At 47.7% G+C, this 70,541-nt stretch overlaps 2 protein-coding genes across 9 annotated transcripts; one reads left to right on the forward strand and one right to left on the reverse strand.

Moving 5' to 3' along the window:
• The first annotated feature begins 10,761 nt into the window (after positions 1–10,761).
• On the forward strand, positions 10,762–27,102 carry DNAJA4 (DnaJ heat shock protein family (Hsp40) member A4). Of its 6 annotated transcripts, none has more exons than XM_060096937.1 (8): positions 10,863–11,031; positions 11,417–11,555; positions 16,610–16,790; positions 18,716–18,820; positions 19,724–19,951; positions 20,960–21,190; positions 24,936–25,036; positions 25,132–27,102. In XM_060096937.1, exons 1-8 carry the CDS (start codon positions 10,961–10,963, stop codon positions 25,345–25,347), a joined length of 1,272 nt encoding a protein of 423 aa, XP_059952920.1. In that variant the 5' UTR covers positions 10,863–10,960; the 3' UTR covers positions 25,348–27,102. The 6 variants fall into 6 exon arrangements, with proteins under 6 accessions (XP_059952924.1, XP_059952920.1, XP_059952922.1 ...); XM_060096939.1 differs by lacking the exon at positions 10,863–11,031 and adding an exon at positions 11,195–11,233; XM_060096938.1 differs by lacking the exon at positions 10,863–11,031 and adding an exon at positions 11,215–11,249.
• Positions 27,103–28,075: 973 nt separating this feature from the next.
• On the reverse strand, positions 28,076–44,876 carry SKIC8 (SKI8 subunit of superkiller complex). 3 transcript variants are annotated; one of them, XM_060095118.1, is made up of 11 exons: positions 44,817–44,876; positions 41,073–41,123; positions 40,122–40,149; positions 38,232–38,337; positions 37,684–37,856; positions 34,082–34,230; positions 33,767–33,860; positions 32,826–32,919; positions 30,914–31,006; positions 30,112–30,190; positions 28,076–28,376 (listed from the first exon to the last, which is right to left on the reverse strand). In XM_060095118.1, the coding sequence occupies exons 2-11, from the start codon at positions 41,082–41,084 to the stop codon at positions 28,287–28,289; spliced, it is 918 nt and encodes a 305-aa protein (XP_059951101.1). In that variant the 5' UTR covers positions 41,085–41,123; positions 44,817–44,876; the 3' UTR covers positions 28,076–28,286. The 3 variants fall into 3 exon arrangements, with proteins under 3 accessions (XP_059951101.1, XP_059951102.1, XP_059951103.1); XM_060095119.1 differs by lacking the exon at positions 44,817–44,876 and adding an exon at positions 44,756–44,798; XM_060095120.1 differs by lacking the exon at positions 44,817–44,876 and adding an exon at positions 44,618–44,723.
• Between the last annotated feature and the right edge of the window lie 25,665 nt (positions 44,877–70,541).

Raw genomic sequence — 70,541 nt, forward strand, 5'->3', positions numbered from 1 at the left:
CCCCCAGTGAATGCCTGAAACCACAGATAGTAATGAGCCCTATATATACTATGTTTCTTCTTATGCATACATACCTATGATAATGTTTAATTTATAAACTAGGCACAGTAAGAGATTAATAACAATAACTAATAATAAAATAGAACAATTATACCAATATACTGTAATAAAAGTTATGTGAGTGTGGCCTCTGTCTCTCAAAATTTCTTATTGTACAAACTTCATGCCTTTTCTACCTTCACTAAGCACTTATCAGGCACTGTGGCCATAACTCTTTCAGTTTGAGGTGTGACAGCAAAACTTGCTCGAATTTCTTTTTCCTTCGTCACCATTTCACAGATAGAAGATTCGTTCTTACCAAAGATCTTAGCAACCTCAGCATACAATTTTTCTTTCCTTATTAAGTCAAGAACTTCCACCTTTTCACTTAAAGGAGGCACTTTACGGCTTCTCTTTGGCATAGCTGAATTGTCAGCATCACTACTCTTGCACTTTGGGGCCATTATCGAATAAAATAAGGGTTACCTGAACACAAGCACTGAGGTAATGTGACAGTCGGTCTGATTATGGAGATGGCCACTAAGTGACTCGCAGGTGGGATACGCAGGATGGCACGAGATTTCATAATGCTACTCAGAATGGCATGCAATTTAAAATTTATGAGTTATCTCTGGAATTTTCTATTTAATATTTTTTGACTTCGGTTGACCACAGGTAACTGAAACCGTGGAAATTGAAACCATGGATAAGGGGAACTACTGTAATGAGGAAACTTTCTGGGGTGATGGAAATACTCTCCATCTCTTGATCTGGGTGGTGGTCACATGGGTATACACATGTGTAAAGTCATTGATCGGTCCATTGGAGTTCTATGTATTTTACTATGTGTAATTTATACTTTAATAAAGTACTATGAAAACCTAAAAATGATAAAGGTTGGCCTCTTTGGGGGTTACAATGGCCCCTCTCAGGTTCACGCTGGGATTTTCTGAATTCTGCCCCCTGCCTCTGGGTGTGTAGGGGGATGTACTCTCTGTGGCTGCTGGGAGTGGGACTTGGACCCAAGTTTGGGACACTTGTCACCTGGTCTCTGGGAGGCATGAAGCAGGGGGACATGGTGCTCTCTCTCCCCACTGTACAGTGACCAGAGGTTTCTGTAGAGACCTAGACTCTCTTGGTCCTCACTGGCAAACAGTATACCTCGCTGCTGTTTTTTTTTTTTTTTTTTTTTTGCGGTATGCAGGCCTCTCACTGCTGTGGCCTCTCCCATTGCGGAGCACAGGCTCCGGACGCTCAGGCTCAGCGGCCATGGCTTACGGGCCCAGCCGCTCCGTGGCATGTGGGATCTTCCCGGACCGGGGCATGAACCCGTGTCCCCTGCATCGGCAGGCGGACTCTCAACCACTGCACCACCAGGGAAGCCCCTCGCTGCTGTTTTAATTTGCAGTCCTTTGATGAGCAGTGAGGTTGAACTTTTAAAATATGGTTACTGGCCATTTTCAGTTTTTTTGTTCAGAGCCTGATGTTTTCCAGGGCCCTCTTCCACAAACTACTCATCCACTAACCAGAAAGGAAAGATATATTTCTGACAAGCAAGCATTTCTAAAGGATCTCTTTTTTGCAGCAAAATTCTGTTCTTTCTTCTGTGTTTCTCCCAGGAGGGAGTATCTTTTTAGAGGGGTTTTTTCGGTAACGACAATAGTAATAATTATAAATGGAACCAGATGATCACTAAAGTAGGTAAAATAGGCTCAAAATCCCCAAACTCGACAGCTGGTAGCATTCCAGAGCTCTCCCCACAATTTCGATACCTTCCCAGAGGCTGAGGGTCCTGCGGCCTTCTCTGTATAATATGCTCAACCCCTCCTTCTAGATCTACTCTACCCTACAAACACTCACACACACACACCCCGTCACACACATTCACGTGTGCATGTACACTCACTCACCACCCCCCCCACCAAATGTTTGTGAGTTTAGCAGACTAAAGATGGGCTGGGATGGAGGTGAGGAGACAGAGGAGGAGCTGACAGCCCCCTTCATCCAAGATGCTCTTCCAGCTCTCCTCCCTCCTCTCTTCTCATTTGCCTCCACATTCCTTCCCCAGGACATAAATTCCTCCTCTGTGTCATGCCAGGCAATTTGCCATCATCTTTTAAGGCCCTGCCCAGAGAATCTCAAATGCCTCTCTAATGTGTTTACTAACATTGTTTCCAAAGATGGTTTCCATTCTGAGAACTCAAAGCCATCTACTTAGATGTCCGTGTTTCTTTAAATGTTACTTCCTGTCATCACAATAGAATTGCGGTGTCTCTGCTTCTGAACAGATTCCAGGCTTGTTCACCTAAGTCCTGAGCTGGTGAACAGCACTGCGCTATTCTGACAGTGCAAATAAGGGTCCTGAGTGGGACTTGGAGCCAAGAAGGGTGAGCCGGGTTCAGACCATGGAGAAACTTCAATGCCAAGGGAAAGAATCTGGATTCGATTATTCCGTTCAGGGATCCATCAAAGGCTTTAGAGCTGGATTGTGACTGGGACAGAACTGGGCTTCTGGAAATTTCACCATCTGGCTGCTGCATAAGTAGCTGGCATTGAAGGAGAGTGATTAGAGGGGGCTAGGCAAGGAGGATGAGGGCTTGTCTTAAGGCAGAGGGCAGATCTGGGAGGCTTTTCTGAGGAGTAGCCAGAGCCTCCGGTGACGGGGAAGGAGAGAGAGAAGAATTGATGACAGCCTGAGTGCCTAAGGGGGACACCAACTCCTCCCTCCTGGGCTGGGATAGTCTGTAGTTTGCTAAGAACCATCCTTAACACGAGACAGGACCAGTCAAGGACATGGACAGATCTGAAGAAACTATTAAAGAAGTATGGCGTTAACTAGACACACAGGGCGTCCTATAACAGTGGCGTCATGAAGGTGTCTCAGCTCAGTTCTCCTGGAGAAGGGAGAGAGACTTCAGCCTTCCAACCCACTGGGCTTTTTGTATTTCCCAGTGTGATACTTCTAGGCAGATGCATTTACACAGCTCTTTGCATCAAATAACAGCAGCCAACATTTATCGCATGTTGTGCCGAGTACTGTCCTAAGAGCTTTTTACTGGGTAATTTATATATACGTGTGTGTGTGTACAATCATATATATAATCTTATATATGCCCCCACAGCCCTATGAGGTAGGTACTCTTTCATAGATGACAAACTGAGGCAGCCAAGTTAAGTAACCCTTGGCCAGGGTCACACAGCTAGGGAGTGGCAGAGCCAGCATCACACCCAAGGGTGCTGATGGGTTTATTTCCTGGAAAGAACCAAATTAGGAGACAGCAGAATAGGCTTCTGGGCCCAGCTCAGCAGCTGACCAGGGCAAGGTGGGGCAGGCCATCTTTTAAATGCACACCCTCTCATGAGGGTGAGGAGTGATGGATGTTTGCGACCTTAAGGTGATAGTTTCATAGGTATATACATATATCAAACTGTATCAAATGGTATATTTCATTATGTGCAAGTCATTGTATGTCAATTATACCTCAAAAAAGCTGTTTTAAAGAACTGATAACAATTATATGATGAAATTAAACTATTTGTAATATTTCTACAGGAACTCTTATCTGATGTGACCGCCTTGCCATGTTTGAGCGTGATGCATAAAATTCATGATTCACTTCTGAATCTAAGTGTTGCTTTGAGAAGTCTGCTCTGCTTCAGAAGAGCAAAGTGTCTCCAAATAAAAACTAAGAGCCACAATAACTCAAGAAATGTTTTGTCACCTGGCATTACTGAAAACAGAACACAAAGGATGCAATGAGGCTGTTTATAACAATATAGCGATTTTGCTGAAATAAAGGAAAACAATAAATATTATTGAATAAATATACAACAGTTTCTTAAAGTGCACCACTTAAAGCCCTTTGGGGGCTTCAGCTCTTAGAATCCAACTCTGCCCAGTGGTCCACACCCCACTCCATCTCTGTTCCAGAAACACTGGTTCTTTGAAGAGGTCAAGGTCTCACACGTATCAGGGCCTTCACCTGTGCTGCTGCCCGTGCCTGGAACTCTACCGCAGGCCCTGCAGAGAAGCCTCCTTCTCAACCTCTAGGTCTCAACGTGAACATCAAAACACACACACACACACACACACACACACACACACACACACACACACACAACCTCCCTGACCACCCAGAACGCAAGAGAATGAATACTCTTCCTTCGTGGCTCTCATCAAAATGCGGAGTTAGAGGTTTATTTCCCCGCTGGCCCGTGTAGGCTCTGTCTGTTCCCAGATATGCTCCCAAGCCTCCCACAGTGCTGGGATGCAGGAGGTGCTTTCCTGATGTGCTGAAAGGACGGATCCATGTCCTGTCTCTGGACTCTGTGACCTCATGAGAGGGGTGCCCTGATGGGAACGTTGTCTGTAAAATATGCAGCAGGATGACCACTCCCTCACTTTCTTAGTTCTTTCTCCCCCAATGAGAGGCACCCCCGACCTCTGGAGGCAGTCGCTCTGGATGAAGGCTGAGCTCCAGGGGGGAAGCGGGCTCTCAGAGACCATGCCCTCACCCACAGAAACATCACAGAACCTTGGGTTTTGTCAAAGCAAGGTGGCTGTGGATAGCTATTTCAATACAAGTTCTTGGAAAAACTCCAGGGGCTGGAGTGCTGGGTGTTCCCCCGAGTGCCGAGATGCAGGTGCTCAAGCCTGGCCAGACTGTGAGCTCCTCCAGGGCAGACTTGGCCTGCATGCAGCACTGTACTGCCAGTGCCCAGCACAGAGCCAGCACACAGCACGTGCACACCGACGATCTGCAGTGGTGCAACGAAGAAATTCCATTTTGAGAGCCCTGGCTCTCTGCCAGGCACAGGTTAATACTGTCCCCATTAATCTTTCCAATAAGCCCACGAAGTCGGTGTTCTTATCTCCGTTTTACAGAGGTGGGAATTGAGGCTCAGGGAGAGGTAATTTGCCCAAAGTCGCACAGCCAGTGAGAGGCAGGGCCTCTCCAAGCAGAAGTCCTTAGGGATAGTCAAACAGTGGCCTGGAGTGACAACTGCTATCTTAGGGGCCAACAAATTAACATCCTCCCATTGGAGAAACCCTGTGACACCCCTCTGCACCCCGCAAGCACCAGCCCCACCGTTCCCGGCCTGGGTGCTGCCTGGGCACTGGCCTTCTGCTCCTTTCACCACCCTAGCCTCTCATGGTTGGGGCTCCTCTCCACATCCTGCTTCTCTTGCCTCTCTGATGGCTGTTCTTCCTCCTCCCACTTCCTAAAGGCAGGTGATCCCCATAGTTTCTCCTTGCTACCTTCTTCCTCTCTCTACACTCTCCCTCTAGGCCAGCCTGTCAACCCCTTGGCCCCTCTTTGGAGGGGGCTCTCACATCTGCACGTGCAGCTCAGACCTCTCCCAGCCCCTGGTTATTCCTCCCAGAAGGCTGCTCCTGCTCTGAGACGTTCAGTGGCTCCCAGGGGCCATCAGAGGAGGAACAAACTCCTCCTTGAGGCATTCGGGGCTCTACTGCACCTATCTCCACTTCTCTCCCAATTCAGAGCCTTCATCCATGCCAGCACTGTGCTCCCTGCCTTTATTCTGCTGTCCCTTCAAGCAGGATCCCCCTCCCTCCCACCTCTGCCCCAGGTAGCTCTCACTGCCTGGTTTATGGCACATACCCTCCCCCTGGAAGTCCTTCCAGACCCCTTCCCCAATCACAGGCAGCTCTCCCTCTTCAGTAGACTCCATGGAGAACCTGTCCCAGGCTGCCTTTGCAAGAGCTATTTCTGTGCTTGCTTTGACTCTCCTTCCACCCAGGGTCACACGGGGAGTTTGGTACTGGGAGTCAGGGAAAATGCCCAATCTATGACTTTTAGTTTTTCCTCTGTGTAGAAGTCTCCTCAGCTGTAAATTGAGGGGTGTGGAATTGGATCAGCATTTCCCTAATTCCCAAGTACCGTCATTTTTGCTTTATCCTTGTGTCACCTGTACTATCATATACTTATATTGCTTACCTTACATATTTATCTACTTATTTTAAAAATTTTATTTATTTTATTTTATTTTTGGCTGCACTGGGTCTTCGTTGCTGCGTGTGGGCTTTCTCTAGTTGCGGCGAGCGGGGGCTACTCTTCGTTGTGGTGTGTGGGCTTCTCATTGCGGTGGCTTCTCTTGTTGCAGAGCACGGGCTCTAGGAGCATGGGCTTCAGTAGTTGTGGCACGTGGGCTCAGTGGTTGTGGTTCGTGGGCTCTAGAGCTCAGGCTCAGTAGTTGCAGCACACGGGCTTAGCTGCTCCACGGCATGTGGAATCTTCCCAGACCAGGGCTCGAACCTGCGTCCCCTGCATTGGCAGGCAGATTTTTCCCCCCCATCTTTAAAATATAACATTTATTGCTTAGATGGTTTGATACAGAACAGCTTTTCTTCTCATTTTGAACTTGGAAGTACTATACTACTGAACGCAAAGCGGAACGAAAAGTACCCAAACCGAACTTGTGATTCTGTGTTCATGTGGCATAAACCAGTTTTGTATATAATGTAGCAGAAGTTTTTAAGTTCCCTTTAGAAAAATATGAATTCTACACGTTTATTATTGTTTCCTGCTTAATGCATGGGCTGAAATCACTAGGATCACCTTCCTTCTGGAGGAAAGAGAGGAGCAGAGGGTGCAAAGAATGGTGAAACTTTCTGAAACCGGCATCCGACCATCACATAGCTTCCCCAGGGCTGGTGGAAAAAACAGCCCTTTGGGTTTTTTGTTTTGTTTTCACAGCCGGGAGTTTCATGTAGTGATTGAATCTCAACCTCGTGTCCATAAATCAAAGAGAAAAACAAAAGAGGGAAATGTGCACCTCAAAAAACTTTTCAGAAGATCCATATATATATATTTGTAAAAGCCCTGAGAGAAGGAGAAAGAGAATCAAACAAACGTGTAGAAACAAATTAGCTGTACCTGCAAACTAAGCTATGATTCACCCAGAGTTTAAACAAATCACAAATTTCACAGTTTAATATGGGGGGAGGGGACAGAAAAACAAACAAATGATACATCTCTCAACCTCACTAGTAAAACGTGGTAAAACCTTATCCACTAGGAGGGTGAGATGAAGGCTAAATAAAGCTTTCAATCAACAGTGATCACTAAAAAAAAAAAAAAAAAATAGTGATTACTGCGAGCAGCAGCCCCGGCTGTGCTGCGGCCTGGTTGGCAGGAGGATTCTTAACCACTGCGCCACCAGGGAAGTGCCTATACACATACCTTTTGTTTGTTTGTTTTTATTTTTTATACAGCAGGTTCTTATTAGTTATCTATTTTATACGTATTAGTGTATATATGTCAACCCCAATCTCCCAGTTCATCCCACCCCCACCCCCCAACTTTCCCCCCTTGATGTCCATATGTTTGTTCTCTACATCTGTGTCACTACTTCTGCCTTGCAAACCGGTTCATCTGTACCATTTTTCTAGATTCCACACATATACATTAATAAACGATATTTGTTTTTCTCTGACTTACTTCACTCTGTATGACAGTCTCTAGGTCCATCCATGTCTCTACAAATGACCCAACTTTGTTCTTTTTATGGCTGAGTAATACTCCATTGTATATATGTACCACATCTTCTTTATCCATTCGTCTGTCGATGGGCATTTAGGTTGCTTCCATGACCTGGCTATTGTAAATAATGCTGCAATGAACATTGGGGTGCATGTGTTTTTTTTTTTTTTTTTTTTTTTTGGCTGCGTTGGGTCTTCGTTGCTGCACATGGGTTTTCTCTAGTTGTGGTGAGCGGGGGCTACTCTTCGTTGCGGTGCCCAGGTTTCTCATTGCTGTGGCTTGTCTTGTTGCAGAGCACGGGCTCTAGGCGCACAAGCTTCAGTAGTTGTGGCACATGGGCTCAGCAGTTGTGGCTTGCGGGCTCTAGAGCGCAGGCTCAGTAGTTGTGGTGCACAGGCTTAGTTGCTCCGTGGCATGTGGGATCTTCCCAGACCAGGGCTCAAACCCGTGTCCCCCTGCATTGGCAGGCAGATTCTTAACTAATGCACAACCAGGGAAGCCCCGCATGTGTCTTTTTGAATTATGGTTTTCTCTGGGTATATGCCCAGTAGTGGGATTGCTGGGTCATATGGTAATTCTATTTTTAGTTTTTTGCTTCTGTTTTAGTTTTGTTTTTTTGGCTGTGAGGCATGTGGATCTTAGCTCCCCGACCAGGGATCGAACCTGCACCCCCTGCCTTCCAATGAAGGTGAAGTCTTAACCACTGGATCCAGGGAAGTCTCTATCTACTTTTTTTAACCTAAATAAAAAGGAAACTTTACCTTGCCTTCTGTGACTTGAAAACCAATGTCACTTGCAATAAAGGTTGCAATACAGAAAAAGTGAACCATGAAAATAAACACATAACTGATAAAGTAAGAAATGTCTGTGCACAGCCTCAAATCTTCCCATGCATAATTCGAGGAAACAATGTCCTAGAACATCAGAGGCTTTGTCAAACGTAAACAAATCTGGATGCTGGCTGAAGTGGTAAAGAGAGATTTTAATCAGTAGCAACTATTGCAATAGGGAAAAGAGACCAGCATGAACTGAACTCAACTTTAATTTGAACAGAAATAGCTGGGTATTTTAAAGTGAAAATGAAGGGAGGGAGGCACCTGGGGGCTCAGTAGAGTCAGAGAAATGAAAACTTACCAAAGGTCAAGTGTAAATGCAACTAGGCCAGTGGTGTCTACTAGCTGGTATTATTGAAGTTAGAATTCTAATTTCTCACAGAGACTGGGAGACAGAGGCTCTGTCCTCAGGTGTCCTCAGGTGTTGGCTGGAACAAACAGTAAAAATTTTTGGCAGCCTTTTCTCAGGCAGGCACTTTAAGTGGGGTGGTGTTAGAGTCATCTTAGGGAGGCAGCCTTGAGCTATTAGAAACTATGCTAATGGTTGTTCAAGTCTTTACAGGCCAAGGCTGAGGCCTAGTTGAGAAGAGGGCTCAGAGGAGACTGGCTAGAGTTTCATAAAGGAGAGAATCTTTTTTTTTTTTTTTGCGGTACGAGGGCCTCTCACCATTGCGGCCTCTCCTATTGCGGAGCACAGGCTCCCGACCCGCAGGCCCAGCGGCCATGGCTCACAGGCCCAGCCGCTCCGCGGCATGTGGGATCCTCCCGGACCGGGGCACGAACCCGTGTCCCCTGCATCGGCAGGCGGACTCTCAACCACTGCGCCACCAGGGAAGCCCATGAGAGAATCTTTGTCAGCTTCTTCAGCTTAGATGAAAGTGAAAAGAACATAATGCATCATCGTGTGATGAGACTATGAGCCAGGTGCTTCAAGAGCTTATGAGGTAGATACTCTTAATATTATCCCCATAAAAAGGTTGAGGAATCTAAGGCTCAGAAAGGTTAAATCACCTGCCCAAGGTCAGGCAGCCAGAGGTAGCAACTGGAACCTAGGTCTCACTGGTTCCAGAGTTCATAGGCCCATTCTATGCCTATAGGCTCTGACCACCCACAAATGCCCTTCCTGCCAGTGTCACTGGTCCAGACTATTGAGTCTGGATAAATGTGTGGTGCAGGGCAGTGGTTCTCAGCTCTGGCTGCTCAGTGGAATCACCTGGGGAGCTTTAAAAGTACTGATGCTTGGGTTCCACCCCCAGAAGTTCTGGTGCAATTGGTCTGGGGTGCAGCCTGGACACTGGGATTTTTAGAAGCTCCCAGGTGATCCCTATGAACAGCCAGGTTTGAGATTTGGATGATCACTGTGTGCTAGAAGCCTTCACAGTGATCATCCCATGTGATCCTTGCAAGAGGAAGGAAGGCAGGCAGGCAGGCAGGCGGCAATGACCATGTCCTGCTGATGAGGAAACAAGCTCAGAGAGGCTAAGGCTCATATAGTTAATAACATCTGGGGATGGAATCAGGTTTGTTGACCTCCAGCTCTGAGTTCTCTGCCAAAGGTTACTGCTCTTCAGAGGTCTATTTGAGAGGGAAAAAGCAATGTCTCCAAGAACAGAAATGAGCAGCTTAATTTCTCTTGCAAGTTAAAAGTCATTTCTCACCCCCACTGAACACGTGGAGGAGGGGATAGTACTTGCCTCAGCCACAGGACCCAAAACGAGGCCAAGGGATCCCAGACAGGTGAGCAGTGGCCAACCCTTCCTGACAGTGTACCATCGGCAGAAGTCAAGGCTGGGCCGGAGCAAGGCGGCCTGCAGTTCTCTGATAGCGCTGCTTCCCACGCCCACGTTCCTGTAGTGGGTGGTGATCCTTGCTACCAGGCACCTGCTGGGAGCTGGGCACAGCCGAAGGAAGTCAGGGACCCGTTACTGTACCAGGCAGTGAGGGTCCTGCTGCAGTCTCCAGAACCGCTCTCCCACCCCACCCCCATGCCCACTGCGCCCACGAGGCTGGTCCAACCTTAGTGGTTCGGAGGGGGCACTGCCCACCTTTGGGAGACCTGGTGGACGTCGCTGCTCACATCTAATGGGCGTCACTCCCCACATCTGGGGGACGTCAAGTGTTCCCAGTTGTGGGCAGTTGAGAGAGCACCGTCCACAGCTGGGGCCAGCAAAGCACCACTGTAAGTATCTGCAAGGGCTTAGGCTCACCTCAGCCTTGAAGATGCCCCGGGGGGCGCCAGCAGCTTCAGGAAATGGCCTCGGGAAATGCGACCCCAGCACGGTAGAGGGCCCCTACCCACTCCAAAACCCTCAAAAACGCAACAATCCGAGGCATGCCTCAGGGCGCATCCTGGACAGGACCAGAGGGCGGCCACACCCCCAGGGAGAGGCCGGGTGGGGACAGCGGGGCGCAGCCCTCCCAGTCCAACCCCCTCGGGGCAGGGTTCCCGCCGACGCTGCCCTTCAGGCCACCTGATCTTCGAGCCAGCCGGACCCACGGACCCACGCAAGGGAAAAGGGACGGCCCCGGGGAGGCCGTCGGAAGGCGCCCTCCACTCCAAAGCCGTCTTCCAAGCCCCCCAACATGGCCCGGGGCGGCAGTCAGAACTGGAGTTCCGGATACTCAGACTTCAGGCCGGAGGAACAGGCGACCGGGTGAGCCGGGGGGTCGCGCCGGGCCGGGGCGTCGGGGGTCCGGGCCGCTAACCCGCCACAGCGCCCCAGCTAGTCAGCTCCAGGCGCCGCCGGAACCTCCGCGAAGGTTCTGGGCCTTTGTGGCGTCACTGTCTCCTTGCGGAACCTTCCGCCGGCGCCGAATAAAACCCGCCGCGGAGGAGCCGGCGGCTCGAGTGCGGCGGTACTGGGAGAGGAGGGTATCCCGGCGCAGGCGGGAGGGAGCCCCGGGCGGCGGCGGCGGCGGCGGCGGCGGCGGCAGCCGTGACCGTGACCCGCGGGCGGGCGGCGGGGGTGGGGGCGCGGGCCAGGGGCCCAGTTGGGGCGTCCGGGGCGCGCTGACCGTCCTGCCCGCCCCGCCCCGCAGAGGAAAGATGGTGAAGGAGACCCAGTACTATGACATCCTGGGGGTGAAGCCCAGCGCCTCCCCGGAGGAGATCAAGAAGGCCTATCGGAAGCTGGCGCTCAAGTACCACCCGGACAAGAACCCGGATGAGGGCGAGAAGGTGCGGGCCGGGCTCGCGCGGGGCCCGCCGTCAATTATTTAGCCCGGAGCTCGGGGGCTGTGAATTATTGAAGGCGGCGGGGAACCCGAGCCGCGTTTGTTGGAGAGGCGGTCGCCAGGTGCCGCGCACCACGCCGCGGGGCCGGGCCGGGCCGGGCCGGGGCCGGGGGTGGTCCGAGGCGGAGCGGGCGCGGCGCGGTCAATTGGAGGGCGCTTCGCCGAGCCCCAGCCTCGCCGGGCTGGGCATCGGGGCTGGTGCCGGGGCCCGAGGCGCCGGGACCCCTCGTGAGCCCCCGCGCAGCCCATTCATTCCTCCCTTCGCTCCACAAGGGCTCCTCCGAACGCCGGGGAGGGCCGGGACTGAAACGTGGGGGCCCAGTTCTCCTAGGGTTTGCGGGCATTCCTGTCGGAAAGGCAGCCAGCAAGCCGGGAAACTGAGGCACACGCGACCAGAAGAAGTTGTGTACTTGCTGGGGACGACCGGGGTTGAATTATTTTTGTGCTCATATTCCCTGTTGATGCATAAGCCCTAGAGGTGAGTTTCTTTAATCTGAGTTAGTACCTTGGACAAACTCGGTGTCCTTCTTGAGAATGGCCGACTGGATTTGTTCTGTGTGCCTGTCTCCTGCCTGATCAAGGTTGTCAGACATTGAATAATCACCTTTTCTTTATTAAACAGGGACATGGAGATCTTTAACCTGACACATCATTTTATATGAACATTACAGGTTTCCTGTGACAAATGACCTGCAGTGGATCCTAAGTACCAATAATAATAGGCTGAAAAATGCTCTGCATCATAGTGGCCTAAATTAAACTTTTTCATCCAGCTCACAGGAAAAGAGTCAACCTGCTTGTTATGCCCAAGGAAGCTCATTACCCACCAGAATAGGTGATAAGAAAGATCAGGCATTGATCCTTGGGAAAGCTTATTGGCCTTCCCACTCCTCCTTTGACTTCTTGCCATTTTCTTTTAAAACTTGGGATATCCTAGATGGCTTTTGGGAGGTGGGGCTTTTGTGGTAACTGATAGCAATGACACCTGGGCCACTTTTGAAGCCATAGATTACCTGTCTAGCATTTAGATTCATGGAAACGACTGTAGTATCAAAATACCTGTCTGTGTTAGCTTTTCCAAGCTGGAGAAACCTGCCTAAAGAAGGTTGGCTGGGTGGCAACAGTGATAGGATATTTATATTTAGCCACAGGTGCCGAGTGTCGCTGTCACAAGTTTAAAATGCTTTCCTGGAAGACCATTTGTCTGTTACTCGTGTTCATTCTCATCTATATTTAGGTGGCTTACTGTAGCTTTTAAAGTCACTGGCTTTCTACGTGGTGTTGGTGATTCATAGATGTGCTCCCTAAATTCACTGTAGGCTGTTGCTGAGAGTAGCCTTTAAGGAGAGCGCACCCAGGCTTCTAATTTCACGTTTCAGAGGCGGCACGTGGGAAAGCCTTCTGACCCTGGTTCAGGTCAGATCTCATGGCACTCTCCAAGAGTAAGTCATGGCTGTGTGCCATTGGAGTGAGTCTGCTCTTGGTGTTCTGAAGCTTTCTTAAAATTGGACTTAACCTGTACTACATTTCTGTAGGTGTTGCCCTGCGTATACCTGCCTGAGCAGAGGTGGTTGATTTGTTTTAAACTAATATTTATTTATAGCCAGATACTGAATTAGTGTCACTTAAGTGAGGCTCTTGAAGTGTCTGGCGGGTCCCTTTCAGCTTAGAGGTGGGGGATTCTGTGATGTTCCAAGAATACTTTTCCCTTCCCACCTTCCATGAAGGGGATAAAACCCTTTAATTTAGTTCTCAGCTAAAACTTCTTCCGGCCTCTGACCATAGGCTGAACCACTGGCCTAGTCCTCATCCTAATTTAATTATGATTCCTTGTTTGCTACCTGTATTCCCTAGAAACGAAAGGGGTTGAGGAGACTGGGGACACAACTTATAGAAACTGCTGTAAAGTTCCCTAGAGAGGACTCATTCATTCATTCACTCACCAGATACCTCCTTTTTGGTCCTGCTGTGTGCTGGGCACACTGTGTAGGCCTTTTCTTTTTTGTGCAAGTTTGTGTGTAGTTCTTGTCCACTTTATCTGTTCATAGGTGGAACCTTTTTATTTTTTCCCCCCAAGTTTGTCACTGTATTAATGTCTCTTCAAAAACAGACTGAGCCAGTCCGTTCCCCCTTGCTCCAGGGCAACTGAGAAGGCTATTAGGGTGTTGGTCTTTGTTTTGTGGCCTGTTGTCCTGTGTTGCTAAGCATTGGGCGGCCGGTGTTTGTTGTCAGGTGTTCTGTATGGAGTCTCTACTTTTCTGAAAGACACACGGGCAGCGGGTCAGTAAGCGAGTCCCTTTCAGGGGCCGTGATAAGGGGTATGTTCTTGGCTATTAACTCCAGCCAGCTTTTGAGATGAGTTTGGTCTTTTGGCCAATTTTACTGTAACTTTTAGTTTGAATAATAGATTTTTAAGTTAAAAAATCATAAAAGAGAGCATAACAGTGCAGAAAATTTCAGAATATTGAGGAAAACCCACCAAGTACACATCACTCTAACTGCTGTCCCTGTGTTTATTTCCAGGCTTTCTCCAGGGTGACTGTACATGGTCATCCTGGCACATAGGGTTTTTTTTTCCTCACCACTGAATATTTTATAGTAATACTTTTCCCAGTTGCTACATAGTCTCCAAAGCCATTTTTCCAGCTGCGTAATAATCTTATTAAAGGAACTGTGGCAAATTATTACAGTCTGAAAGGTGAGTTGGTCAGAGTACTAGTCTCCAACTGTGAGATGGGTGGGGGTCAGGCAGGGACTGAATTAGACTCTGGAGTGCTGAGATCCCACCCCCACCCCCAGGGTAGTGGGAGCCCCGCCCCTTTGTGAGGTCTGGCCTCTGGTTGAATGCCCCAAGTGACAGGGCATTCCTTTTCCTTTTTAGATTAATCATCCATTCTGTTAAGTGCAAAAGTCTTTCAATTATCCAGAGTGTTTCTAATGGACATTTTCTTGAAGCATGTTTACCTAGTACAGACGGGCCCAGAGACACCCTGGGGGCAGCCTGGCCTGGTTGCTTTCTGATCTTCCTTACCGGGCACCTAATCCCTACACCTTATTTTCCTTCTGTGGAAAGGAGCAGTGGTGAACGATACCTACTTCTTTACAGAAATGGTGGGAGAATCAACGTACCAAAAGACCTAACTACCTTGAGTATGATTCTGATGTCTCTAAGACAGTTTTTTGAATTACCCAGTTGTTAGCTATTATTTATTAGCTATCATTTATTATTTATTAGTTACTTATTAGATCTCTATCGGGGATCTGTAGTACAAGAGAAAACCTAGTGTCTGTCAGTTTCCATATTTGTATATTCAAAGCACTTTTTTTTCCTGTATGTTCTGTATTTTTTTTTTTTCTTCCTAAACCATTCCCCTGGACGGCGAAGACCCTATCTCACTTATTCATTTCTCAATTCCCAGAATTGAGCCATTCACATAACAAGTATTTACCAGGTACCTTCTACAGGCCAGACAGTGTTCTAGGTTTGGGGATATGGCAGTGGACAAAGCTGACCTAACCACCTGTCCTCATGGAGCTGACATTGCAGTGGGGACACCATCCCAGCAGTGAGTGCTCTGGTATTGGGGAACAGCAAGGAGGCCGATGGCGCACGAGCAGAATTGCGGGGAGCTGGAGGCAAAGGTGTCAGTTTGGGCTTGTAGACCAGAACTGGCTTTTACTCCAAGTGAGTCGGGCCCCTTGGAGGGCTTGGGGCAGAGGACTGACGTGATTCGCTGGCAAGTTCTGGCTGCTGTGTGGAGAACAGACTGAAAGCTGAGGTGAAGGCGGAAGATGGGAGTCCAGTGAGGAGGTCACTGTGGCTATCCAGGCCAATGAGGGTGTCCTCCGCCAGGGCGGGCATGGTGGTGGTAGTGGTGAGAAGGGATGGATTTTGGATATTTTATATAGTGTTTTGATTTTATGTTAAAAACTTCCATATATCTGCAGAAAAGGTGAGAGTGGTACAACGAACACCTGCCTTTCTTTCACCTACCTTCACTGATTATAAATAGGTCACTACATTTGCTTTCCCTGTATTATTCTTATTTGCTAAAGCTTTTGAGGGTAAGTTGCATACATCATAACCTTTCAGCCCTAAATGTTTATCTTTGGGAAAACAACATCCTTGTACATAACCACAATACATTTATCAAATTTAAGAAGTTTAACATTGAGAAAAAAATTACCATTTTTCCCGTTGTTCCAGTGTCCTTTGTAGCAATGTTTTCCCCAGCGCAAGATCCAGTCCAGGATCCAATCCAGGGTCACACACTGCATTTAGTTTTCCTGTCTTTTAGTTCTGCAGAATATACTTCAGTTTGGGTTTTCTGATTCTTTTCTTACAGTTGGATTCCAGGATACATTTTTGGCAGGCATGTGACGCATGGGGTGTTCTGTCTTAGGGCACTGGAGATGGACATTTGAAGGTAGCACCAGAAGGATTTGTTGACAGATGAGATGTGAGCGAAAGGAAATGAGCTTTTGGAATTGCCAATAAGTGAGCTATGGGGGAGACTATGGGAGGGGCAGGACTTTGGCGGGGGGAGATCAGGACAGATTTGTGCACAGTGTCTGCAGCCTGCATGCGGATGGATGCTCACAGGATGTCTGTAGTTGGATTTTATGCTAGTAACCTAGGAAAGCAGCCCTCCTGGGCTTTATCCAGTTGTAGGTTAAGCCCTGGCCTGGTCTCACTACATCTTAGCTCCACTCTACTTCTTCCTGTCTGGTGCAGCCTGAGGAGGGAGAAACTCCTTCTTACTGCTCTGTATCCTTATTCTCTGCTGTGGCCCTGCCTCTCATCCCTTAGTAATGTTTGCCCTATGTATCCCACTCTACAAAGGGATTAAATGGAAAAGTCAGGTTTCAGATAACTTATAGACCTGCTAGTTTGGGGGGTTGGGTATAGAATCCCTCTGTCATTGCATTTATGTGGTGGGTTTGCTTCATGAACAACTCAAACCTTCTCTTTTTAATCTCTCTTTTTTTCTTTTGAAGTTTAAGCTCATATCCCAGGCATATGAAGTGCTTTCAGATCCAAAGAAAAGGGACATTTATGACCAGGGCGGCGAACAGGCAATTAAGGAAGGAGGCTCAGGCAGCCCCAGCTTCTCTTCCCCCATGGACATCTTTGACATGTTCTTTGGTGGCGGAGGACGGATGGCTAGAGAGAGAAGAGGTAACTGCTTTGAAAGACATTAAGCAAGTTTTATAGTTTCCAAATTGTACGTGTTGCTGGAATCAGGACGGATCATGCCTTAAAAGGGTGCCGTTGTCATGTTTGGGGATCATTAGCTTTAGTTCATCGCTTGTTTAGTCTACCTGGAATCTCTTAGTGCATTTAGCAATTAATTGCCTGACACCTTCCCAACACCACATATAAAGGAGCAAATGGGGAATTCCCTGGTGATCCAGGGGCTAGGACTCGGTGCTTTCCCTGCTGGGGCCTGTGTTCAGTCCCCGGTCAGGGAACTAAGATCCTGCAAATGGTGTGCCCCCTCTCCCACCGCAAAAAAAGGAGCAAATGGCGGTGAGGAGAAAGGAGGAAGTTCAAGTTCATCTTGCCCTCTTTTTCTCTCTTGTTGGGGTCAGGTTCCATTTATGTTCCTCAGGGACATAAACGGCACCTCCTGTGGTTTTAGTGATGCCTCTGCCGAGCGCGCTCGCCTCCCCTCCTGCACGCTTCCTCCCGTGCCTCCTGACTTGGGCCGGGGCCCGCGGGCTCTATTTCTGGCTGGTGCTCTGCCGTGTGCAGTGTGGCCTCATTTTCTCAGCCTGCTCAGGAGATTTTCTAGGTAACAAAATTTACCCCTTGATGTTTGAACATCTTTGTAAAAGAAACTACTTTGCCCCTCTCTTCAGAATGCATTAGGTCTAGCAGCTTCATCCCCAGAGGTGAATTGAGAGACTTAGCTGTTGGTGAAATGGCCCCAGGCCCCTGTTTTTGAGTTCTGGTTTTGTTCTTCCTAATTTTTCTACCTCTTACCTCCTGCCAGGCTCTGGACTGTCACCTCTGTTACCAGTGGTCTCTAATAGCCCCCTTCCCCTGTCCTGCTTACGGCTGATACTCTGCTTTGGACCTCAAAACCAGATAGATAACCAAGCTTATTAAAATCCTGGGTGAAATCAAAATAAGCTCTGCATTGAGGTTTAAGAAGGGTGGTTTGAGGTCAACAAGAGGCCCCTGGATAAATAAGGCTGTACTTGTTCTCACATTATAATTGACTTTGAGCTTTGAAAAGCTTGGCTGTCAATTCTGTGAATACAGTGTGCTGAAAATCACGAAGTGTTTATTAGGGAAAAATCCTTACCCTGTTTTCTGGGTATGTTGCCTGCTCATATAATTGACAGTTTGGATGTGATTAAAACATTGGGTATCCTCTTGCCTAGCTCTCTCACTGTCTTGAGATGAACAACTTCACGCCCTTAATTAAGTCATCTCTCAAAGTTGACAGCCAATAAACAAGGACAGCATCTTGGTGACCGCGAGAGCCCTATGGGCAGCAGAGAGGGACCTGATGCTGTGGGTCCTGACAGGCTGGTATGGTGCCAGAGCAGACAGACTCCCACCCTGAAGATGAAAGGCCCACTGTCCTGGATGTGCGGACAAGATTTCCACAGATGAAAGAGTTCCCACTTGGCCACAAGACATAGAAGGGCTCAAAAAGTAAAGGACGTTATGTTCAATGAAGAGTTTCAGTTAAAGGTCCAGAGACTGACTTTGTGCATCATCTATAAGGAAAGGGCTCCTTTCATGGGGAGAAACTAGTTAACCAATCTCATTGGTTAACATTGCCTTGGGTTTCCTCATTGATCTCTCATTCTCAGATTTGTTTTAGAAAATAAAGATGAAAGTCTTTGACATCTATAAATGATTGAATAATTAGCTCATAGCTAGAAAGGGTATTAGTTCTCATACTGGCAAAGGGCCAGAAGGATGGGCCAGGTGTAACAGAAGCAAGCATTGCTTCCCACAGGGAAGGGAATGAATGACACAGGCACAGTTTGAGACTTCGTACCACTAAAGGTCATATGGGTAGTATTTAATACAGAGGTATATTTAATACAGTATTACTAATTGGTCTTTTTTTTTCCCTCGGTAAGGCAAGAATGTTGTACATCAGTTGTCTGTAACTCTTGAAGATTTATATAATGGAGTCACAAAGAAATTGGCTCTCCAGAAAAATGTAATTTGTGAGAAATGTGAAGGTAAGAATTAATTTCTGAATGAGTCTCATAGTTCTGGTCCCTTAGATCTGGAAACAATTCTTACTGATTTACAATTCAAAGAAAACTAATTTATCTTTTTAAATGTGAAGGTCAGAGATTGCAAACAGGTAGCCTGAGGGCCAAATCCATTTCATTTGGCCCTGTACATTTTTTATTTGTACTGCACATTTATTTAATATGTTGACAATTATTTTAAAAATATAAAAATCAAGAATGGTTGACCCAACCTAGGGGTCGGCAGACTTTTGCTGTAAAGGGCCAGATGCTAGGTATTTCTGGGCTTCGTGAGCCATGCAGTCCCTGTCGTAACTATTCAACTCTTATTGCAAAAGGAGCCATAAACCGTAAACAAGCAGATGACATACCTGTCCTTCCAATAAAGCTTTATTTACAAAACCAGGCAGCTGGCCATAGTTTGCTGTCCTTGATTTAAATGTAAATGTAATTAATGTAATTTTAAAAAATCTGATTTTTCAAGAAAAGTCAGATCTGGTGACTTGGTCACACATTGTCCCACAGAGAAGTGGCTGGGCTGGGTAGCCACCCTTGTGGACAGGGCTGTTTTCTCCAGTCTCCACTGGTCACACGTAGGCACGTGTGTTCTTCCACCCTGGGGTGGAAGAAAACACATTCTGTGAAGTTAAAGCAATGAATTTATCTTGGTATAGCCAAAACCACAAATGTTTGTGCTTACACGTTAACATCTGGATATTGTCTGCTTGGCTAGAATCATCCAGACTCTTCCACATGGCTTTTCATGATTGTAAATAGTCAGAATTCAAACCCCAGTGTCCAATTTCATGGCTCATTATCCTTCTGTGGTGGCACCCAGCAGAGACGCTTCTAAGGGAAGAGCACAGCCTTGTTCCTGTCTCCCCACAGGCGTTGGTGGGAAGAAGGGATCTGTGGAGAAGTGCCCAGTGTGCAAGGGGCGAGGGATGCAGATTCACATCCAGCAGATAGGGCCGGGCATGGTGCAGCAGATCCAGACCGTGTGCATCGAGTGCAAGGGCCAGGGCGAGCGCATCAACCCCAAGGACCGCTGTGAAAGCTGCAGTGGTGCCAAGGTCATCCGAGAGAAGAAGATGATCGAGGTGCACGTGGAGAAAGGTGAGGCTGCGCAGCACTAGCGCCCCACGCTGGTGGACATGCCTCTCAGGTGCTGATTGTGGGGCACAAGGGTTAGGTATCTGGGAAATGAGACACAGCACAACTGGTATTTAAATGCCGTTAGAGTGTGCCGTCAGTTCCTCCAATTCCCAGGGCATCTTCCATTGACCCTCCCTGGCTTTATTTCCATCTGAGTCACCTGCCAAAGTTTTCTTGCTTACAAAACCTCTTTGTAAGGTTTTCCAATGCCCTGGATTGGAAACCTTGATTTTGGTTAACTGCCCTCTCTTGCCCTTCTCAAACCATTACTTTAGAGTCACTGGGAGTGTTATTCCTAATGGCTTTTGTCGCTCACTGGCCGTAAAAGCTTATCTAAGTCTTCGTAGCTGTATGTCCCTTTTCTCCACACATTTCCCCTCTGTTGCAGCAGATTCTCCCAAATCCAGCACCTTCCTCCTGCTGTTCATTTTGCCTGGGGCCATTATTTTAGGGTCTTTTCCCCTCTTAGTTGTTCCCCCTGATCATTCTGTGGCTTCCTAATCCAGCAAATGTATTTAGGTGAGAGACCAAAGTACACAGATCAACACCCAAACCAGCACACATATGGAGGGACTGAACACTGTGCCTGTGTGCACAGAGACTTATTAGAAGGTCCCCAGAGCCCAGTGCTGCTTGTGCGTCAAGAAGCAGGCGGTGACCTTCTGCTCACAGTGCACTGTCAGCTGTAGCATCGCATGGCCAGGAGGGCGGGGAGTGCGTGGTGAACTTGCGATATGGCGGCCTCGTTTCCCACTCTCCCTGCTGCACACTTGGCTGAGGACCCTCGTTATGCCGAGGCGGGTGAGGCCTCTCGGTCAGTGGTAATCCCAGCCCCAGGCCTGCACGAGGTTGGGAGGTTTGATGAATAAAGAACCCCCAAAGGGCTCTCTGTGAGCCTTCCTCAAAAGCTTTGTCAGAAGTATGGTTTTTAAGAGAAGTGGCTAATCAGAAGGGGATGATGTTTCATAGGTATGAAAGATGGGCAAAAGATACTGTTTCATGGAGAAGGAGATCAGGAGCCTGAGCTGGAGCCTGGTGATGTCATAATTGTGCTTGATCAGAAGGATCATAGTGTCTTTCAGAGACGAGGCCATGACTTGATCATGAAAATGAAAATTCAGCTTTCTGAAGCCCTTTGTGGCTTCAAGAAGATGATAAAAACACTGGATGATCGAGTCCTTATTATTACATCCAAATCAGGTAATGTTTCAGATGTGTTTCGCTGTAGTTCTTCTGTATGTTTGGCATAATGATGCTGGCAGCTCAGCCTGGTTTCACATTCAAGGTTGACTTCTGTTGCACAAGTTACTGTGACTTGATTTTCTCTAAATTTAAAGTGATCACTAGGGGCTTTTGAGAATTTTATGAATTTCTTTTATAATCTCCACGAAAAAAATTCAGTTTTGGGGAAAGAGCCTCAAAAAAGGAATCTTGGGGATCTAAATTTCTACCTGGAACCTGCCAATTTAACTTAAATTTTTTTTTTAATTAACTTTTTTTTTTTTTTTTTTGCGGTACACAGGCCTCTCACTGTTGTGGCCTCTCCCATTGCGGAGCACAGGCTCCAGACGCGCAGGCTTAGTGGCCATGGCTCACGGGCCCAGCCGCTCTGCGGCATGTGGGATCTTCCCAGACCGGGGCACGAACCCGTGTCCCCTGCATCGGCAGGCGGACTCTCAACCACTGCGCCACCAGGGAAGCCCTAAAAATTAACTTTTGTATAATAAAACACAGCTGATAATAGGTGGTGTTTTTCTATCAAATGGTGATCTGTGCTGATTCATTCATGTTTCTCTAGCCTCTGTGTTGTTGATTACATGTGAGAGACATTTTAAAATAGAATTTTCCTGAAAAAAAAAAAGACATCGCCTGCCAGCTTATCCTTGGCGGCTTCTAGAGAACTGCCCGTCTGCACACAGGCACAGGAGCTTGAGGGAGCTGCCTCTGGACCCAAAGGGTTCTCAAAGGCCTGAGAGCTCAGCCTGCCAGCACGTGTATAGATGCCAGGCTCCCAGCTCCCAGGAGGGCTAGTGTTCACTGCAGTTGAGTCCATGTGGGCCCCAGAGGACTTGCCTGGAAGGGGCTGTGAGGAGGCCAGGCAAATTGGAGAAGGGAGAGAGGCCAGGCTGGGGCCCTCGACTTGAAGCTGCCTCCGAATAGCACTTCAGGTCAGTTGTCCATGTCAAAGAATGTCTGGACAGGTGTGGTGGTGGCTGAGCCACCCAGACATCTGTGACCCCATCACTGGCCGTGAGCAGTGCCGCTCTGGTCCCCTCGCTGGCCACAGGGTTAGGGAGTGACTTCTGTGGGTATCTGAGGTTTAGGCTAGAGGGGTAGGCTCAGAGCTGGGGTGGGAGGTAACCAGCCAATAAGCCTGTCCGAGGGCAGTGTAATTAAGACCCTGAAGTCCAGTGGAGTGAGCCACCTTGCCTCCCTAGCCTCCATCCAGGGCTTTCCTGCCTCTGTGTCCATTTCTCTCTTCCCCTTTCTGGCCTGTTCTCTTTCTCTGCCACTTTCCTCTTTGGCTTTTTCTGTTTCCTCTTTTCTGGGTATAAGTGAAACGGAATTATATATCCAAGTCTTGATCAGAGGTTTGTTTTGGGGTTTTTTGCTTTTGTTTTTTACTTTTTATTTGGAAACAATTTCAAACTAACAAAAAGTTGTAAAAATAAAAACAGTATGAAGACCACACATATATGATTTGCCTGTTGTTAAAAATTTACCCTGATTTTTCTTTTCTGTGTTTGTCTATAGATATACTTACGGATTGGGGGAAAGCACTGCAGTATAATGAAAATATGTATGAAAATTTTAAATACAGCACCTTCCTTTAGATTCCAATCTGTAAGCCTCCCAATGTACCCAATTCCTCCCCTCACTTCTGTAGGAAAGTTTGGGGATCATAGTTCACACAAAGCCCTAGGCCACAGGCTGTGAGAGGGTGTGTGCCCAAGACCCCTGGTATCATGTCCAAGACCCCCTAACATTGTCTCAGACCTGATTCCAGCCCTTCGGGGAGCATGAGCTGGGCAGCATCTTTGGGGTGCTGTGTAACTTCTTTGCGAAAGCTCGTCCTTGGCCGAGCTCCCTGGAGCAGGGGCCCCTGCCATGGGATTGGAGCCCAGTGTTCCTTGCTGCCTCCCAGCTGATCCCAGCCACAGGGAAACTGGGAGCCAAGGACGAAAGAGAGGAAGTGAGCCCCAGAGGGAAGGAAGTCGTAAACCCTGAGAAACCTGTTTCCTTGCTTACTTATAAGGAAGGGCAGGGTGTCCAGAAAACCTTCTGCTGGAGATTTCTCCTGTGCTTTTTCTTTTTGCTCATTTATCTTTTTTGAGTCCTTTTCTTTCACCTCTTCTTTTCTTGTTTTGGCTTCTCTTTCCTTCATTTCGTCTTCTGCTACTGAAGTGCCTTCCTCGCCAGAGGCCTTTAGGCTGTCTGAGCATGGCTGAGAATCAGGAGATTAAAGAAAAAAGTGCCTTAAGAGCTTCACCAGGGTGTGATCCCCCTGACTGAAGGCAGATATGTACCTCACGGAAGGGCTGACTCATCATCTCTTTCCTTCTCTTACACGTGGTTGTCCATGCTTGGTCCCACGGTTTCCCTGCCCCCCAGTGAGTTAGAAGGAGAAGCCTGAGGAGTTGTGCTGAGAGCAACAAGAAGTGTGACACCTGACAGGAGCAAAGAGACAGAAAAGCTATTAAAAACAAAGCAAAGACCATAACAAGCCCAGCAGCCTGGGGCCGTTTAGCTAATGGGCTCCTCCTGCAGTCAGCAGCTCTGAGGGCCACATGTGAGTCACAGCCCTGCACTGAATGACCCCCAAGCAGAGAGTCCTCCACACCCTTTATTTTAAAAACCCCCATGAGATACTTTAAAAGGTTTCCTCTTGGGGCTTCCCTGGTGGTGCAGTGGTTGGGAGTCCGCCTGCTGATGCCGGGGACACGGGTTCGTGCCCCAGTCTGGGAGGATCCCACATGCCGCAGAGCGGCTGGGCCCGTGAGCCATGGCCGCTGAGCCTGCATGTCCGGAGCCTGTGCTCCGCAACGGGAGAGGCCACAACAGTGAGAGGCCTGCGTACTGCACAAAAAAAAAAAAAAAAAAGATTTCCTCTTGAGAGAGTTCATCCAGGGGAGTGGGATGCTGAATAAATGAGTGTTTGGGCTCCCCCCAACCATTTTTTCTGAACATTTCTTTCTTTGTCCATTTTCATTACTGAGCCGAAGAGCATACTTTTTTAAGAGACCCTTTTATCACTTTTCTTTTCATGTTTGGAAGGAAATGATACTTTTAGATTTGGGGGTGAACCAAGAGCTCTGGGGAGACTAAACTCCCATGATGCCTTTTGAAAAAGTGTAGAATGTAAGATCCAGCAAGTGCAAGCCAGACCAGCTCCAGCCCACCAGCTCATGGAGACTGCCTGTGGCCAGAGCCACCTACCCAGAAGGCTGGCTCTCCTGCCAGGTGGGATCTGGCTGGACTCTTTGAGGCCCATTCCTGCTCCAAGCTCTGCTTGAGTCTCTGAGGAGCAGACGCTCCTCCCACTCATGGGAAGGTTGTAGTGACAGCCTGACGCAAGAGGCAGGCTGACAGGTATCACCCCTGTTTACCCAGACTGAGTGTTGACTCCCAGTTCACTTTTTTAAACCAACCTTATGATGAAGGCTTCAGCCCGCTCCTCCTTGTATACACTGCAGGAGCCCAGTGTGTGGGTCAGAGAGGGTTCCACTCCCGCCCCCCTCCCTCTCATCCCCCTCACCCAGCCGGTTCCTCTGACAGGCATCATTCTGGTCGGGACCAGCTTTTTAGTCAGATGCCCCATGACCCCTGCCTTTGCCTGCTGCTGTGGGGGTGATGGTGTCTGCCCCAGGCTCTCCCAACACAGGGACTGACCTCTCCAGGCTGCCCTCCATCTTCCTGTTTCATAAGTAAACCTTCTCTGCGGCAGGTGAGGTGGTAAAGCACGGGGACCTGAAATGTGTGCGTAATGAAGGAATGCCAATCTACAAAGCACCCCTGGAGAAAGGGACTCTGATCATACAGTTTTTAGTAAGTGCATGTGTTTTATTCTCATGGCACATATATTAAATGCCTTAATTGGGAAGGGAAGCAACAACTGCTCTTTCCCACCTCACCCTTTACAGGTTATTTTTCCTGAAAAACACTGGCTGTCTCCAGACAACCTTCCCCAGCTGGAAGCTCTGCTCCCTCCTCGACAGAAAGTCAGGATTACAGATGACATGGATCAGGTGGAGCTGATGGAGTTTAATCCCAATGAGCAGAACTGGCGCCAGCACAGGGAGGCCTATGAGGAGGATGATGACGGGCCCCGGGCCGGAGTGCAGTGCCAGACGGCATGATGTGGCCCGGTGCAGCGTGGCCCGGCTGGACTAGCACATGATGAATGTAAAGTTGGCCCAATGAAAATGGCATCGCTTTAATGGCCTCGTGTTTGGGGTGTCCTGTGTATGTGTTCAGCATTCTCAACTGCTGAGTGTCTTTTTGGTTTTTCTTTTGTTTTTCTTTTGGTTGTAACTTAAGTTATAGCTTAATTTATATTTAAGTGTTTTAAGTGTAAATCACTCTAGTCTGCATATGGAATCTATTTACATTTTCAGGATATTTTTGAGATGCCAGTGACCGCACGGACACTTCGTACTTCTAGTGGCTTTGCCATAGTTCAGTTCCACCAATAAAGCACAGCCCAGACAACAGCACTCAGCCCCCTAGCAGACCTTCAGGCATGAAGTGGGCGACCTGACCTGGCCCACGTCTACCTCTGCGGTTTCTTTCCCTCCCCACCTCCCTCATAATGGCAAAGTTACTGAGGGCATGATCTCAGGGCTGCTCATGTGACATTTCTGAATCTAGATTCTAGATGCTTCTAAAGAATAAAAGCACATCTGTGGGTTGGGCTTGGCTGCAGTGCCTGGTTCGCGCTGAGTGGGCTGCAGGGCCAACTTGGTTCCTACTGTCCTGTGCCCTTGAATGCTTGGAATGGAGTGTGAGTGTGTCTGATCATCTCTCTTGGAAGCTTCCTGAACCTTCCAGGCCTTGCGGTGAGGACAAACCAGTGTTTTAAATGAAACGCTGATAAAACTGTCTGCCTGCTCCCCCCGCACCTTGTTTTTTTGTTGTTTTATTTTCTGTTGACAGCCTTTGCAGTGCTCTCCCACCAAAGTGCTTACTTGTGAAGATAACAAAACCATCCATGTCCGCAGCAGCCTCAGTGCAAGGGAATCCACGGGAGACGCTGGTGGTTCAGCCCCGTGGCACAGCCAGCTTCCCTGTCTGACCAGTGATCCTAGATGACTTGAGGGTCTGGAAAGGCAGAGGACATCTCAGTGTTTTCCACCTCATTCTCCCAGATTGAACTCCCTTCCAAAGGATGGTTCCTCTCCTTGCACAGCCATATCACAAAGGGCTTCCTGCTCAAGGGATAATGTTTTAGTGAGAACTGAAGTTCTCCTCTGGACTGCAGTCTGTATGGACTACCACTATAAATGATAACTTGTTGGGAGGGATATTATTTATTAACTCCTGGCAGGTAGACTACAATTTAAATTTAGGGTTACCTCAACCTTTAGCCATTACTGCTCCTTTCCTTCCCACAACAGTCGTCATGAAGGAAAACTCCTGCCTTCTAAGCTGCTGGGTTAAAGCAGAGGCCACTTTTCAGATCCACCCTTATTGGTTATACAGTATCTGAGAGTTTGACTCAGACCAGGGACCTCCCCAGGAGGGCCAAAGGGTAGATGAGACCCATGGCAGGTAGGTCCAGCGGATGGACCAGGCTCCAGCTGGCTAGTGGGTGGGCATAATTTGCTCAAAATAGGTATAGAAAGAGCCCACCTGTCCCACTTTGACCTTTAGTCAGGAAAGACATAAAACCTATTCTTCCAACTAAGCCTATATGAAAATCAGTTGACGAATGGACCACAACTCCAGGGTGTTTTGTTTCTGTGCTGTGACTGCCTAATAAATTATTGCTAGAAAACTGTCTGGTTGATGATGAGGCAAAATTACATTCAGCTCCTTGTCACAAAGCGAATTTGGAGGGTGTTGCTTAAAATTTATTCCACCTGTATATTTGTCACTTTAAAATTAAAATTGAGCTGGTATGACAGATGGTTTTGTTTGTTTGTTTTTTAATTTTCTTGAGCTCCAATGACCAGTGCTAACTGCCAGTTTGCCTCATATTGGTTGATATACGGAATGAAGTTTCCACTCTCACGGAGCTTATATTTTGGGGGTGGGGATAAATACAAACATCATGCAATGATGACTGCAGTGAAGAAAGAGTAATGGGAAAGGGACCAGGGGAAGGCCTCTACTGGGAGCTGACCCCTGAGCAGCTACCTGAAAGCAGTGAGACCTCTAAAGGTCTGAGGAAGAAACATTCTAGGCAGAGGAAATGGCCAGGGCTATGTGGTTACAGGAGGGTGAACAAGGCAAAGAGGCAGGAGAGAGAAGCGAGGGGCTACCTAAAGAGTATGGGCTTGATTCTAAGGGTTATGGGGAGTTTGGAAGAAAAGCACAGGACCTGACATGAATCATATGAAGTTATGATCAGTAAAAAGCAACAAACTTTGGAGGGTTAGCTACATACACCTTTCCCATTATACGCAGACCATGTCTCAAGCGGGCCGCTGAGGAGAAAACTGAGGTACACGTACCTCCAGGCAAGAGGTCAACCAGAGTAAGTACAGGTTTGAGCCTGTAGACGCTGTTAAGGCAGTAATACCCACCCAGCAAGTTACAGCTTCTCTAAAATTAATAGGGTGAAAAAGTGTGGCAGGGGACATTTTTTAATCTATCAAATAGAAGAATGCCCAGATAGGACTACAGAATGTTCCCACCCAGTCACATATCCTGTTTCCTTCAGGATCCCATTCTGAAATAGATTAGCTTTCCTCTTACAGCTTCTGCATGACTCATTCCTTGGGAGAGTGAGCCTGAATTTCTGTACTGGAAAGTTCAGTAAGTGCCTGGATGTATTCATTTCTGAGGCAGATACTTGTTTTCACATAATGATGCTGATTCCTCTCACTGTTCTACCAGTAACAGGGCAAATGAAAAAGAAGCATGTTCAAGAACATGGGTGTTTGCATTAAGAACACTTTATGTTACAGTATAAATGGCATTTCCAATAAAACATGAAAAGATTTATACTGTATCTACAAAATTTAAGCGTTTGCTACAATAAATGCTATATTTCTTTTAAACAAGCTAGAAAGGTAAGGAATGTCACGATCAATCTATACATTCTTTCTGCAGCATTAGCCTGGAAGACTGATGTTTAAATTGGACAATCGTAGATGTGAATTTCCTGATCATCTCCGACAGACACAATTTTTGAGCCATTTCCATTGTATTTTACTCCCCAGACCTGTAAATAAAAAGAAAAAAAATTCCACTAACACCTTTATTCTTTATGAATGAACATCCTTATTCTATTCTCATTATACTGAATCTAGAAAAACACTGAGATGAGGATGTTCTCGTGCTTTCTGCCTTTCCTCTAACTAGGGATCTTCTATTACTACTGTTTGATTATCATTCCACTCACCTCCCAACTCAAGAAAATTTCATTTCTAAACACAAATCAAGGTATCTACAAACCTTTCAAAGATTCACAATCTAGGAAGTGACTTAATGTTGTGAAGATGGAACCCACAAGGGACCAGCATGTGGTCTCATTTATGTTTCCAGGAAGGAAAAGGCACAACTACCCTGAGGTCGCTGCCTACGGGGATCATTGCAAACTGTGCTCCTCACCTACCTCCTTGGGCTCGCCCCCACCACGGTCAGTACTTCTCACTCTCTTATTAGAGCCCTGTCCTGCCTGTCCCTAGGAGCTAGACAACTTGGCGTCACACGTCATTGCTTTCATTTGCTATGTACTGAATTAACAGATTCACACCTCCTTCCCAGACAGAACTGATGTGGCAGGAGTTTTATCAGGTCAGCCTGTCACCCTACCCCTGAGTTGGGTATTCTAGCCCTGATTTCAGTGTTGCAATTGGGCCAGGTGATGGCCTCATTTCCACTCCAAACGTCTTCCTCTGACAGCACCACACACTGACCTTCACGTGCAAAGCAACACAGCCAGCCAGGACTTACTCCCTGAGTTAAATGTTTTAATCCAGTAGTGGAATGTCAAAATTAAACCCCCTCAACTTTGTGGGCAACAATTTAAGATTAAATGTAAAAAAGCATGAACAACTGTTAACTTTAAGCTGCATTCCAAAGAGATTCTATGAGATCGCCATAAGAGCATTTAAAATATCTTAAAAGACAACTTTATACTGCCATGGGTATTTTATTTTTTATACTACTTCCCCAAGACCCTTGCTATTCAAAGTGGTTGGAACCAGCAATGCTAGCCTCACCTGGAGCTTGTGACAAACACAAAAACTCAGGCCCAGGCCAGACCCACTGAATCAGCATCTGCATTGTTACCAGATCCCCAGGGGATTCCTGTGCACATTAAAGACTGAGAAGCCCTGCACTAGAATGCCTTTATCATTTCACATTCATCTTGGAAAGATAAGACTCCAGTGAAAACAAAGCCTCTTCTCCCTAATTTAAAGACTGAAACCAAAGTCAGTAATATCACTAACTTCAAACAACCTGTAAGAATTTCTGGCTTCAAGTATATTTAAAGAAAAAAAAAATCACTTCACTTCTTTGGGCCGCTCCAAAAGAGAAAAGTGATGGCTGTGGAATGGAATGGAAGCTTCTGAGTAAGCAGGTTCTTCTTGAGCCAGCCATGGCCCAGCTCTACCCAGAAAAGGGCCCAGGCACGCCCCAGGCACCAGCTGCAGCATGTTTCAAAGAAGGCATTTAAAGGCTGTGTGGCTAGTACCTGTTTTCTAGCCTACACAGGGACATATCATGCCTTGTGGGTTGCTAGGCTGACAGCACGTCCTGAGCCTCTGCACCCCCGAGTGCGCACAGGAACACAGGCTGGATGGACATCCAAGCAATCAGAGTAGCTCAGCCCCAAGGGTCGACTGGTCTTGACAACCCAAGCAGCAAGGTTAGGAAAAGGAATGAGTTTTGGCACAGTGGTCAGACAATGCTAGCAATCCAAAGGAATCTGAATGTTAATTATGCCATACCTGATCCTGGTGATCAAAGAAGGTGTGAACACAAGTCCTCGTTCCAACATCCCAAACTTTTACACTTTTGTCAGATGAGCTATTTTAAAAAAGGGAACATTAGTATGAGAAAAGTTCTCAGACTGGTTTGAAGTTGGAAAGAACCTGCTCAAAAATCCCACACTCCTTCACTCAGCCTACCTAGAGGCCCCCTTGGTGCCTGGGTACACAAGTGGCCATCCAGGGCCCCAAAAGGTGGCCAAGGATGTTGGCATCACTGGTTGGCTTTCCCCTCTCACAGAGCAGCTATTTCCCTGAACTTCTGATCTGCCTGGCCCTCATATTAAATGTTCTCATCAGGAGTCTCGGATGAGAGTCCTATATCCAGATGGGAGGGAGGCCCGTGAAAGCTTCAAAATAAAGGTTCTCAGAGGCTTCTGTAAACCTCTGTGCAATGCTATTAAGCCATCCATCCTCTGTTTTTCAACTGTCTTGGCCATCCTGGGCCTAAACAACACTGGGGTCTCAAAGCACAACATTTTACAAACAGATTTTCATATCTGAAGTTACTACTGTAACACAGGTATCCCTTAAGTAACTGTAGGTAGAAGCCTAGATTTATAAGGAAGAACTAAGAGCTGAACTGTTCAAAAGAATCCACTTTTGTTCCAGCTGAGGACAATTAACTTCACAATTTAAAAAACACTGCAGAAAACAAAGGCTATCAGAATTAAAAAAGGGTCTTCAAATTTTAAGGCAATTCATACAAGATGACCATCTTCATCTTCATAACATTTTAGAAACTGATAAGAATCATAAGTACCTGGAAACAAAGTGTGTGTCATCAGGACAAAATGCAACGTTCAGCACCCAGGATGCATGGCCACTCAATGTGCCAGCCAAGCTGGCGTGTTGTCTGAAATGGGAGTTTCAAATAAAATGGAGAGGTTAACTTTTGGAATACAATCACTGAAATGGAAGGTATACTCTTAATTGCCCGTTTAATTGGACCAAATCTGCTACCCTTATAATCACCACAGTATTAGTTTAAAAATTCCCTTTTCTATGAAGTAGCATCACACACTGCAGAAACAAAACTTTCAACAGCATTAACCCCAAATATGTCAATGCCACCAAGAGCCAAAAATAAGATCCTGAACAAGCAAAGCTTAAAAAGCTCAAAATAAAGAAGGCTCAGCAAGTCAGCTCCTAAGATGAGGAAACAGAACCAGCAGGGGCAAGCAGGCCATCTCAGGGCAGTTGCAGGTTCTGACCCCCGCCCACCTAGTACCCTTTCCATATAGGCCCAGTGCCTTGTGTCTAAGGAATGTCTAAGGATGTACTCTTTACAACAGATGTGGCTTGGATAGACCATTTTTAAGCTAACCAAGAACAAGACAGGTCTAATTACTACAGTCATTTTCACTTTTTAAAAAAGCGAAATGAAATCACTTATGGCTGGAAAACAATCCTAAGACCCGACTGAGGCCAGCAGTTTGACCTCTGAACCCAGAAGAGTAGAGCAAACCTCGGTTAGGTACAAGGAGAGGTGGCCTCAGTGGAAAGCAGTGGGATCACAAGCAGGTAAAAGTCCTAGGTGTTCATTCAGTAACAGCACCTTAGCCAAACCACCACCTCAGCTTGGGCTTCTCGCCTGCCTTATGGGGACACGAATCCGCGCTACCTCACCGGTTGTTGGGAGGATGATGAAATTGTAGCACTGAAAGCCTTATTAAAGAAAACTGGATTCTTAAGGAATTGCTACTATTTATATTGGCTCTGCTACTGACAGGCAAGCACAGTTTGAGAGAGGCATCTTCCCCCCAGACCCTAACACCCTCATTCCGCTCTAATTCCAGAAGCTGCAGTTCTAATTCCATGTCTCTTTGACAACTTTTCGTCCTCCCAAAGCCCCCAAGTTTAAACTCCCGAAAAACTCTCACAGGCCCATAAAAGGACATGCATGTGGATGATCATGGCTGTAGCACCCATCGTTGGGAAGAAGCGTAACGTATGCACCCAGTGGATTAGAATGCTACCTTTGGAAGCCAGGAACCAGAGGCACACTGATTAGCAGTACTGAGTCAAAGTATCACACACACGTCAAACACCATGTAGGGGAGACCTCAGGGGTGAAAAGGAGTGGTGACTGAGAAAGATAGGGGAAAACAACAAGAGAAAGGGCCCTTGCACAGGCTTCCAATGAAACAGAGCCATGAACTGAAGATTAACTCACTTCTATACCTGTGGTCAAAAACCAACAACAAAAAATCTCCCTCATCTAGACCTGCTGCAAACTGGCTTATGAACTGACAGCTCCCTAACTAGGGCAGAGAAGTACCTTCTAGAACACCCCTAGAAAATGGATGTTCTAATTGTTTACCATCACTCCAAGCCAGCTACAGCCCATGGCTCCATCTCCTCAACTGTACACTACTTACCTACCCAAAAGAATTTAAAATCACAACAGACAGGATGCCTGAAAAAAAGTAGCAAGTATGTGATCCTAGTAGGTAACCCATGCACGTCTTCCTCCATAACATTCTAAGCTCAAAGCAGGGACGCTGACAGGGGAGGAATAACTGGGGAGACTGAGTGTCTGACAGGACCTGAACACAAGTCTTTCCTAGACCCAGAGAGGGAGCAGCACACTTGCTAGGGCTCCTCCTAATGATAAGAGGCAAAACAGGCATTGGTATTAAGTGAGAAGCCTTGAATCTCAACAGGTAACTTACACATCATAGATCTTGATGTAGCCATCATCTGAAGCAGTGACAAGGAGCTGCGAATCCGGGGAAAAAGTCAAGGAGCGAATGGGCATAGCATGGCCTGAAATTCACAAAGACGCTTGTTAACTGATACAGTTTCCACTAACTATGTCACTTTTAATGACTGTAAGTCACTGAGTTGCACTGCCCAGGTGCTTCAGTCAGAGAGGGTACTGACTGGACCCTTCCTTCTAATGCTCTAGAAACATGCACATAACCCAGGCCCCTCCTGCTGGAGCCATTTCTCCTCAGATCCCTTCCTTGACCAACTGGACCTCAGCACACATTGCTTAGAAGAAACTCCTCTGCCACAGATATGGCCAAACATGGAAACATGCATCGTTTCTGATTTGCAAGGTTGAAGAAATAGGATGCTATTTCCCTACCAAATCCTTTGCTGTAGAGGGTAAAGGATACATTGAAGAGGTAATATATTCTCTTGGTTAGAATTCAAAATAGTACAAAAGAATACAGAGTAGAAGTCGCCCTCCAACCCTTCCCTTGTTCTAGTACCCAGTTCTCCTGCCCAGAGGTCATCATTGCAAAGGGTAGGCACAGCACTTTCATCTACCTTCAAATTACTGACAAAAAGGAGTTATTTTCTAATCACAAAGTTCTTTAGAACCAAACATGACAGAAATAAGACACTCATATAGCTAGGATATATTAACACATAAATAAAAAGGCCTGTTCACCAAAAAAAGCATTTAACACGGTACAAGAACTAATATGTCTAGGTTATAACTAGTGACAAAACTGAACCTTAGAGGCATTTGAGATCTCCAACTGAGATTGATGTTTTGCAAATCTAAAGCTCATTTGCCATTTAGCAGCATTTTAATGAAAGAATACGTCTTCCTTTGTGATCTGATAAGCCAGTTTGCACAAAATAAAACGATGAACCACACCTTCCAGCGTGTGCAGAAGTTTTCCGGTTGCAATATCAAAAATATTGATGATTCCGTCTATGGCTCCACTGGCCAGATACTTCCCATCAGGACTCTGCACAGAGAACATATGGAGATCATTTGAAACTCCATATTCTTAAGCCATCCCCACCAAACACAAGCAATCTGCTGGCTGCAGGTCTAACTGGCTGACTGGCAAACCATGCCAGTAGCTGCCTGACAAGACCAATGCAGAACGTTTACCAAGGAATACAAAAGGCTAGAAGAGTAAACTGAAAGAATCAGAGAGAGAAAAAAAGAGCAACGTTTCCTTACATATGCAATACTAAGAATGAATTTTCCTCTTGTGTCCAAAGAATATTCCTTTTTCCCACTTTCCACACCAAAAATGTTCACTTTCCCCACATGAGTTCCTGTGGCCAGATACTGGGAATCAGGAGAAAAGGCCAAAGTCCAGGCATCCACTGAACAGAAAAAAGAAGGAAAAAAACTATAGTGAGAAAAGACGCGACTTTAATTTTAAAAATGTTGTGAAGATATTAATTCTATACCAATTTAGTTTAAGGGCATCTTAAATTTTTACTAAAAATGTAGATAGACAGGACAATACCAAGTGTTAGCAAGGATGTGGAGAAACCAAAATCCTCATACACTGGTGGGAAAATAAAATGGTACAGATACTTTGAAAAACAGTTTGACAGCTTAAGTAAAAACACTTACCATAATACCCAACAGTTCCACTCAGAAATGAAAACACATGTCCACGCACAGACTTGTACCTGAATGCTCATAGCAGCATTACTCAGAATATTCAAAAACTGGAGAGAATCGAAATGTCCATCAACTGGTAAATGGATGAACAAAATGTGGAATATCCCATAATGGAATACTCACTGCTCAGCAATAAAAAGGAACAAACTACTGATACATGCTACAACACGGATGAACCTCAAAAACATCACGCTAAAGAAAGAATGAAGATGTATAAGACAATACGATTTCACTTACATGAAATTTTTCAAAAAGGCAAAACTATAGGTACAGAAAGCAGATGAGTGGTTGCCTGAGGCTGAGGGTGGGAGCACAGATTAACTATAAATGGTCATGGGGGAACTTCTGTGGGGCACGGAAGTGTTCTAAAACCGAATTGGAGTGGTGGCTGCACAACTGTGGAAATTTACTAAAACTTGTTAAACTGTATACTTACAATGGGTTAATTTCAGAGTGCAATTATAGAGGTGAAAGTCTACCTCAATAAAACTGTAATAAATGAAAAGGTACCAGAAATACTCTTATATAAAACTGTAATATGACAAAGTATTTACCACAAATTAACAGAGAATAAGGACTGGAAAGAGGCACTGTTCGTTTAAAAAAAAATCAACTAGTTTTTAAGTTATACCACACAGCCTGATTTCAAGTGTTCTATCCAAATGTTATTTGTGTATCACAGTGCTTCTGTGTAAGTCTCCAGACTCATGGGCAGCCTGGGTAAACACATGTGCTTTATATTTCCATCTGGAACACTGATAATATTTTAGTATTTCTTTTCTCAGCTACATGGGAACCTCTTCATAGGCAACCCCAAAGGGCTTTGGGAGCTTTTGGCGTCAGAGCCTAGAGGCCAAGGAATAATCTAGTTGTCCAGTGCTCGTCTAGGTCCCTTTGCCCATACCCACTCTTATATGGGAATGTACCCTAAGTCCTGCCCCTCCTGCATCTGCCCAGAAACAGAGCTTATTAGATCAATGGGAGAGGAGAGAAAGGCTCCTTCCCATGTCACTCTCCTTATTCCTGGGGCAGGGCTCAAAGAGGTCATGCCCTTCTCAGGCCAGGGGAGAGTGAAGGCCTCTCTGAGTTTAACTCATGGTAGACAGGGGCTCCTGGCACAGATGGGTCAGCACCATATTCCAGGGTGAGTTTTAAAATAAAAATCTCTCACAAATTTTAACACACATATTCAAAGTAATAATCAATAATTTAGCTCTATCACTTTTCTTATGAAATATTTGTTTTAAAAAAGGAAATTAACTTCAAAAGTGCTCAATTAACCAAGAAGATCTGAAAAAGCTTTTATAATCAATCTCTCAAATAACTGCTTTTTAATATCTATCTTTACTCCTAAATGACTAAAGCATTATTCTAACAGGATTGTTTTCTTATTCCTATTATAATTAGCTGTTTACGGGAATAATAGTTACTAAAAAATCTGATTTTTATTCCTTGAAGTTTAATAAAATCACACTTTTGAATTATTTTTACATTTGCTTATTAACTGTTCGATAACATAGAACTTTTAGTGGCAAATTTCCTTATACTTGAAATTGAAGGAATTTTTATTCCTCAATTAAAATGTTCACTCTAAAATTTATTTTAACATTTGCATAATAAATATTTATTTTAATCACTAAGTTCCACCTCATCAGCAAAAGAGTAGCTTTTCTTTACATTGGGACATCTTGAACCATCTGATGTCGAGAGGCCCCTATGCTTCCGCCTTTGTTCTTCAATGTCAGTTTGCTGGAGCTACAGGATGGGTGAGGTGCCCAATGGAGGATGTTCCCCTTCATCTTCCTTTTCTTCTACTTCCTCACTTTCTTCTTCAGGATCTGAGATTTTCTTTCTTGTCTTTTTCTCCTTCTTCTGTTCCTTCTTTCACATTCTCCAGGCATATTTTCAAGATAGGTATAATGTAAATGTCCGTTTCCCTACATTCATTAGACCTGGACTTATTAGTTTTACCTTCAGATGAATTCAATTCAGCTGCTCCTTAGTTGTCAATAGCAATGCTTGCTTTTATTACTCACCCAAATAACTACTGTTTAATGGTATGGTATAGTTTTAGGAATATTCCTATCCAAAAAGAAAATAAACCCAACCCTCTACTCGTCTCAGTATCTTTTTTCTTTCCTAACAGTAATCTTTCAATGATCATTTGCCACACATGGAACCAGTATGTAGTTTAAGGTACTATTTGTCAGGGAAGGCAAGTTGGATACAGACACCATCCTTTTCCTTGGAACAAATCCAGTAATCATTTCTTCAGCTGTGGTGTGCCCGGGGGGTCACAAAACCACGCAGTGACCTTGGCGTCATGGGAGGGCTTAGGTGTCCAAGATGAAAAGGCAGCAACAGATCTGCCTCTTCCTCCTCTCAGCTACAAAGCAGAGTCTTAACAGACTTTGTGGGCTAGTTTGTATGCAGTCATTTACAAGTAAATATAAGGCTACAAGGAATCCTGAAATGTCATGTTGCTTGTTCCACATTAATCCAACATACTGAAATCATTAACTTCCATTACCTCAGATATTTATCAAGGCTAATGGACAAGATTATGCTGTCCTATAGAACTTAAAAAAACAATGGATTTGTTTCTTTAGAAGTTTCATATATCTATCATATACTAGAAACAGGCACTTTAATCATAATTAGTAGAGATTACCATGATACAGATCTATGAGGACACAGTGCTTTATGTTCTAGACCTCTATAAGGCAGTGAATGTATCAATTCAGAATATGGCAAACAGAGGACCTCTGGACCATTCAAACACAAGTCCACAATCCCAAATCAGCAATTCTGAAACTCAAAGGCGATGAAAACTGAAAGTTTTAAAAAATAATTTTAGTACCAAAATTCATTTGGTAATAAAACCTGACCTGAACTGATGTAAGGCTATTTATAGCCTGTATATACCTCTCTTAGTGTAAATACTCATGTTTAGTCGCTGAGGTATTAGTATTTGATTAGAGTGCTGCCCCCAGCCCCACTGAAGGTATTACATGACATACAGTTCATGCACCCATATTACCAGTCTCAAATCCAAAAACTTCTGAACTGTAAAATACATCTATCCCTAAAGGTTTCAAAAAGGGATTGTAAACCTCTAGTATCTTCTCTAAGAGTAAAACTCTTACCAGGTCCTGCATCTATAGACTTTATCTGTTTGCCGTTTTCCAAGTCCCAGAGACGAATGTGAGCATCAAGAGAACTGGATGCAGCAATGGGCAGGGTGTGGCTGATGTCCACAGACACCACACCCAGCTGATGGCCCTCCAGACTCCACTGTAGGTCCAGCTTCTCATCACGCCTTCAATGGGGGACAGAGAAATGGATTTCTTCATACACAACACATTGTACCTGGCATCTGAAATTCTGGGCCCCTGAAAGTATGTATTACCAATGGTCTGTGAAAAGCAGAACCAGAGAGGAAATCAAGAGCCACAGAACACCACATGCAGCCAACTTTTAGCCATGAGACTTTTTTTTTTTTCTTAAACTATAGGGCCTGAACAGCGAATAACAGGAAAACAAATGAGAGAAAAAGAATCTGCCTTTGTATACCACCATACTACTATTGCTTTCTTGCTTAGAAAACAGTTAATACTTCTCTGATTGCAATTTGGGAGCCCAGAAGTAAAAACCCCAATTTCCAAGGCTGCATGTTAGAGGAGAGGGCACTCACCATTTCCAGACCTTCACCAGGTCATCCAGGGATCCTGTGACCACCGTCTCAGAGTTTTCTTTCTTGTTTGTCCCCCAGGCAACTGACCAAATGGCATCATCATGGGCTAGAATGGGAAGCACTTCATTTTAAAAGTCTTCATGCAACTTCTGAACTGAATGTGCTAAGATGAAGCTGAAATACTGTTACAACAATTCTGAGGTAATACCCACCTGTGCCATTTTATTGTTTTGCAAACCGCTTTCCCATACAGCTTTTATTATAACTGTGGAGGCAGATATGAAAACTGGAGGCTCTGAAGAAGCTACTTGCCCCACATCACAGGTTCCCAGGTGGGGCAGCAGTGCCAGAGTGATCCAATGTCCCTTCTACTCTCGCATGCTGCCCAACATGCATTAGTGTGGAAAGGCTCTCACTTAGCTGAAGTGAAACCCACCCCAAAAAGAGATCTAAAGCTGCTAAGAGGTATTTCTTAGAGGTCCTTGGAAACCAGTAGGCAGGTCAACTGTAAACAGTACAGTTCTGAAAACAAATAACTAAAACAGCCTCCATGCATGAGATGCCTTTTGCCACAATGTCTATTATGTTTAATGGGCCAGTTATTACTTTAATCCTTTTATAAGTATTACCTCAGCCACAACAACCCTAGGAAATAGGTACTGTGAATAGTATCTTCATTTTACAGATAAGGAATCAGAGGCTTAGAGAAGCCTAGTAGCTCACCCAAAGTCAAAAGCTAAGAAGAGGCAGAACCGGGATTCAAATCCAACCTCTCTATTAACTAACGTCTACTTTAAATTCTAAGTCTGCAAGTTGCATATTTGGCAGGCCATGCTGGTGGGTCTGCAGACCTGGTGCAGGAATATAAATGTGACAAGTGCACAAGGAGGCTTTCTTCATACCTGGCGGCATTTCTCCAGGAACACCTTTCCAAGATATGAATACAAGGGCATTCAACTTAAACAGCTGTGACTTACATACATGGCTTCCATTACAATCCCCACCCGACCCAAGCCTGCTAGCTTGCCAGCCAGATGGCATTAGCTGCATACAAGGCAGCTGACTGGCATGCCTGACTAGCTACTAGTTACCTACGCTAGCTAACCTGAAAGAATGCTTTTGGCTTAAAATTTAGACTACCTAAATGTCACCTACTTAAAGTGGAAGGGCTTTTATTAGGCATTTCACAAATTCCTCCAGGCTTTACCTAACTCATCCAGGCTGTGGTGGAGAAATGAGATACGTGTGAATAGGCCACGCACATACTCCTTTTCAGGTATGAAGTCCGGTATCACTGGCCAGTTACTTTTCCAGACTGAACTCTGACCTGCCTCCTGCTCCCATTCCCACCACTGCCTCTGCCGCACAGCCCCCAGCCCACCCCTCCCACTCAGTAGTCTTGACAGAAATTCACCTTGCTGTTACTATATCCTTCACTTTCATTGAGGGTCAAAGGTCCTCTGTGAGAGTCCCTGCACTTGTTGTAAATGAAGGAGCCCGAATAAAAACCCCTAAGAGAACATCTGAGTTCAGGGCCAGGCTCAAGTTTACCTCCCCAGATGAGCTGGCATGAACAGATTTCTGAGACTCAAAGCGTTTCCTTCTTTCACTTTGATAGCTGGGAAGCTCAGAGTTCCTCAGGTGGGAAAGGTTTCCTCAGCCTGGAGTTCTCTGGTCTGTCATTTGACTCCTGCTTTTTCTTTTAAGTTAGTGGCTTGGTTTTTGTTGTTGTTGTTGTTTGTTTTTAAATGTATTTGTTTTCAGCTGCTTCTGCCAATGTTTCTGCAGAGTACAGTTGGAAACTGCATGTCTGGTCAGCATGACAAAAATCTTAAGCCAGGGACAACAGTTTTTCATAGGTAAATTTGCTTGAACAGGCAAGCTGCTTACCTTGCTCTTGTTTGAAGAGAATACTGTACTAAAAAAGAACAGAAGACACATTAAACCAATGGTCAGATTTCAGATGTGTCCCATCCCTTCCCTAAAACACCTCCTGCCCCCCAAACTCACTGCCCTGCCCCCCAGTAGATATAGTCACCAGTCTTAGCTACTTCCCCTGCCTGACCTCTTAGGAGCTCCTTGATTCCTGCTCATGCAAGGTTTGTAGAGTCATACCAGAAAAAAATTAGTTCTTTAATTTTAGACAAACTATAGTCTCTTCTCCCTAACCACTATTACCCACCCCAAAAGGAGAGTAATAAATTACGTGTTTTTTCCTGCTCTGATCACCAGGAAGCTCAGAGTCCAGTATGCAGCTTAATTTTTGCAGCTGTATAAAACCACACAGTCTGCATAACCTGTTAACTCTGTCCCTAATTTTATTACAAAGATATGTTTCTCCTTTTCTGATCTTTGTTTCTCTCTCCTTTTTTTTTTTTGCGGTACGTGGGCCTCCCACTGTTGTGGCCTCTCCCGTTGCAGAGCACAGGCTCTGGACGCGCAGGCTCAGCGGCCATGGCTCACGGGCCCAGCCGCTCCGCGGCATGTGGGATCTTTCTGGACCGGGGCATGAACCCATGTCCCCTGCATCGGCAGGCGGACTCTCAACCACTGAGCCACCAGGGAAGCCCTCTTTCTCGTTTTGTGTACAAATTCTTTTAAGCTTCCTCAATCCCTTTGTAAACTGTGGTACAGACTTAGATAAAATAATCCTCCTCTTAGTGTTGTGCATTTTACTAGTGCCACCTACCCCCCCTGGTGACTAGGTGCCCAGGGTCACCCTACTCTTCAGGAGAAGAGCAGGAATCAGACGCTAGTTTTCTGACTACACACCCAGACAACGTACTGGGCTCGAAGCTGCCAAAGAGACCAACTGATATTCTTTCTTTCCATAGGCCTTACCTGGTTGGTCATTTCCTTAACCAAGGATGAAGGGCTAAAGGCCAGACAGCTCTGTGGAAACAATACCAGGGTTTCAGTAAGGGGGTGTCATCAGGACAGAGGGGGCTACAGAAGGTTCCCCTTGATCAAGAAAATAAGGCAACTCTTTGGCAGAGTTGCCCGGACACTTTTCTGTGGATCAGTCCCAGGGGCCCCCTTCACAAGCCCTACCAGGTGGCACGGACTTCTTTCTCAACTAATACCTATCACCTCCCATGTTTTCTTCTCCTCAAGTTGACTACAGAGAGGGACCAGTCTCCCTCCTTTGCTGCTCTTCAGAGAGATAAAACCACAGGACCTTTTAATTTAAAATATTATTTATTCAAAACTCAACAAGCAAATATGGGGGAGCAAAGTTCTTAGAGTCCATGCGGGGATCTCAGCCAAAAATGCCTGTAAGAGCCAGCAGGCATGTAAATGAGGACATGAGCTAGAGGGAGACACATGTCTCCCAAAAGGTGCTGAAGTCTTTAAGGACTTAGCTCAGCTAAACACAAACTTAACCATAGGAATAGATTTAATTTCTCAGGCTATAATAAGAGTTCTCAATCTTTTTTGTGTGTGCTGTAGACCCCTCTAGCAGCCTTGTAAACCCTATAAACCCCTTCTCAGGATGTTTTCAAATACATAAAATAAAATACATAGGATTAGAAAGGAAACCAAGTATGGTCTATTCTTGTTATTCCAGGCAGTTATGTTCTATAACATCACTGAACACCGAATTAATGAACACTGATCCATTGCTCCTAGGGGAGACACTGCATTAGGTTCCTGCAAGACCCTGGTAACATTTTTGGCAACCGAACAATACATAACTTTGTTTTATGCATGTTTCTCAAAACTACAATGAGGTATCACCTCATGCCGGTCAGAATGGCTATTAACAAAACATCTAGAAACAATAACTGCTGGAAAGGGTGTGGTGAAAAGGGAACCCTCCTGCACTGTTGGTGGGAATGTAAATTGACACCACCATTATGGAAAACAGTACGGAGGTTCCTTACAAAACTAAAAATAGAACTACCATATGACCCAGCAATCCCACTACTGGGCATATACCCTGAGAAAACCATAATTCAAAAAGAGACATGTACCAAAATGTTCACTGCAGCACTATTTACAATAGCCAGGACATGGAAGCAACCTAAGTGTCCATCGACAGATGAATGGATAAAGAAGATGTGGCACATATATACAATGGAATATTACTCAGCCATAAAAAGAAATGAAACTGAGTTATTTGTAGTGAGGTGGATGGACCTAGAGTCTGTCATACAGAATGAAGTAAGTCAGAAAGAGAAAAACAAATACCGTACTCTAACGCATATATATGGAATCTAAAAATTAAAAAAAAAAAGGTACTGATGAACCTAGTTGCAGGGCAGGAATAAAGATGTAGGTATAGAGAATGGACTTGAGGACACAGGGTGGGAGGGGGAAGCTGGGGCGAAGTGAGAGTAGCATCAACATATATACACTACTGAATGTAAAATAGCTAGTGGGAAGCAGCAGCATAGCACAGGGAGATCAGCTCAGTGCTTTGCGATGACCTAGATCGGTGGGATAGGGAGGGTGGGAGGGAGGCTCAAGAGGGAGGGGATATGGGGACACGTATGCATATGGCTGATTCACTTTGGTGTACAACTGAAACTAACACAGTACTGTGAAGCAATTATACTCCAATAAAGGTCTATTAAAAAAACAGACACCTTATTTTACGTTGGTAATTCATTAATATTGAACTTATGGCTAACAGCACCATAATGCTTGCCTATATGAAGTTTATCTACACGTGTGTTTTCTCCATAAGGCACATCACAGTCTTCCTGCACTTAGGAACACTAAGAGAGTACTTTAGCACTGTGCTTGCGGGGGGGGGGGGTATTTTAAACACTGAAATCACCAATAAAAGCACAAAAATACAAAAATCACGGCACTAAGACTGAAAACAAAGACACTTGTTTACAGCATGAGAACTGAAGCAAGAAGGCAGAATGTTTCCTTGTTCAGCTGCAGCTGAGAATGTGTGTCAGTTGACTCAAAATTTTCACCACCTCACACATGTCCAAGAAAGACCACAAAAGCACTGCAAGTACTGGTTTGGGGCCTACAAATAAATTTTAGCATGTAGATGAATTTGCAAATACAGAAGCTGAGAATAAAGATCAACTGTATACCAAAATAAAATTTTACCAAATACAAAAATTAAATTTGTGATAGCATAACATATGTGATTCTTAATTTACACATTACATATCAAGATCTAGCAGCAAGTCTAATAACTACCATAATTTCAAAGTTGTCATGAGCTTACACAGTATGCTAAGATATGAAAATATCTGTAATTTCTATTGGTGACAAAGTCAACCTGTCAATACTGTGGTTTGTTGACAACATTCATAATTGAAAGAAACACTAAATTTCAGTTAGAGGTTAGAGAACATAAGGATGCAATTTTTCTTCTCATCCAAGTTCATGGCCCCCTCAATTCTATCCATCGACAGAGGAGACCATACAGCTAAGGCATCCAGGTTCAGGTTACTTGCTTTAAATTTGTAAACCCAAAAAGGCTACCGTGAAGGTTTTCCAAGGATAACAGAAAAAACAAACAAACGATTTGTAAATAATCTTTGCCAGGGTAGGAAAGACAGGCAGGAGCTCAAGCCAGTTTTGCTGAAATGAACGGTATTACAACTCTGCTTGGGCACCAGCCCTCTGCCCAGTGAAGCAGAGGCCTGCCCTCTCCCCTTCCAAATCCTGCCTCACATCCTTGCAACAGAAACAAATCCCTGCAACAGAGAGAAACAAAAGAGTAGGAAGGTTTGCAAGAAGCCAACTCCAAGAAGCCAGCCTCCTCAAGACAGAGGTGTGCTTCTATCAATGAATGCACGTTTGAGGATGTACCATGAGTCAGGCTCTGTTTTACGTTCTACACAAAGGTTAGCTCACTGAACCCTCTCACCCCACTTAGTAGATATTCTTATTATCACCTCTACCTTCCTGATAAGGAAAGTGAGACTCAAGAGAGGTTAAGGAAGCTGCCTAAGGTTAGTCTGACAGTAGAAGGTGGATACAAGCTATAGTATAGGCCACCAAGCTACACTACCTCTTACATCAGTTTCTTATCCTCTATAATTTAAGAGCTAAGAGGACCCCAAAGCCCTCTCTTGCTACCTTCTCTCTTTAGAGAACTTTCCTCCCACTTCCTAGGCAGAATTCATTGCTCCCTCCTCAGTGTTTCTAAAGAACTTTACACATGTCCCTATTAAAGTACTCAGACAGGTCAGTAACCCATAACACTACATGGTACTTGAAGTAAAGATAACTCAGCCTGTGCTTGTACCTATCCAGCTCGCTACCTAAGAAGACAGCGTGGCCCACCACTGGAAAACTTCGGTTAAGATAGTCGTTCCTTCTATGGACAGTGACACCTTTACTGCAGAGAAACCAGCTCTAAACTCGAGCCTGCACAGAACACCCTCAGGACGCAAGATGAGGCAACCTACCCTCTCCCCTTAGGCCCCGCACGTCGAGAGGTAGCCAGGGTAAATGGAGTCACGGAAGCCACCACCCTCGGGCCCCGCAGCCTGAAGCATTCCTGAGCAAACCGTCTTAGAGGCAGCCTCGGGCCCACCCTCGCTCACCCGCCCTCCAGCCCGGGCCGTTAGCAGCTGCCTTCCCAATCGGCTGTGCGGATCAACTCACCGCCTCACTGCCCGGCTGCACTGCCCTGCGGCTCGTCTGACGCCAGTCTCCGCGCGACCGTGACGCGCGGCGATGAGCTCACGAAGGGGCGGGGCATCTCACTGGTCCCCAGGGCGCCGGCGCATGCCGCAGCGCCCCCTGCCGTCGCTACGCCGCGCACGGGGCGGACGAGGAGAAGGGGAGGAGGGGAGAGGGGGAAAGAGGCCACGCCCCGGTCACGCTGGTTTCCCCCGGGGGGCGGGGCCCCTGGGAACCTGCTTCCGGAAGCGCAGTTTTAGGTTTCAGCAGCTGAGCTCTTGGACGTTTGGGTGGCAGTCTCTTCATTTGTAGTTTGAGATTCAACTACACATGATGACTGCAAGAGTTCTGTTGCTTCAAAAAATTTTCAGTGAAATACAGCTTTGTTTTTCAAACTGCAAGTCACAACCTGTTACTGTGACGGATATCAGTTTAGTAGGTCGTAACCAGCATTTTAAAACAAGGCGATGGAAGGGTGGAGGCACACACCCCATCCTCGCAAAGCTGCCCGGCTGCTCCTGGCTGCTGGTCACTGCCCAAGGCTCTCTGGGCAGGAGGGAACAGATGTTTGGGGGAGAGGAATGTCTGGGGGCGGCCCCTGAAGGGTTAAGCCTTCTTTCAGCTAGTCGTGGGAGAGAGTACAGTCTCTCCTGATTAAAACTGGTTTAGAAGTCCAAAAAGATTCTAATAGGAGGTGATGATAGTAAAGTATAGTCACAGTGAATGCAACCCTCTGAAGTATCCACATACTCTTACCCTATCTCCACCCCCACCCCAGGTTAGAGTTTCCCAGTATCTAGTTTATTAGGACCATCTTGAGTTCTATGGTGATTTCAGGAAACTGTTAAACCGTATATCTGTTGTCCATACAACTGGATAAAGTTCATCTTTGAGGTCTTTCTGAGGAGGCTGTGTGGCCCGGAAATTTGCTGAATACACTCACGAGTCTCCCAGGGCCCATTCTCTGGTCCTCAGTCATCCCTTCAGTGACACCTCTGTCCATGGAAACTTCATCCAGCCCCAGTGGATCCCCTGCATGTCATGGGTTTAGAAAATTTGGGTCAAAGTGAGCAGACTTCAAGACTTACCTTGAATTGTCAAAAGTCTTACGTGGCATCTCGTAAAAGTCAAGTTATCCCTGCAACCGTTCTGGATCTATTTGACCACAGGGCATTTGCCTCTGAAGCTAAGGAAGAGTGTACAAATTATATCCTCAGGCCAGGAAGCTTGTCTTGAAACTGGAGGTAATTCCTATCACATTGACCTAAGTGCTGAGTGGACCCCAGTGTTCAGGCAAATTCCACAGAACCTAGTACACAGAAATCGGGCCCTGTAATGGCTGGCATCCAGGTTCCTAAAGTGTAGAAAGGACTTAACGTCGGTCCCCAGTGCAATGGCTTTTAGCAGTGAAGTGAGGAGTGATCCACTGCCTCCCTGTGCAACTGATTGCCAGTTTTGGCCAGTCTTAGTTTTTCCCCTTTATTTTTATTGGCAGAGTTTGTGGGTTTCTCTGGATTTTGAATATAGACTGATTATTATGTGATCTCTCCCTAACCAGGATAATTGGGCCATCTTTACTTACTCTTAGCTTATATAAAGAAGTATTTTTGAATACTCCTACTTTAAGAATGGTGAAATTTTGGGGCTTCCCTGGTGGCGCAGTGGTTGAGAATCCGCCTGCCGATGCAGGGGCCACGGGTTCGTGCCCCGGTCCGGGAAGATCCCACGTGCCGCGCAGCGGCTGGGCCCTTGAGCCATGGCCTCTGGGCCTGCACTTCCGGAGCCTGTGCTCCCCAACGGGAGAAGCCACAACAGTGAGAGGCCCATGTACCGCAAAAAAAAAAAAAGAATGGTGAAATTTTGTCTAAAAAAATGCTTACAACTATATAGTTAAATGAATTTTAATTTGTGTGATTTGGGCTTATGTGGGTTATTTTTTTCCCTGCACATTAACTGTAAATATTCCACCTCTAAATTATTCTGAGAGCACACTGATTACTTTTATGCCTTTTATCTGTTGTCAGAATACTAAGGCTTTCTGCCTTCTGTTTGCTTGCTTCCAAATCTGCTACTATTAATTTCCAATTGAAGCAAATTGTTTTGGGTATTAATTCAATTTTTGTCAGCCATTATAGTTGTTCTGAATGAAAATTCAATTAATCATCTCTCAAAAAAGAAATATAATAGATTAAAAAAAATAGAAGTTGTAAGAGTGTATCATGCACTTAAAGATACATCATATTTTATTTAAAAACTTGTTTCACATAGGCAGGTAATGGATCACAAAGGAAAATGTATTTCCTGCTGTGGGTTGTGACCAAGAAGTTTGAAAATCATTGCAGTAAAGGCTTTCTAAAGACTTTCCAGCTCTTTAGTTCTATAATTGTGATAGGAACTCCAAATCATTCATTCAAAAAGGATGTATTGTGCACCTGCTTTCACCTCTAGAGCACCCCTAGAGCGCCAGGCACATGAGGTCATTGGCCTTAGTATCAGGACTGTGAAGCAAGGGTAACTGGCCTTTTTTGTGGCACGCACATCTTTGGCATCTCATGAAGCCTCAGCATAATGTTTTTAAATGCATCAAAACAACACACATAGGATTTCAGAGGAAACCAATTATATCAAAAGTTATCAAAATATTTGTGAAATAGTAGTATATGTGCTTCTTTATGAATGCAGCAGGTCTAATAACTTCTGTAATTTCAAAGTGGCAATATGCATAAACAATATTTCAAATGATCTGCAACAGCTGTAATGTGATAGGAAAATATTTGTCTTGGTGACAAAGCCACTCGTACTGCTTATACTTTCAGGGTTTATTGCCTACATTCATTATTAAAGGAAATATTAAATTCTAGTTAGAGGTTAAAGAAAATAAAGATATATTTTCTACCAAAAATCACAGATCCCTCAAAGGCCTGTTGCAAAGCAAATCTAGAGAGAATTACCAATGCAACTGCATGCCATTTAAATAACTGTAAGTTGTGATCCTGCAGATCAGGAGGGATGGAAAGAATTTTAGAATAAAATCAAGTGAAAAATCCAAGCTCACTGTGAAATAACTCAGGTGTATAGCCTGCCCTGAAAAGCTCTGCAGAGCACAAGGAGGCCCACCCTGCAGGGCAGCAGCCCTGCAGGGATAGAGCTGTTCCCAGAGAGTGGCTCACTGTTTTTCCAGCCAGTCAGACCCAGAGAGAGGCTGAGATAAGTAGAGTGATACAAGGTCACAGTGTCCCAGGACTTACCCTCGACTCCTCTCCTCTCCACTCTATACCTCTTCCCTTCACTCAGAGTCACAGGTCTGAGCATTTCAGAAGGGAAGGAGCCTTTAGGGTCTACCCCACACGTATCTTCCTCTAGACAACCCATCATGGAGTCATCCGGCCTCTGGTTGCACACTTCCAAAGACAGGGAGCTCACCACCTCCTTGAGAGGAAGGGCTACTTCTGCTCCAGTTCCAGGAAGGCTTCGTTGACTTCCTAGAAAACATGAGAGTCAGTGGGTGTGGAGTGGGGCGCAGGTGTAGGTCCTGCTTTCTGCTCAGCACAGGCAGAGGGGTAGGCGTCTGCGGGCTGTGTCTGCCCTGTGTGGGGCTCTCAAGGAACTCCACATGGGCTCCCTGTGGTCCTCCTCTGAACCCTATCTGGCAAAGCCTGATGTCAGGACCCACCTTTCTGCGGTTCATCCCAGGCTCCCCACTGGCTCCCACAGCTGACCCAACTCTCCCCCTTGCTGTTCTCCCTTCTCCTGTGTGTCCTGCAGGCTGCAGCTCGTCACATGGTGCCCTTTCCTTCTATGGCCGCTCCCCTCACTCCACCCCCAAAGACTCTGCCACTCTAGGATCAACTTGCACCTCCTTCTGTCTTCCTTGCTCCCCCCAACAGTCTCCCAGGCCCTTCTTGTTTTCAGGTTGGGCACATAGGGGTTAAACAACTCGGGTTCTAGAGTCAGAATGCCTGGGTTCAATCTTGGCTGCTCCATTCTGCAGCTCTGGGTAAATTATATAACCTCACTGGGCTTCATTCCTTTATCTCTAAATTGGGGATAATCATGGTACCTTCCTTCTAGGTTGATATGATGATTAAAAGAGTTAACATATGTAGAGTGCTTAGAAGAGTGCCTGGCACATAGTAAACACTCAATAAATGTCTGCTATTATTACTCTTACAATTATTTTCTGGAAAGTCATAAACACACAGTTCACCTTTAGGAAGGCCCTGAAAGTCCCAAGGTCTCCTTCCTTCACTGGCTCCGTGGACAGCTAAGGGCATTTGCATCTCTGAAGCTAATAGCCAGGGCAACCCCTAGACATCACCCAGAAATGATCTACTCTGTGCATTTCCTCACAAGGAAACTTCTAGAAAGCTATGGGAACCTTTCCTCCTCTAAAGCAGTGCCCTCACATACCCATTTAAAAACTTTTACCATGCACCCCCCCATATGTGTATATTATTTATAAATGATGTGTATGTACTACTCTGCTAATACCTTTGCATATCTTATAGATCAAATACAAAAATAGAATTTTAAAAAGATGAAAAAATATATAGTCGGAAGGTCTAATATTTTCTTCCCATATCCCAGTGGATGGTCTTGCTCACTATCTGGGGTACACAATTCCCACTCTGGAGATCCTAACATCTCCAAATTTTTGTTTTGGTTTCAAACATTTGGAGAGCTGCACTGGTGAATGTATGGATGGAGCCACGCACTGAGAAACACAACTGCACAGAACACCTGTGATCATGCTGCATAGGGATTATACAGAGAAGGAAACTGACCCTAAGAAAGGTAAAGTGACCTCTCCAGGGTCACTCAGCCGGCAAATTGCAGAGTAAGGTTGAAACCCAGGTCGAATTGGGAGATGGTTATTTCTTTTTTTATTCCCAATTCCACAGTTTTAGGAGAGGGAAAGGTGGGGCACAGGAGGTCACAAGAAGGACAGGGGTGGCTGAGAGGGTGGGGACAGAGTTCTTATCTGGTCAGAGGCCGGAGTCTCGGTTCATATCCAAACCCATAGGGAACCCATTGCTCCTTCTCCAGGTGGTCGGGGGAGGCTGAGCCAGGGAACCTCCTGGAACTGGCTTCCTACTCTGCAACCAGGGTCCCTGGGTAGGCCCCACCCAGTCTGCTGAACACAGTCCAAAGCTGCAGGCCACCAGCTCGGGGCATTACCGATGTTGGCCACAGGGTGGCAGTCACTGCCTGCCCATGGTAACGTGACCGGTTCTGCGGACAGGGATGGAGCCGCTGATATCTGCTCTCTTGGGCTCCTCCAGACCCCAGAGGCAGAAACTGCCTACTGTTCGGTCACTATGAGACCCCAAGCAAAGGGCCTCTTAGGCCTCAAATTCCTTACCTAGATAATGGAAGTCATAATACCATGGCCTAAACTGCTAGTGGTTTTCAAAGTGTGGTTCCCAGACCAGTCGCATCAGCATCACCTGGAAACTTGTTCAAAATGCAAAATTCTCAGGCTCCAGACCAGACCTGGAGCTGGGCCTCGCAATCTGTTTAAAGAAGCCCTCCAAGGTGACTATGATGCAAGCTAACATGTGAGAACCACTGATCTCAACCAAATGAGAAGATGGAAGAGGAAGCTGGGTACCAAGGATTATTGTTAAGCTCCTTGGAATGGTGCAGTGGTTCCCACAAAACCTGGGGTGAGGAGGATGGAAACGCCATATCCTTTGGGGGCCTGGAGACCAAGCTATGGGATTCCCCTTGGTAATCCCTGCAGGTGCTGGCTAGGGAGATCCCCCAAGGGAGTGAGAGCAGATGGTAGAAGCAGGAGAGAGAGCCTGGGGAGAGGCAGTGGAGGCCCTCTCACCCTCCACACACACCTGACTTAAGGGCTGCAGCCTGCGGGCACAGCCTGGGAACTGAATGGCCTTGTGCCCAAGCACTGATCAGGGTGGTTCTGTTCTATTTGATTCACCAGCTGCTGGCCAGGGGTTGACTCTCATTTCTTGCCCAGGGCTTCTATACCAGTGTCACCATCTTGGCTTGTATGGGGTCAGGTTGGGAACATACAAAGGCATCAGATGGAGCTCCTGCTGCCAAGGAGCTCCCAGTGATTCTTTTTTTTTTTTTTTTTTTTCCCTGTATGCGGGCCTCTCACTGTTGTGGCCTCTCCCATTGCGGAGCACAGGCTCCGGACACGCAGGCTCAGCAGCCATGGCTCACGGACCCAGCCGCTCTGTGGCATGTGGGATCTTCCCGGACCAGGGCACGAACCCGTGTCCCCTGCATCGGCAGGCGGACTCTCAACCACTGCGCCACCAGGGAAGCCCTCCCAGTGATTCTTGCCAGGCCTCTAAACCATCCTCAACAGGGATCAGCCTTCGAATCAGAAAAGCCGTAGCCCATCGGCTTCTCCCTACTCCAGATGTCTAGGAATTAGATATCCCCACTTTATAGAAGAGAAAAGTTGGCACAGAGAACAAGGTTAATCCAGAGCACCTGAAAAGCCATGGCAAAATGGGAACTAGAACCCAGGCTCCTTGAGGCCCTGTGCAGGCTGCCTCTCTGACCTTGAGGGCTGGAGCCCCACCTCTAACTGCCTGCAGTGCCCACACCCCTCAAGAAGGGGCAGAAGCCAGGAGTGGACTCACCCTAGACTGGGAGACTGGGTCACACACCCAGGGGAGTGCAGCTGTGCTGGGGGAGGGGCAGGGGCTGGGCAAGCCCAGCAGGACATAGAATTCTGCCATAGCTGGGGCCCACGCGAGACTTTCTGGGCATTGTTGGCATTTACCGACTGACATAGAAAGCAGCAAAGTCAGGCTGTAAACACAGGCTGCTGAAGAAATGGAGAGTGTTGGAAAGTGAGCCAGGGAGGCCAGAGTGGTGGGCCTGCCAGGAGGAGGCTGTGTGCCCCCAAAGGGTGGTGGGAATTGGGTGAGGAAGCTGTGAGCCACAGCCTGCAGAGAATGAGATGGGACAGGTTGGTAGGTGAGGGTGAGGAGGAAGGTGGAGAGGGGGCTACCTAGATGATGAGAGCTTCAGAGCAGCAGAAGGAGGAGGACCAGCGGTGTGCTGGTCAACGTTTAATAACAGGGTCGGGCTTCCCTGGTGGTGCAGTGGTTGAGAATCTGCCTGCTAATGCAGGGGACATGGGTTCGAGCCCTGGTCTGGGAGGATCCCACATGCCGTGGAGCAACTAGGCCCGTGAGCCACAACTACTGAGCCTGCGTGTCTGGAGCCTGTGCTCCGCAACAAGAGAGGCCGTGATAGTGAAAGGGCCGTGCACCGCGATGAAGAGTGGCTCCCGCTTGCCACAACTAGAGAAAGCCCTTGCACAGAAATGAAGACCCAACACAGCAAAATAAATTAATTAATTAATAAACTCCTACCACCAACATCTTCTTAAAAAAAAAAAAAACAACAGGGTTTTCGGGGAAGGAATCTAAACCTGGTTCATAGCATGGGCCAATTGCTGTGGTGTAAATATAGCTCCTGCAGACGATTTCAAGTTACAGACCTGATGTCACTGACCAATGCACAGAATCTGCTGCAGTAAGCTGGTACACGTGGCTCCAGCACACCCCTAGCGATTCGTGACCCAGGGTGTACAAGGGGTGCGAATACCTTACGGTGTCCATTTCAGAGGCTGCTGGAAGGAGTACCCTCTGGGAAAAGCAGGGTTGGAGTAAGGGACTGTGAAAGAGTTGAAAATATGGAGACTTCTGTTTGTAAATTTAGGGGGGATAAGGATTGAGAGCAGGGTGGGAAAGGCAGGATTGCAAGGCAATGCTGAGCAGAGGGGCCTGGACTTAGGAGCCAAGGGGGCAAACCAAGCCCTGGGAAGAGAACTCACTGCCAGTAGAACTTGAGAATCCCTTCCCCTCCACAGCTTAAGCCCAAAGTCTCTTGCCAGGACAGACAGGTGCTAGCACTAAGCCGGAAAGCTTGGGAAAGCACCAGGTACCCTGTATTGAATGCACTTCTGAAGGACAAAGAGAATTGAAAAACAAAAAACAAAGGGAACTTTAGAACAGCCTCACCACAAAGCTCCTCCCTCCTAGAGCCCTAACTCAGAGAGGGAGCTAAGGTCCAAGCCGCACACCCGAGAAGAGTTTCAAGTGCGTTCCTGTGATGCTGCGTTTCCAGCTGAAAGCACCAACTTTTTTCCTTGTCTGCCACTGAACCAAAATTAAGAGCAGAAGCCTTAAAGCACGTGGAGAACTTGCTATGCGGTTATGTCAAAAGTGCCCCAAGAGGCTGTGTGGCGTGGCAGCCAGAACACGGAACCTCACATTAGGAGCTGTTATTATTATTGCCCTTGTTATTTTTATAATTCCTATTTCTGAGCACTTACTGCGTGACAGGCATGAAGCTGGCATTTCACCCAAATTGTCTCCTTTAACCACTGGAGGTTCTGGAAGGGAAAGTTTCAGGCTGGTCTCTGCCAGAGCCCTCTCTGGGCCTTAGTTTCCTCATCTGTCTGTCCAGGGAGACCATAGGCTCTGGGGCACCTTCCAGATTTAACTTTTGGTTCCACCTCAGCTGTCCTAATTGAGGAGTTCAGCCCATTGGTTTGCCATGCTGGCTGTGAGCTGCTTGTGTTGCACACAATTAAACTGTATTCTTTACTGTGCTGGATGCTTTCTGCACAGCCCCCCCCCAGGTCCTATTAACCCCAGGTTTCAACCTGCTTGGCCTCTGTGTAAGCTGATGGCACCTCCCCTCCCCCCGACTCTCCACCTCTACCCTCCTGCCTGGGGAGCTGCTCCACATTCACCAGGAAGAGTGGGGGAATTATGGTTGGTGTGGTAGCCCTGACCAATGGGGGGTGGAAGCTGAGGGGTAAATGTTCTCCCATTGTCCCCTGAGGGAAAGTTCTGAGACATCTCTTAGGTGGTTCTTCAGAAGGCCCCAGGGGTCAAACGCCAGCCTCACTGGGGGGCCAACTCAATAATGCATCCTCGATTTGGCTTTTTCTTCTTCCCCATTTCACCTGTCTCTCCCTCCTGTTCCCGGGATCACGTTCCTAAGTCAACCCCCCAGGTGGGAGTCTGCCTCAGGCTCTGCTCTGGGGGGAATCCAGGCCTAGTTTCCAAGGGCCCATGGCTGAGAATAATCTACTGTTTTGATAAAGTGGAGTAACTCCGTGTGAAGTTCTCACTCCCCTGCATTCAGAGATGTTTTCTTGAGGGGTAAGAAGGCCTGTGGAGGGACTTCCCTGATGGTGCAGTGGATAAGACTCTGCGCTCCCAATGCAGGGGCCCAGGTTCGATCCCTGATCAGGGAACTAGATCCCACATGCATGCCGCAACTAAGGAGCCCATGTGTTGTAACTAAGACCCGACACAACCAAATAAATCAAAATAAATATTTTTTTGAAAAGAAGAAGAAGGCCTGTGGAATGGGGGAAGCTCTGAGGAGGCTTGCTCGGCCCCAGGGAGGGGGTGTTAGGAGAAGATCTGTAGCCGGGGGAGATAAGTGAGGAACCCGTGCTGGTAGGTGGGAGTGTCGACCAAAACCCATCACACTGGCGCGGGGAGGGCGGGTAGTTGCTCCTGGGGGTGTCCTGTGCCTGCAGAGCTGAGTTCTTCTCTGCACAAAGGCCTAGATGGAGAGGAACTGACCCAGGTCCTCCATGGACCTCAATTCCAGAATCAGGGAGAGCAAGGCTGGGGAAGGGGCTCAGGTAAATGAGGCCCCCAGCCAGTAGATATCAGCTGTGAGGCCTCAGTCACGAGAGCGCAGGTCCTGCCCAGCTGAGGTCTGCAGGGGAGAGGCAGTGTTCAGGTGGGGTGAGGAGGCTGTATTCCCTGGAATAGCTAAAAGATAATAGCATCTTTGACCTGCGGAGACCCGGGGTGGGGGTGGCAGGGGTGGGTGCCTGAGCCTCCTCCGCAGACTTCTGCAGGGCAGTGCTGGTCAGAGGAGTGAATGCGGGCTCTGACCTTGAGGTGGGGCCCCAAAGACGTGTCTGGACCCACAGCCAGAAGGCTCTTTGTCACAAGCACAACCATCCTGCAGGACAGGTACTGCCTAGGGTGGGTGAGCCTCCTGTTCCGGGGGATGTATAAGCCGTAGTAGCGAACTGCCAAATGCAGGGCCGGCAGAGCAGGCCCCAGGATCACAGTGTAGCCTCCAGGCTCTCCCTGCTCTGTATGTACTGCCCCCTCCTCCCCGGTCACTCTGGAATTGCTCCCATTTCTGAGCTGCTGACAGCAGCGCCGCAGAAGGCTGAGAGAACATTAGAACCAGGACAGGCTCTAAGCCTGGCACCCCTCCATCCCCCGTAGATCATCAAATCCACACCAGGATCTCCCCGGGCACCCCAGCCAAGTAGGCACCCAGATCTTGGGGCCTTTTGCTGTGCAGACCTGTAAGATCCAGGCGAAGTCCCCACCCACTGCGTTTGGGGCCCTCAGTCTGGGCCGTGGCCTACCTCTCTGGCCTCAGTGCTGGCTCCCCTTACAATCAGACCCCTCTCTCTCAGCTCACTGGCTCCTGCTCTCCCAGTCTCCAAATCCAGCTGGCCATTCAATGCCCTGCCCAGCCCATGCAGGAATCCTTCTTTGAGGCCCCCTCAGGGGCTCTTTTTGTGTCTTTTCCTGCAGGCCAAGGAGTGAAGAGAGACAAAGCCACTCTGAGGGGAAGGTGGAGGGAGGGCAGTAATAGGATCAGATGTGCTCAGGTGATGGACCAGTGGGGTTTCTGGGTGCTGGGGGAGCTCGCTCCATGACCTAGCCTCAGGACAGGGAGCCAGAAAGGTAGAGTGGGGAGCAGGGCTCAGGCCTGGGGCTGTTGAAGTCTCCATGACAACCAGGCTGAGACTACCAGGGTGTGGCTAACCCTGTGGAGGGGGACGGGTAAGGGATCCCTGCGGTGGGAAAGGGGGCTGGAGGCAGAGCTTCAGCAGGGGAACGGAGGGGCTTCAGCAAGTCCTGCTGGGAGGCGGGCTGGGCAGCTCAGAACGGTGAAGCCACACTGTTCCCCTCTGCGCTGTGCCTCTCTCTGGGGCCCAGGGCCTCCCCACTCTGGAACCCAGGCTGACCTGCCCTGCTGGCTGGAGCTGGGCCTCTAGAAGTCCATCCCTACCTGTTTCCTGGCCCCTCTCTGTCCCTAAGCCAGAGGAGTGCCCCCAGGCAGCCCGATGTCATGACATGCACTTTGGTGTCAGGCTGGGTTCTAACCTGGGCTTGGCCACTACTGAGAGAAGTGCCTTCAGCTATTTACGTCTCAGTTTTCTCATCTGTAAAAGAGACGAGAACTTCTTGGGTTGTTATGAAGATTCAGTTAATGAGATAACTGTGCCACACTTAGCACAGTGCTTGGTTCACAGAAAGTGCTCCATACATAGGAGCTATTAGTGGTTGAGTCATTAGTTTTTGTTATAATCTTTCATTTTGATGAAAGGCAAACTGAGGTCTAAGAGAGAGCAGGACTGACTGAGACCCCACAGTGGGCTGGCCACAGAGCGGGATGTGAGCTGAGCCCCTGACGCCTACTCCGTCCGCAGATATCTGTCCCTCTAGGGCAGGTCCTTTGGCTTTCAGTGAGGGACCAGCTATGACTTCAAGGTTGCTGGCACTCCCTCCATCCCGTCTCCCATCCTCCCCATCTGCTCTGTATCTGCTTTTAAGAAGGACCTGGCCTTCGTGGGCTTCAGCAAGGAGGGAGGCCAGGCCCTGGGCTTTAGGGAAGGTCCAGGTCCTTTACTGGCTCGGTGGGAGGGTGATGCTGGCCCTGCCCTTCAGAGGATGGGGAAGCCCAACTGTGCCCCAGAACCCTACACAGCCTCCTCTGGGACTTGTCCAAGGAGTGAGGGGAAGGGTTTGGGAGGGTCGTCAGGAGACTTGGGTTCTGGCCTCAGCTCCGCCACCAACCTGCTCTGTGCTTGGAGCACGTCACAGCTCTCTCTGAGATCCAGTTTTCTTAGTCACACAAACACGGGCCCTCTGCAGTGGCCAAGGTCTTAGTCAGCCCAGAAGGGTACTGAGCTCTGGCCTGGCAGGGGATAATTCTGTCCTCACAGAAAGTGATGGCTCCTTGGATGCCAGGCCTTTGGGAATGGGGTTCCTGCTCTGTAGTGGCTGCCTCTGCAGACCCCTTGTCAATTAATCTGGCAGCTCACTGTCCAGGAGCAAGTGGTCTTTGAGAGGCATAATGTATCCGTGTCAAAATGAGCTATGGGATTTACCATGGGGCCACGACCACTCCTCCCCACTCCATTCCCTCCCCCGACAGCCTTGCTTTGTCATTCAGTCCCTGGATTTGCATGCATCATTGCCCAGCCACACTTTGGTCAGCTGGTGGCCACAGGGGCCTCGTTGGAGGCCCATTATCGGCAGTTGGTTGTGAGGGATGATGGAGGGCAGGCCCATCTGTACACACATTAGGCCCTTTGTCTCTGGATGTGGTGGGGAAGATGAATGAGGCCTGTCGCTAAGCCTCTGCTGCCTGGGAGACATCAGGGACCTGGGACAGACCTTGGGCTGGGTACTAAGGGGAAAGTGGCCTGTGCTCACCTCTGCGGACAGAACCAGATCAATCAGGCTTGAACAGAGACAGCTGGAAGGAGGCAATAGTGAAGAGGGGCCCCAGAAAAGCCATCCGAGTCAGGTGGGGTTTCTGCTTGACCTATGCCAGTGTTTCCTCCATTACAGCTGATGCTCGATCTGATGGAGCTGAGGTTCCATTTGCATCATGTTAAGTCCAGGCTGACAAAGTTCTCAGACCAGTTGATTCGAACTCCCCACTCTATGGTGGGGGAACTGAGGCCTGAGAAAGCCAGGGACTTGCCCAGGGTCACTTCAGGAATCAGCAGCAGGGCCAAGACAAGAACTACTGTGATGAACTTCCATAGATATCCCCACCCCATTCGGCACCGATCCAGCTCATCACACCCTTGATGACCCTGAGACAAGTTCATGTTCCCCAGGGCAACAGAGGGCAGAATGGAGCTTTTGTGCATTTTGGGGCTTTTAGGGGTTGAGCTTGAGGCTGGGCTGGCCTCTGGATGTAGGAGACTGTCTTGTTTCAGAGGTTTAGGCAGCGCCAGCAGACCAGCAGAGATGGGAATGGAGGACCTGAAGCCGGGAGAGCTGCTTCTAGGCAGCATGCTCCAACTTATCCATCTCCCATGGCTCCCCATGGACCCAGGGCACAGTCCTACCTCCTTGGCCTGGCACCGAAGGCCCTCTGTGATCTACCTCTGTCCACCTCCTGTGCCCATCTCAGGAAGGCATCCAGTCTCAATGCCACTGGCCCTGAAGAACCTTCCTCTAGACTCACAGTGCACTGCTCCAAGCACTGACATACGGCCTGGTTTTGAAGATCGTTTCCATGCCTCTCCTTCAACTGAATTATATATGTTCTGTGCCTGGCTTGGGTCCCCAGTTCCCAAAATCAGCGTAGGAGCTCAATGAATGAGGAATGAATGAAGTGACAAAAGGCCCAACCCTTCGGGAAAGCATTTCAAGGATACTTGCCAAGAGCCTTCGCGTGGCCCTACCTCTGTCTCAGCAATCCCACTCCTGGAACAGTTTTTTAAGGAAATAATCTGAAAACAGAAGGGAAAAAAACCTTCAGGGATACAGATGCTCATTGCAGTGCTCCTCATGGTGTTAAAAAATGGGCAAGTCCTAATTGTCCAATAGAAGGGGATTTGTTTGTTAAGTAAATTAGTGTAAGTCCATATGATGGAATTATCCACACTGGAGATTCTGAAGATGGGAGGAAAAGGGAGGAGGAGACAAGTATTTAATTCTGGAACGCCTGAATATTGTATAAGTGCTTTAGTTTGAAGTGCCACCTTTTAATCTACTGCTTTTCTACATATGCATGGATGATACTTTTCTGGATTATCAATTCTGTTCTACTGGTCTGTTTGTTTACTCCCATGCCAATTCCTAGGGTTTTAAAATACTAAAGCTTTAAGATAATATTTTACGTCTGGTGAGATAAGTTTCTCCTCTTTGCTCTTCCTTTTCAAAGCTGTTTTGGTGATCCTCATATATTTATTCTTTCACATAAATTTTAGAGCCAGCCTGCCAAATATAAAAAATCCTATTAGTATTTGGTTTAGACTTGAATTTATAGAATATCTTGGGATAGAAAGCTTTATAATATTGAGTCATCCCATTGTATTATTTTTGAAAATTAAAAAGAAAGTAAAGCGAACACCATCTGAAACATGGAAACTGTTTATGCTATACAAATAAGAAAACAAATATGGTTCATAATTGTATGTACTATGTGATCACACCATAACAGATGTGAGGGGGAAACTGGAAAGTAATACAAAAATGCAAACAGCAGGTTATTTTTTTCTTTTCTCCATTTTCTAATTTTTCTATAAAATATTTTAATTTTTAAAATATGTGGGGCCTCCCTGGTGGCGCAGTGGTTGAGAGTCCGCCTGCCGATGCAGGGGATACGGGTTCGTGCCCCGGTCTGGGAGGATCCCATATGCCGCGGAGCGGCTGGGCCCGTGAGCCATGGACGCTGGGCCTGCGCATCCGGAGCCTGTGCTCCGCAACGGGAGAGGCCACAACAGTGAGAGGCCCACATACCGCAAAAAGAAAAAAAAAAAAAAATAAATAAAATAAAATATGTGCACATATTTTTAAAAAGAAGGACGTTGACAAAGTAGAACATATCCCCAAAAGGAAGACCAGGATGAGGAAGGAACTCAAATGCATACCATCAGAAGATGTTGCAGGTGCTGGGGACAGAAATCTTGGGGAGGAGATGGCATGGTCCAGTCACAGCCTCTGGCTGAAATTTCTGCATTGCTGCCATGGGCTGAGGCCCAAGGCCACCAAAGGCAGAGCCAGCTGAACAGGAAAAGGTGGATGAGCAGGGGCATCTCACAGGCTGTGCCATTGACCCTCAGTGGCTTGGGCTGCCTTGCGGGGACACCCCTAGGGATGCAGGCAAAATGCACATGTAATGGAGAGGACCTGCCTTAGGTGCCTGAGGCCTAGTCCAGCCTGGGATCTGTGAGGCTCCAGACATGGAGCTGAGAAACCCCTCTGTGCCCACGTCACTTAATACCTGGGAGTGGACTTGCCCATTGGAGGGTCTCTGGTGAGCAGTGCTAAGGGCTGCTGTGGGTTGGGGAGAAGAGGTCCAGGGCAAGTAAACTCAGAAAACAGCTCGACAATCCAAAGTCACATCTACACAAGGACCAGCAGAATCCCATCCCAGTGACTGAACCACAATACAACTGGGCAACATGAAACAGCCCATCAATTACTGATCTCTTCTGTCGCCCTCCAAAAAGTTGGCAATGCCTAGACGTGGTTTCCAAAGGCTCTGCATAAGTTATGCACAAGGACTTGCTTCCCAGGATGTGAACCTGTCAGGGCAGCCTAGCCTGACCTGCTTTTCAAAGTGAGCCCAGCATGTGAACAGCAGGACGGTGTTGTCATTTTCAGGTTAACAATCCAGGTGTCTAAAAAGTGGGCAGTGCCCGTCTTCCCATCCATTGTCTTACCTAACTTTACAAACAACCCATCGAGGGAGAGGTTGGTCTCCAAATTGTATAGAGGAGGATGCTGAGGTTCCTTGAGAGGGGAAGTGACTTGCCCCAAGTCCCATGGCAGGAGAGGGATACAGCTTACATCAAACCCGAGTCTGCCGCACACAAGTCCACCCACAGACTTCCCGCTGACCCCACAGCATTCTATGGTTTTGAAGTGGTTGAAACAATAAATTTCCCAGGCAGACTTTTATTCTCCCACTCAACAACCCCGCCCCCCATCCCCACACAGAGGGTGATGCCTCCAGGACAGTCGTGTCAGCTGTCAGGGGCAATGGATGCGTCAGGGCAGAGAAAGATGTATGGGCCATTGTTAATGAGTTAGTGAGTCTGATACTCCCTTCATGGGCTGGACGGATGGCTCTAATGAGTGCTGGCCCTGGCCTCTCTGAAGACCAGTAGCCCAATCACTGCTATCCTTCATCTGTGCCCCCAAAATGCCTGTGGCAGGGAAACCCCACCTCTTGTAAGATCCATTCTCCCCATGTCTGAGGCATCCATGCCTAATAGGAACAGAGGCATCTGAGCTTTGTCAAGAACAAGCCAGAAGCAGAATCAACAATGGCAGCATTTCAAGGAGGGGGAAGGGCAGGAGGAAGGTAAAGACCTCCCCAGCCTAGGTACCAGGTGACCTGGGCCCAGAAGAACCTCCAGTTTGGGTGAAGGCAGGAGCTCCATCCCAAGGGTCTCACTCACCTCGTAAAGCCAGGTGCTGCCCTGCTTCCTGGGATTGTATCAATATTTTTGCTTCTCTCTACCATGGGGAAAGTAGGACACAGAGACTGATCAAAGGCCTCCGACAAAAGCCCCTGACCACCACTACCACCTGCCCCACCTCCCAGGGGAGGGACATAGATTAGGAGCCTGATAAGCTCTTCAGATCCCAGGGCCTCCCACCGGATGCCCGAGAAGTGGCATTGATTGGAACTTGGCCCCAGATGCATGGAGCTCCAGCCTCCCCCTCTCTCTTCTTCTCTGTCCTGTCCAATCCCTTCTCCAGGGCCTCCTGGCTCCTGGCCCTGAGGAGCAGGACAGACAAAGACCTGGGAAGGGAGGGAAGTATGCAGCCCCCAGAACAGCTGCTATATGCACATGACATGTATACTTGTGGAGTCAGCTGAGAACCAAGCTAGAAAAAATCCTCTCATTCAAACACCATCTTATCTACTCATTGGACATCACCAAAGTCCACTCTGTACCGTGTCCGGGGCTGGGCACTGGACCGGAGCTGCTCTCAGACTGTGGGGGAAGACAGGTGTCTAAATATATAGGAGAGCACTCTGAGAGTGGTATGATGGGGGCTGCCAGTTCCAGAGGCAAGGGTCTGGGAAGCTTCCAGAGCTGGGGAGATGTGAGCTGCGTTTTGAATTGTGAGAAGGGAGTCTTGCCAGGCAGAGACAAGGGAGAGCAGTGCAAAGCAAAAGAAGTGAAAAGGGGGAGGCCACGGGGGGAAATGAGGCAAAGTGGGATGGAGGGACCCAGATCACAAAGGCCATTGAGGCCAGGCTGAGGACTCGATTTGGAAGCTGGGGACTACTGCAGAAGGGTTTCAGGCAGGGGAGGCCACAGTCAAACCTGTGAGCTGCTGAGTGAAGACTGACTTGAAGACTGGGAGATGCTGGAGCCTACCCCTATAGAACGAGGACAAGGCCCGGCAGGGGCAGCGGCTGAAGGAACACAGGGAGGTGTGAGGACAGGGAAGGCCCGTGCACAGCAGGGGCATGTTCCCATGTGTTGGATGGATACCCCACAAGGTCAGCCCTGTCTGGGCTCTAAGGGAGGTGCAGGGGCAGCTTGAGACAGTCCTCCACGATAGACCCCAAAACTGAGAATGTGCCCAGACAGCCAGCTGCCTTTGGTCCCCACCATGTGACCACCAACCGCCAGGCTGCAACGCCCCACCCCCACCCCAGGCAAACCCACTGATGTTTCCTGGCCTGCACTGTGTCTTAGAGAAGTGCCCTTCTTTGGTCCCCTAGGGTGATAACTACTGAGCAAATCTGGGAACTGAGGTGAAAGAATGAAATTGTTCATTTCTAAACTTTGTTCCAAAAAAACCCTCTAGCTGAGAGTCAGCAGATTCATAGTTAGTCCCAGGTCTGACTGTGTTCTAGGCAAGTCCCTTTCCCTCTCGGGGCCTCAATTTCCTCATCTGTATGGTGAGAAAGTGAGCTCTACCAGCCCTGACTGTGTTGCATTCCTCAAATGCACATAGAACTTTATGGTTTCCCCAGCATCCCATTATCCGGTGAGTTTAATAGAATAGGTATTAATGAATGCACAATGTATATGTTAAAACTGAGGCCTGGTGACGTACCCAAAGTCAGGAAGCACGTGGTCGCAGAGCCCACAAAAGAACCCTGGTCTCCTGCTCTCCCATCTGACGCCTTCCCCTCAAAGCAATGCCATCTGCCTCGTTCACACCGGTGGGAAGATGCCTGGTAACTATCCTCCAGTTTTCTTGTGTGTGTTTGTTTCTGAGTGGGGCTGGGGAGGAGGCATGCCTTCCCTTGGGGTCATCCCCGGCTCCCTAGAATAACTGGCCTGAGTCAGGCCTCTGCTCCCGGGGGCCCTCCTCAAAAACCCATTAACTAACTGGGGTGCAAACGCAATGTGCATTGTGGCCTCTGATTTCCACCCTGGGTTCTGTGGAAGGGAAGGCCGGTTGCATTCAGCCCTGGGGCCCCCAGGTGCTGCTGAATCCTGCAGGGGCACAGGGTGTGGGCAGCCCCGGGGTGGGGTGGGGGGGACATGGGAAGAGTTAAGCTGCCAGGCGCCTGGCTTTGCCCGAGAAATGCTGCAGGCGGAGGGGGGATTCAGCTGAGGTAACAATAAGGCCATGAATCATATTTACAAATGCTCCAGTGAGCGGGGGAGGGACATTAATTAAATATTCGCATCCTGCAGGGCCTCGGGGAGCCCTGAGGATGAGGACAGGAAGTGCGGTGCTGCCGGAATGCGGGCAGCCATCAGTCTCCTTCAGCAGCCCAGCAGGTCTTATTATGATGATTAATTTTCAAGTTATCAGCAGTAATGCAATCACCCTCATACGCCAGGAAAACCCTCTTCATCACTCAAAGCCCAGGCTGGGGCAGACTCGGAAGGCAGAGCGGGGGCACTGAGCTTGTCACCCGGGTGAAGAGAGAGAAGCAAGACAGTGCCCCAGCTCTCAGGCTCGAAGGCCTTCCTGCGAGGGGCCATGTGGTCTGATCCCTCAGTCCAGTGGAGGCCTGAGGCCCAAGGCCCCTCAGGTGGGGCTCCCAGGGCTCACCCAGCTGCCTCATTGTTGGGGAGAAGAGAATGGATTCTCCTGGACATCTGGGAAGGCTGAGGCAGCTGTCCTGCCCACCCACCCCCAGGAGGAGCTGACTCAGGCTCCTGCAGGAGCCTAGGGGCTTCTATAGACCCACACACCCCACATCCGTCAATCTCAATCAAGGAGGGCCGCAGGGAGCTGGGGGCTGCTCCGGCCCCTGCAGCATTGTCCTGGAGACGCCTGGCTGGGGGATGAGGGAGAAGGAGGTGGGTGTTGCTCTCATCTGAAAAACCATTAACCCCACCATGGTGATCGAGCACCCGTGACGAGCAGGCTTTGTGTTGCGCCCGCACGTGCCGCGCAAGGGGCGGCAAGAGGTGATTGATCAGGGATGGACGGGTGTCTCTCCCTTTATGGACTTACAAAGGCACCATTTGGCATCCTGAGCAGGGGGATCGATGAGAGGCAGCTGACCCCCCTGTGGCTACCTCCAGGCAGCAGGTGGATGGGCCCACATGGGGGATGGTTGGGGACCAGCTCTATCACCTGCTGCACGCACTGTTAGCCAGGATGGGGGCCCTTCCCGGTGCAGGGCTGTTAGCCATCAATTTACCTTCTCTTTGCACTGAAAGGGAAGCTGGAACAGTTGCTGTGTTTTCTGATAAATTATAGCCAACTTTTCGCCAGCCTTGCAGCCCAGAGGATCCCAGCACTTGTATAAATCAGACTAATGAAAGCTGAGGTTGTCATCTTCGAGAGCAGGCATTCATTCAGGAAGCGTTTATGGAGTGCCCGCTGAGTGCCCGCACCTGCACTGAACACTGGGGCCATGGAGACAAATTGCACTTGGCCTCAGCCTACAAAAGGTCCACGGGCCAATGGGGCAGACAGATGTACACCTGCATTTACAAAAGTCATCAACAAGGTGGCCTGGTGGAAGGAGTCTGGACTTTGGGACCAGCTCCACCACCTCCTAGCTGTGTGGCTTTGGGCCAGTACCTCAGCCTCTCTGAGCTTTGGTTGCTTGACATGAAAAGCAGCCATGAGGACACCTACCTCACAGGGTGGTTGTAAGAATGAAATGACAATGTGGCAGGGGCCTAGCCTGCTCCCTGGCACCTGGGGCTGCTCAGTAAATGGTGAGTTGCCTTCCTTTCTCCTCTGCTCCCCCCACCTGTGGGAAACTGACCCAGCTTCCTTCCTCTGCCTGTAGGAGGGCAGAGGAAGGAATGCTTGACTCTGCCTGGTATGGACAGGGAAGTATTCACAGAGCAGGAGGACATTGAGGTAAAACTTCAAAAAGAGGGATTAGGGGAAAGTGGAGGGTGTAGGGACATGGGGTATGGAGGAGAGACAGGGATACCAGGAAAGATCTCATGCAGGATGGAGGGTGCTGGGAAGAGCTGCGAAGTAGGCAGAAGACTGAGAGGTGCCTGAGAGACTGGCAGAGTCACAGAGGAACCTCGGATTTGCACCAGCAGCATGGAGGTTGGAATGGGAGAGTGAATCATCTGTTGTGATGGTTCTGGGCTGGGCCCAGGCCTGAGGACGGAGCGGGGCTGGACTGAAAGAGAGCACCATTGGGAAGTGGGGATGAGAAGACAGGGCAGCTGAGCCACAGGAGGGACCATCTTGGCAACAATCCCACAGCAGGGACACACATGACTGGACAGGGTCCCCCAGAGAGGGCCCAGTCTCCACTCCTGAGAACACATGCCCCTCAGACACAGGCTCCCAGGCAGGGAGATCCACAGACATATACAGAGACAACCCACACAGAGAGAACCCCCCAGAGCATGCAGATACAAACTCGTAGAGACTGAGCACACAGAGATGGACACACAGAGATGTATCAGTTTGCAGACACACAGTCTGCAGACTCGCAGAGGAAGCATACACATTAGCACAATCACAGAGCATGAATATCCAGATAGAACTCCGCTGGAAATAGGGTGACAAACTCATCCCGGCTTGTGCAAGACTTTCCCATTTTACCACTCAAAGTCCTATGTCCGGGCTTCCCTGGTGGCGCTGTTGTTGAGAGTCTGCCTGCCGATGCAGGGGACACGGGTTCGTGCCCCGGTCCGGGAAGATCCCACATGCCGCAGAGCGGCTGGGCCCGTGAGCCATGGCTGCTGAGCCTGCGCACGCAACGGGAGAGGCCACAGCAGCGAGAGGCCCGCGTACCGAAAAAAAAAAAAAAAAAAAAAGGTCCTATGTCCTGGAAACCCTCTCAGTCCCAGGCAAATCGGGACAGTTTGTCACCCTAACACGGAGACACGCAAGACACACAGGTGTCTGCACACAAGGAGGCATAGACACACCTGGGCAGGCACACCAAGTCACACACAGAGCAGAGAGACACAAGGCAGGCAGACATGCCCCAGCCCACCCCAGAGACCAAGTGCACACAAACACACACCCAGATAAAAACACACAAGGGCTGGCGCATGTGTGCACGCACACACACACACACACCCCTACAGAACAAAAGAAATGCCAAAACTTAAACCACTGAAGCAAAGGCCAAGCAAATCTAAGAAAGAACAGAAGCAACCATTGAATCAGTGGGCTAATAGGACATGGGCCTTGCTTTAGTGTTAAAGATATGCTTCAGGGAACGGAGGAACAGGAGTGAGTGGACCATGGCAGGGCCCCATGCCAGGATGTCTTCATAGCAAGGGCATCTTCTCCAACCTGACTCAGCTGGCCAATGCGGCCATTCACAGCCAAGCCCATGGGGGAGTGTCCTGCACACAGCTCACCCCATGAAGCTGACAACACCTTCCATCCTCACAGGACATGGGCAGGATTAAGTGAGCAAAAGTGTGTGAAGCACAAGGCATAGTGCCAGGCACACAAGACATTATGCTCAATATATCACAGCTGTTGTGACACAGGTCTGCAATCCCTTTTTCAAAATTCTGAAACCCCAAACATTCTGAAAACAGAACATTTCTTCCTAACTTATTAGGAGGCATAGCCAGATCCAAACTGACATGAGGTCGTTTATTCTTTATCCAATTTCGTGTGACTATGCATGTTTCTCTGTGGTAATTTTAAGGTGCTTGATTATGGGGAATCATATTAATTTTGAAAATCTGCATAGTTCAGCATCTGAAACCCATCTGGTCCCAAGGGATTCAAATAAGGGCTCTTGGACCTGTGCATATATGTACACATTCGAATTCAGATAGATGGTTTGTCATTACGTGTGCATGCATGCACTGCCTAACAGTCACCACCCTTAACAGTGTACAAAGCACGGGCATCTGTCTAACAGGCATTTCCCTTAACAGTATATGTTCACATACATTATCTCATGTGATCCTCCCAGAACCAGGGGAGGTCTACATGTATCAGCATTATTATACCTCCAGTTCACAGACACAAACCAACCTCAGAGAGGTTGAGTGACTGGCCCAAGTTCACACAGCTAGTTAAAGAGTCACGGGTCTCAAACCTTGGTCCTCAGGACTCTTGAACCGATGTTCTTTCCCTTATACTCCCTTACCCCCAACTGTCTCAGCTACTTAGTGAAAAACATTGATGGGCATCAATGGAAGCAAATGAAAAGTAATTTCAACCTCAAGTCCAATATTTGCACCCTAAAAGCCCCAACTGCCTATCACATTGACTCATGTCCACAGTGCAGGGGGTGGACTGGGACCCCCTGCAAATTTGGGAGCAGGGTCCTGCCTCCACTACCTCTGCTGGTCCCCTGATGGTTTCCAAGAAGAAATGGTTTCCCTTCTACCTTCATTAGAACCATCTGGTCTTCAGAGGCAGCTGCAGCCTGTTTTCCTTTCCTGAAGTTCATTGGAGTTGGACATATCTTGGATTTCACAGCAGGGGCCCAGAGTTGACCCAGTGCTTCAGGCCATGACCCTTTTAAGACAGCACACATGACAGTGGTTTCCAGGCCCCAGGGGAGAGACTATACCACCGACTTTGAGCAACAAAGTTTTCCAGCAGGGACTCAGACACCCACCCCCAGGTCCCAGCTCTACCAGATATAGTCATGGGATCTTGGGTAAATCACTTAACATCTTTGGGCTTTAGACAATATTTCCAAGTCCTTCACAGGACTTAAATGCTACAGTCCAAGGACTAGAGCCTTCTCAACTCACCCGAACGGTGCCCTGACCAGGCATTTCACTGGTCAGGGTGCCATCTGCAGGGACCCCTCCCCAGACAGCCAGGGTCATCTTGGGGTTCTCTAGCTGGACCTCCCAGCTCTAGTTTTGTTACTTGCTATAAAAGTTTTTTGATGGGAAGGGGAGTTGGTGTAAATACCTACAATAGGGACTTCCCTGGTGGTCCAGTGGTAAAGGATCCACCATCCAATTCAGGGGACGCAGGTTCGATCCCTGGTTGGGGAACTAAGATCCCACATGCCACAGGGCAACTAAGCCTGCGCGCCACAACTACTGAGCTCGCGCGGCTCAACCAGAGCCTGCGTGCTGCAAACTGCAGAGCCCATGCACCCTGGAGCCCTCGTGCCACAACTTGAGAAAGAAAATCCGCACACCACAGTTAGAGAGAAGCCAGTGCATCACAACGAAGAGTGTATGATGCAATGAAAGAACCCAAGCATCTCAACAAAGATCCCGCATGCCGCAACTAAGATCCGACGCAGCCAAAAATATAAAGTAAATAAATAAAATAAATATTAAAAAAAATACCTACAATAGACCAGCAGTTCCCTAATTTGGCTGCACATTATAATAACCTGGGAAGCTATTAAAAATCTGATGTCAAGCCACACCCTAGAATGATTGCATCAGAGCCTCTGGGCGAGGCACTCAGGCATTTGTGGTCACTTGGAGACCCCAGTGATTGCAATGTGCAGCCAAGTTTTATTCATTCACTTAATAAATATTCATTTAATTCGTACAAACTGTATGTGGTACAACTGATTCTTTCCCCATTTCTCTTCCATTATAGGTGTAGAAATCATTCTCATATTTACAGGTCCTTTTTAATTTGTTTTGCGTGTGAGAGGCCCTCTGATCGATAGTGTTTTTCTTTTCTTTTAATTTTCTATTGTTACTTAATCGTTTTTACTCTAGCTGAGCTAGTTTATTTACTGTACTTTAAAAATGGCACTAGACAAACACATGATGAAATATCCCCAGAATGTGTCCAGGAGGGCACTAAAGTTAGCACTTAAATAGAATCCCAGGACAGCTATGACAGTGGGAGGGAAGGCATCTGTATGAGGAAGAGGATCCTCTGGATGTTGGGCAATAACGAGGATGGAAGAAGTTTATTTGTGATGCCAGTGAGTTTGGTGGATAAAGAGCCAACAGTGAGAACTCAATATTTGTCCTCAGTTCTCAGAACTTCTGTTATATGCACTAGTAATATTTGCATGCCTTTACTTGCAGGCAATAAACAAACAAGCAAACAAATAAAAATATTAAAATCTGATGCCCAAACCACATCCTAAAACAATTATATCAGCATCTCTGGTACCCAGGTATTAGCATTCACTTGGAGTCCCCAGTTTCCAATGCACAGCCAAGTTTAAGAACTAGGCCTTGTCAACTTTGAATATGATACCCGGGGATCTTGTTCAAATGCAGGATCTGATTCAGCGGGTTATGCTGGGGCCTGGAATTCCGCATTTCCCAAAAGCTCCCAGGAGACTCTGATGCTTGACCACAGAGCCCAGTCAATCAGGAAGTCCCTTCAAGCTCAGATGATCTAAAGAGATTGCTCCGGGCTTCCCTGGTGGTGCGGTGGTTGAATGTCCGCCTGCCGACGCAGGGTACACAGGTTCGTGCCACGGTCCGGGAAGATCCCACATGCCGCGGAGTGGCTGGGCCCGTGAGCCATGGCCGCTGAGCCTGTGCGTCCGGAGCCTGTGCTCCGCAACGGGAGAGGCCACAGCAGTGAGAGGCCCGCGTACCACAAAAAATAAATAAATAAATAAAGAGATTGTTCCCTCCCTTCCAAGTACTGACTGTGGTTCTCCTGAGTTCAAACCTCACAGACAAGATGGGCCGCTAGCCCGCCGACCAGGCCCACCAAGTTCTTCCATCCCTTCTGCTGCTCCTCAGTGAAGCAGGTTATGCTGTGGTGTCCTCAGAGCCCCTGCATCACAGTGGGGCAGAGACACGGAGTGAAATGGCAGTCTCCACCTCCACCACTGCAGGGACCAGGCAGGGGCAGGGAATGGGGGCAGGGCCAAGGGGAGGCTCAGCTAGCCTTCACTCTCCGGCTGCTGTAACAATGTACTACAACCAGTGGGCTTCGACAACAGGAATTTGCTGTCCACCGTCCTGCAGGAGTCCAAAATCAGGTGTTGGCAGGGCTGGTTCCTTCTGAGGGCTGTGCGGGAGAATCTGTTCCAGGCCTCTCTCCTTGGCTGGTAGATGGCCATCCTGCCCCAGTGTCTCCTCGCATCATCTTCCCTCTATGTGTGTCTCTGTCCACATTTTCCCGTTTTATAAGAACACCAGTCACATCGGATCAGGGTCCACCCTAATGACCTCATTTTGGACTTCAGCATATAATTTTGGGGGGGACACAATGTAACCCATAACAGCTTGTTATACAGGAGGTCAGCCCCAAGTTACTCAATCATTTGAGTTTTCAACAGGAGCTAGAAATCTGGATTTACATGTGAAATCTTCTGAGTTTTAATGTTGGCAATGTCTTCCATTTTAGAGTAACACCGTGGGGACCTCATGCTATACATCTGCATGCAACCTCTGTACCTGGGCTGCTCACCTTCGCTGTCCCGTAGCAGCAATGTCCCAGGACAGGCTGCAGCATCCTCCGGTAGGTGTGGCAGCCTCCCCCCAGCACCTCCCTGCTGCCCTCACAGTCTGTCTCCCAGCTCTCAGCTCCACCCACTCCCCTACCGCACCTGCGAGATCCCCTCCTCTGCTTACCTTCCTCTCCCTTCCTTTCCTTCATTTCCTTACCTTCGTTTCCC

Source organism: Mesoplodon densirostris, chromosome 4 (assembly GCF_025265405.1).
Source record: "Mesoplodon densirostris isolate mMesDen1 chromosome 4, mMesDen1 primary haplotype, whole genome shotgun sequence".
Lineage (NCBI taxonomy): Eukaryota > Metazoa > Chordata > Mammalia > Artiodactyla > Ziphiidae > Mesoplodon > Mesoplodon densirostris.

Excerpts from the sequence above, each read along its gene's own strand:
- SKIC8 (XM_060095118.1), bottom strand. Across the intron at positions 34,231-37,683 it reads GTCTATAGATGCAGGACCTG|TGGATGCCTGGACTTTGGCC; the intron begins GTAAGAGTTTTA and ends TTTTCTGTTCAG. Across the intron at positions 33,861-34,081 it reads TCATTCTTAGTATTGCATAT|AGTCCTGATGGGAAGTATCT; the intron begins GTAAGGAAACGT and ends TTCTCTGTGCAG.
- DNAJA4 (XM_060096937.1), top strand. The coding sequence starts at position 10,961 with ATGGCCCGGGGCGGCAGTCAGAACTGGAGTTCCGGATACTCAGACTTC. Across the intron at positions 16,791-18,715 it reads GATGGCTAGAGAGAGAAGAG|GCAAGAATGTTGTACATCAG; the intron begins GTAACTGCTTTG and ends TCCCTCGGTAAG. Across the intron at positions 19,952-20,959 it reads CGAGGTGCACGTGGAGAAAG|GTATGAAAGATGGGCAAAAG; the intron begins GTGAGGCTGCGC and ends GATGTTTCATAG.